The following is a 65,574-nucleotide window of genomic DNA, read 5'->3' on the forward strand; positions in this document are numbered from 1 at the left end:
CCCTCGCCGATCGGCCGGGGTTGTTAGCTCCGGCTAGGGCTAAGCGACCTCGGCCAACCCTCCCCTCCGTCGCCGACCCTTCTCGACGACGGTAGGGAGGCGGCGGTGGCCGAGGGCTAAGCCCTCAACCATCGCCCTCCCTTTTCTTTTTTTAATTTTTTAAATTTTATTAATTTTTAATATTTTAACTAAATTTAATTTAAAATTTAATTTTATATTATTTTTTTATCACGTTAGCCCAAAACAACGCTGTTTTTGCATTATTTGGCCACGTCGGCATGCAAAGCGGTGTTGTTTTGGGCTTGCTTCGCCGTAAAAATGCCACGTATGCAATTTGGCCGGATTTTGATCGGATTGGTACTCAAGTGATCCATTTTGTTTTGATTTTGGCATTTAAGTGTACCTTTCGTAATGTTATGACACTTAAGTGTCTCTTTCTCGCCAAGTTAAAGCACTCTAGGAGTCCGCGAGTCATATGAAATTCATATTTGACATTTTACAGGGGATGACAGAGATTGAGGAGAGCTTAATGAGTGGGATCCTGACCAGGATGACCTACTTGATGAATGAATATATATAATTTAAAGCGTGTAGGGACTTGACAGTTTGCCTGCTATTGCCTATTTTGATGAAGTCCATTTACTTGATCCATTTACTTGAGACTTGCATTTTGCTATTTCTATTTTGTGAACATTATTATGCTTGTTTCTTATATTTGTAAGGCCTTGGACTATTTTGACTGGCCTATTTATACTTGACTATTATGCATATATTGGTTATGAACTGAGTCTGAGATTTATTTTGGGATTTGGATTTTGTTAATCTCATAACAGATTCATGATAAGAATGATGAGTAAATGATGATTTAGTTTAATACTTTACTGCAAAAATACTCTTTGACCGATCCGTGTTGATTGTCTTGGACTGAATGTAGATGATTCATGTTTGTGTTAACATTACACTGACCACCTTATTGGATTGTGCTGTATGGTGAACATAGGAGGAGATTGTTGGATATATTATTAATATAGTCCAAAATAATATGTTCACATACAAGCTCAATAGGTGAAAGCATGGTTATTTGAGTTCATATGGGAAGCCAATAACTGCATATAAAAACTCTGGGTTTCCCTACACCGGCGTAACAACATTTGTTAAGCGTTCCAAACTTGACATTTCTTGGTATAATACTTCAAGCAACCGCTTCTTCTCTCTCAAACCTATGACCTCCAACACCTTTGTCGTTGGATTTTTATCTCCGAGTGACGATGGACTTCAATGGGGTTTTGACCTAGTATTACCACCCCAGGAACTCAGTACCGATGGAAGCTGGAGCATCCTCTGGACCCAACCCGAAAACATATGCTCCGACGTCGTTTCTCAAGGCGGCAATGGATGTGAATGGAGCATCTCCATTTATGAAACTTCCACCAAAGCACAGAAACACATGAGGGCCCGGTAGTTTTCCGCATTTGATCGAACTTTCCATCACATTTCACTCTTAAAAATTCCGTTTTCCATGATGGACTTCTACTTAAAAATGAGAAGCTGAACGGATATTTCTCTGCTCGTGTCGAGTGGCCCTAACTTCGCCAAATAGCCCGTACAACGCGTCTTCTTCGAAGATTTTTCCAAGTTGGACGAATTCGCATCTCAGGACACGCTCCTACTGAAAATATCTGCAATTCATACCAAATAGCCCGTCCATCAAGTCGTTGCTAAGACTTCAAACGTGGTTCCTTTTCGTTTCCATCTTATCATGCTCATTTTCCAAGTTTAGAACCTTGCTTTGTGTCCACGTCATGGAAATTAGCACAAGCCGGGGCCTCTATTATCCAACTCATCGACGCCGAAAGATTCTTGGGGCGACCTGGGAGTCGCTTGCCCCGTAATCGTCCAATCGTGGTGGGATGGGATGTTGCCGTGGCCGGAGAGAATTAGTCGGGTGCTTCATTCAACATCACACAAAATTCTATAATTCAACCCGATGAAGGAACCACAAAATTCCGTATGAAATTAGTGCATTGATCAAGTACGGTGCGCATACTGATCAAGGACGTGTGCATGGCACCAGAATTGCAACCTTAATCGGTACCTTCACCCGTATATTCCGCACAATAATCCCAACGAGACAACCAGCAGAATTTTCAGCCAATAGCTCGAGCCGGTCTTTACTTATTGACCAAAAAGAAGATGAAAAGTCTTCAGTGGAGTCTCCTTAAATGCCCGCCCAAAAATGCAGCACAGTTAGTTAGGTGTATGCAGCAATTGCCGATCTCATCAGTCATCACATCCCTTGGCTGATTCGCAAAGACTTCGTCGACCTCAAAACTCCATCGCCACAACCTTCTTCCTCTCTTCTGGCTAAGTTCAATCAAACCCATTCTTGAGTTGAAGAATTTCATGTTTGATAACTAAATGAATCCTCCATCGATGTCCCCTGTTTCGATTCATCATACCCTCTTTCTCTTGCTTTTTCTAATTCCACGTCCTTCTCTAGCCCAAGCGAACATACCAGTTCCATCTTCTCTAACCGCCACGAATGGCAACTCTTCTTCATGGCTCTCTCCTTCTCGAGACTTTGCATTCGGCTTTCGCTCCTCATCTGACGGCGACACCAAGAAAAACCAGCTCTTCTTGCTTGCCATCTGGTACAACAATATACCTTCTAAAACAATCGTCTGGTTCCCGAATGAAGGCCTTCCTGCCACTCCTGTCCCACCTGTCCCCGAAAATTCGAAGGTAGAACTTACTGATTCTGGTCTCGTCCTCATCAATCCACAAGGTGAAGAGCTGTGGAAACCTAGCAACGTCGTTGGCACCGTCTCGCACGCTGTGTTCAATGATACGGGCAATTTCGTGATCCTGGACTCGAGTTCGGAGGTACTATGGCAGAGCTTCGACAATCCTCGACACGTTGCTTCCGTCGCAAGTGCTCGGAAAGGGCAAAAGTCTCTCCTCCCGTCAATCGGAGGATAGCTTTTCCAGGGGGAGATTCCAACTTCGGATGCTCGAGAGTGGAGACCTCGTGCTCAACACGATCAACCTGCCTTCCGACTATGCCAACGAGGCTTATTACAGCACCAAGACCGATGGCAGCTCTAGCGCATCCACCGCAGGGAAAGAACTCGTCTTCAACAACTCAGGTTCTCTGTTCGTCTCGAAAGAAAACGGTGAGAGGCTTTACCTCTCGCAGCAGGGGGATATATCTCCCGCGTCTGATTCTTATTACAGAGTCACCCTGAACTTTGATGGGGTCCTTACTCAGTATGTGCACCCCAAGAATTCTGGTTCCAGCGGAAGCTGGAGAATGCTGTGGTCGCAACCTGATGACATATGTACCAATGTTTATGTCGCTAATGGAATCGGCGTTTGTGGGTACAACAGCATTTGCACTCTGGATCAGAATAATAGGCCAAAATGCGACTGCCCAAAAAATTTCATCTTAGTCGATCCCAGTGACAAGTATGGCAGTTGCAGGCCTACTTTCACGCAGAGCTGTGCGGACGATCAGGAAAGGATGAAGCTTGGTCCGATGGAGGACCTGTACGAGTTCGTAGAACTCAACGACACAGATTGGCCAACCTCTGATTATGCGCTATTGCGGCCTTTCGGTGAAGATGAGTGCCGGAACGCATGCTTGCATGACTGCATGTGCGCGGTGGCAGTTTGGAGGGATGGCCAGAGTTGCTGGAAGAAGAAGCTTCCGCTTTCCAATGGGAGAATTAACCCTACCCTCAATGGGAAGGCCATGATCAAAGTACCAAAGCAAGACATAACGGTTGGATCTTCTCTAACTGCCACAAATGGCAACTCTTCATGGCTTTCTCCATCTGGAGACTTCGCTTTCGGCTTTCGATCATTGTCCAACGGTAACAACGCCAAGGATGAGCGACTCTTCTTGCTTTCCATTTGGTACAACAAGATACCTTCGAAAACAGTCGTCTGGTTTGCGAATGGAGATCGTCCTGCACCTGAAAATTCGAAACTAGCGCTCACTTCCAACCTGGGGCTCGTCCTCACCGATCCTCAAGGAGAGGAATTGTGGAAATCGGAGAACATTCTCGGTGATGTCTCCTGCGCCATTTTCAATGACACGGGCAATTTTGCGATTCTTGATTCGAAATTGGAGAAACTATGGGAGAGCTTCGAAGACCCCCGCAATACGTTGCTCCCTTCGCAGACGCTGGGGACGAATAAACTCCTTTCCTCTCGTCGATCAGAGAAAATCTTCTCCAGAGGGAAATTCCAGCTTCGGATGCTCGGCAGCGGAGACCTCGTGCTCAACACAGTAAACCTGCCTTCCAATTATGCTAACGATGCGTACTCCATCACCAAAACTGCAGGCGATTCGAAAGGATTGGCCTCATCGGGGAAAGAACTCGTGTTTAGCGAGTCAGGATCTCTGTTTGTTTCGAAGGAAAATGGCGGGGAAGTTTACCTCTCACAGGAGAAGGTGCCTTTGGCGTCGGATTTTTATCTCCGAGTGACGTTGGACTTCGATGGGGTTTTGACCCAGTATTACCACCGCAGGAACTCAAGTACCGACGGAAGCTGGAGCATCCTCTGGACCCAACCAGAAAACATATGCTCCAACGTCGTTTCTCAAGGCGGCATTGGAGTTTGTGGGTACAATAGCATTTGCACTCTAGGAGAATATAACAGGCCGAACTGTGGATGCCCCGACCGATACACCTTCGTCGATCCCAGTGATGAGCACGGTGGTTGCGTACCGAACTTCACTTTGAGTTCTTGTTCGGAAGATGAGGAGAAGCAGAACCGTGGTTCGGCCGAGGACGTCTATACTTTCGTGGAACTTAAGAATACAGATTTTCCATCGTCCAATTATGCGCAGTTGGGACCTTTCTCTGAGGATGAATGCAGGAACTCGTGCTTGCATGACTGTATGTGTGCGGTGGCTGTTCACGTAGACGGCATGATTTGCAAGAAGAAGAGCTTCCCGCTCTCCAATGGGAGATTCGACCCCAATTTTAACTGGAAGGCCATGATCAAAGTCCCGAAAAGCGACCTCCCTCTAACTCCCACGAACGATTCCAAATTCCCATGCCCAGAGCCGAAGGCGAAAGAAAAAAAAAATCCCAGGACTTGGATTTTGGCAGGATCATCGCTCTTGGGAACTTCTGTTTTTGTCAACATCCTCTTCATTGGTGCGAGCACTCTGGGTTTTTTGCGTCATCTACCGCAAGAAGCCTGTGAAAATAAACCCTAGAGAAAATCTAGTGGAGACGAATTTGCGGTGTTTCACTTACCAGGAGCTCTTCAAAGCCACGGATGGCTTCAAGGAAGAGCTGGGAGGGAGCCTTCGGGATTGTTTATAAAGGGTTTATTCCTAGTGATGTAGCAGTTGCTGTGAAGAAGCTGACCAACGTATTTCAGGACAAGGAGAAGGAATTCAGAACCGAAGTGAATGTGATCGGTCAGACCCATCACAAGAATCTGGTCAGGCTACTCGGCTTCTGCGATGAAGGGCAAGAGAGGTTGCTGGTTTATGAGTTCTTGAGCAACGGCACGCTGTGGAGCCTTCTCTTTACTGGTGAATCCAGACACAGTTGGAACCAAAGATGCCAAATCGCTTCAGCAATTGCCAGAGGACTGCTCTACTTGCATGAAGAGTGCACGATGCAGATCATCCACTGCGACATCAAGCCACAGAATATCCTCCTCGATGAGTACTACAACGCGAGGATCTCCGATTTCGGATTGGCCAAGCTCCTGAAGATGGACCAGAGCTATACTCTCACAAACATCAGAGGAACAAGAGGGTATGTCGCTCCTGAATGGTTCAGGAGCTTGCCGATCACCGCGAAAGTAGATGTTTATAGCTATGGCGTGTTGCTGCTGGAGATAATAAGTTGTAGGAGTTGTTTGGGGGGCGAAATGGGTGGAGAAAGAGAGAGAGAGCTCTTGACTGATTGGGCTTACGATTGCTTTAAGGATGGAAAATTGGATGCTCTCGTGGAAGGCGACATCGGAGCTTTGAGTGAGAGGGAGAAGCTGAAGAATTTGGCGATGGTTGCGTTTTGGTGCGTACAAGAGGACCCGTCATTGAGGCCAACTATGAAGAAGGTGACTCAGATGCTGGACGGAACAGTGGAAGTGCCGGTCCCTCCATGTCCATTCGCTTTTAGTAGCTGCACCACCATCATTCCTAAATGAGAGCTGAGCTTCAAGCTATGTAGTATGAACTTTAATCTACTTATGCTATGATGAGCATACCATACTCCACCGCTTGTTTTGCAGCGTGAAGTGTTTGTCTTCTTTGCAGTGTATTGAATCTAAAACGTGCAACATAGTGATGCAAGTTCTTTGTCAAATGAGTATTGTAAATCTCATGTCTTGAATAGATTTTCTTTTCTTTTTTTGATAAAAGGTAAGTATTATAGATAGACTAGAGAACCATGAAGCCATACAAAGTACAGCAAAGAAGAGCCGGCACCAAAAAAACTTGCACTCAGAAGGTCAGAGAAAAGCCAATCGAGCGGAAGGGTGCCAACCCGAGCTGTAGAGAAAGATACAAGAAACGGGAAAACAAGCAGCTAGAAGAAGGCTAACAAACAGCGAAGCTAGGGCAGAAAGCAAGACACGAACAAACGAAAAGGGAAGGCAGAAATACAACCCAACAAAACCAGGTTACAACCAAACTGAAGCAGCAACCGAGTGAACTAGAACCAGCAACAACAACGAATGAAAGACCCAGGGAAACACAAAATAGAGAACCACCCATACAAAGGGGGAAGAGGGGGCTACCCATGAGCATCATCAAGCATCATCAATGCAAAGAAAAACACGAACGGGGCACAAAAACGAAATGGCCATATGATCACTTCGGTAGGAGGCCGAAACACTTACTCAAAGATAGAAGGGTGGATACCCCAGCTAAGTTGAAGACGTTTGTTGCGGAGGATATCCGGGACCTTTGAGAATGTAATGGCCTTGTCTTTAACAGCTTTGCTTAGTTGGGCTTTCAAGGCTGGGAGAGAGAGCTGTTGGTTGCGGAAGATGATATTGTTTCTCTCCTTCCAGACAAGATAACATAAGGCACCAAAGGCAAACCTAGCCATTGATTGGTGGAACCCTAGATCAGATAAGTACTTAATAGCCCACAAAAGATTCTCTTTCCAAGCTTGGTTTCTCCAAGGAAGATTAAACTTCGCCGCCCAAAAGGCCGCAAGGCTGCGAGTAATGGAGCAGCCAGAGAAAGGGTGATCGATTGAATCCGGTCTAATCGAACAAAATGCACAAGACACATCCGGGATTCTTCCATGGGAGAGTAACCTCACCTGAGTTGGTAGACGATTGCGAGTAATCAGCCACAGGTGAGTTTGATATCGAGGAGGGAGAGGGGCTCGAAATAAACCTGTACCAGTGACTCAAGGGCTTCCTCGACCTCAGGAGATTCCAAGCAGAAGCTGAAGAGTAGGTACCAGAGGGGTGGCCCAGCCAAACCAGTCGGTCATTTTCCCCATTAAGGTTCGGAAGGGGCTCCTCCCAAGTCACAATAACACTTGCAAATGAGGACGGGGTGGACAGGGCTGCCACAACAATTCTAATTGTTTCAAGTCGTGGAATACCGGAGCAATAGATATCACAATTAGAGAAGATCTTATAGAGAGGGCCACGTGGATGCTAAGAGTCGAACCAAAAGGAGGCTAAAGAGCCATCGCCAATATTCCACCTAAACTGAAGCTGGATCAAGTCACAAAGACCAAGTAATTTCTTCCAAGCCCACGAACGAAACGTTGGCTTAGGCACAATCCAAAAATTCTTATGCTTTAAGAAGTTTGAATGGATCCATTTACACCATAGGGACTCTTTATCAGTAAAGAGGATCCATAAGTGCTTGATCATGGCCACCAAGTTACTTACTCGAACGGATCGAATCCCCAACCCACCTTCCTCCTTAGGTAGGCAAGCATCATCCCAAGCCACCTTAGCCCCACCCAAACCTAGGGTAGGTCCTTTCCAAAGGAATTGCTGAAAGATTTGTTCAATTTGCTTAATAACTGAAGAAGGCAATATAAAGACACTCGACCAATACACCTAGATAGAGTGGAGGACTGATTTTATCGATTGCAAACTACCTGCCATGGACAAGAATCGGTTTGTCCAAGATTGGACTCTCGAGGTGATAGCGTTCACCAACGCAGCACAATCTACTTTCCCAAGTCTAGTAGAAATAATAGGCACACCAAGGCACTTAAAAGGAAGAGATCCTAATTGGAAGCCTGAGGCACTTACCAGTGCATCCGTAAGAGAAGTAGGCCCTCTCGAGATAAATATATCACTCTTGCGAAGATTGGGTAAAAGGCCTGACTAGTCGGCAAAAAGATGGATCCCATCCATTAAGAGTCGCACCAAGGTCAAGCTAGCCTTCGAGAATAATAGGACATCATCCGCAAAGAAGAGATGGGAGAGCTTAGTGGCTTTGCATCTCCAAAAGTAATCAAAGCCTGGCTTATTGGATTGGCGATTAAGGATACCAGTGAATACTTCCATAACGAGAGTGAAGATTTAAGGAGACATCGGGTCACCCTGACGAATTCCCCTTCCACTTGAGAAAAAATCATGAAGCTCACCATTTAGGGAGATGGAGAACATGGGCAACCGGATACAAGCCATGATACGGTCAATAAACACACCAAGGAAGTTGAAAGCTTTAAGGGTTAGTTCGATGAAATTCCAATCCACCGAGTCAAAGGCTTTAGAAAAATCAACCTTAATGATGCATTTTGGCCAATACGGTTCATGATGAAAATCACAAAATAATTCCTGAGCTAGCAAGATATTATCGCTAATCATTCTACCTTTAACAAAAGCATTTTCGGGAGGGTTGATGATGGAAGGAAGAACCGAAGCAAACCTGTTAGCAAGAATCTTGGTGATGCATTTATATATAGTGTTGCAACAGGCTATGGGGCGAAAGTCATTGACTGTCGAGGCATTCGGGATCCTAGAAACCAAGGTGATGATAGTGGCATTAATCTGTCGAAGGAGGTGGCCCGAATTAAAGAAATCCCGATCCGCCAAGATCACCGAAGGACCAACTATGTCCCACAACCACTTAAAGAAATCTACGTTGAATCCATCCGGGTTAAGGGCTTTACCATTTGCAAGGGAGAACATGGTTTCCGGAATCTCTTCATCCGTAACAGGCCGAGAGAGGCTAAGAAAATGAACATCGCTGATAGTATGATTCAAATGAACACGGATATCATCAGACGAAGACTTTACAGCAGGGGGGAAGTCGCCAGAAGGTTACGAAAATGGGAGATAAAGAGCTGCTGAACTTCGGAAGGGTCGATAATCTGGAGATCTCCATCAATAATTGATAATATTCTATTCCAGAGGTGGCTCCGCTTAACCGAGTGATGGAAATACTTCGTGTTTCGGTCGCCTTCTTTAAGCCAGCGCACTCTAGACTTTTTTCTGAAGAATGACTCTTCTTGGATGCGAAGATCCGAGAAAGCCTATGGGCGATCCTTCTCTGTATTAGCTAAAGTTGGTTGAGCGGGTCTAATTGAATTGCATTTTGGGCAACCAACAACAGACTTCTACCTTCCTCCGTACGAGTTGAGATATCCGAGTGGGCTGTCCTGTTTAGGTCTTTAAGTCTATACTTTAGGGCACGCAATTTGCAGTAGAGCATATACATGGGCGAGCCAATGAAGGAAGATCCCATACTTGTGCTACCAGCTCAAAGAAGGTCGGATGGGCCATCCAAAAGTTGAAAAACTTAAAAGGCTTACGATTGTTTGGAGTAGGGAGGATCCTGACAACCATCGGGGAATGGTCCGACACACTCGGTGCCAAAAAGGGGGCCTCAGAATAAGAGAATGTGGAGTTCCAAGCCAAATTAACAACAACCCTGTCGATCTTCCTTTGTTTGCGATTAGGTCCAGAGGAGGTTGCCCAAGTAAAGCGATTACCAACAAACCTGAGATCATCCAAGCCAGCTTGAATGAGACAATTGCCAAAATCTTCTAAGGCTGGAATCTAGTAGTTTGATCTATCCGCCCTATCAGAGGCATACCGGATAGCATTGAAGTCTCCCGCAACGATCCAAGGCTCATTCGGGTACAAAAGGCTGTAGTGATTCAACTCAGCCCACAACGATCTTCTCAAAACAAAGGAGTGCTCCGCATAAACCACCGATAAGTAGAAGGAAGTGCCATTAGCGATAGACCTCAAGCGGCCATGAATGGCCTTAGAGGAGTAGTCGAACATAACAAAAAGGGCATAGGCAGGGTTCCAACCCACCCAAACTCTACCTCTTGCCAAATGCACATAATTGAAGCACCAATTCCAACCAGAAAGCAAAGTAGTGGAGACAGCATGAAAAACATTAGGCGAGATCTTTGTCTTCAAGATACCAATACAACAAATGTTATTGGTTCTCACAAAATTCCTAATTTCAGCTTATTTAAGGAGGGTGCCGAGACCCCTAATATTCCAAACACCAAAAAACATGGGACCCAAAAAGGTGAGGAAGTTACCTTTTCTTGCCACCTTGCTTTTTCGCCGAGTGTGGCATCGGCTTAGGATTCAAAGGGAAACTCGCTTCAACTGACGCAGGTTGAAGATTTCCTTTCTGCCTCACAAGGGCTGCAAGGGTCGATTCAGGGGGAAGTTAGGGAGGGTCAGGATCCGCAAGGATGGATGAAGCAACCACATCGGGAGAATCCGATTCACTTCCACCAGAACTAATCTCATCTGGGACTTCATCATTCGAGGAGGAGGCGGGATCCACCACAATATTGCTTGGTGCTCCAATAATACCAGCTTGGGGGTTATCATCATTCCTTATCTTTAGAGGAGTAATTACCTTAGGAACAGGCTCGACCAGAACCGCATCTTGAGGTTGCTTGCCACGAGAGGGAGGGATAATATTACGAACTAGCGAGTCCTCATGAATGGCAGGATTTTTAAAGCTTCTTTTACCCCCAAACTTCATGCCATTCATTAGCAGGCAGAGGAACAGGCCTTCTAGTGGCTGTATTGCCAGCTTTAGGAGAGACTGGGATAGCAGAATCAGCACATCGATGGCCAAAACAAACACAGGATGGGCAAAGGGAAGGAACCCCTTCATAATAAATAGTCACAGAGCGAGGCTTATCATTTAAAGTGAATTCAATCACTTCAGGGAGAGTGCTCGAATCATCAATCTCCACACATATACGGGCAAAAGCCACAACAGTCATTTCTTCAATTCGACTATCCACATAGAGAGGCTTACCTAGAGCATTAGTAAGAGCACTAATACCTGAGGCTGACCAAAGAGAGATCAGAAAATTCCTGAGTCAGATCCAAATAGGGACTGAACTGTGGCTGGCCTTCTTGAGTTCCATCATTGGATACCATTGTTGGAAGACCAAGGGAATCTCGGAAACCATAATCGGTCCTCCTTCAAGAACCTTCCGCCTAAAAGCACGATTCGATATATGGAAGAAGTAATAACCAAGATCACCAGGTATTACTTCAACTAGATGGTGACCCCAAGCAAAGCTGAGAGCATCCTTTGTCATATCAAGGGGGAGTCTCTTCCCAATATAATGGCCAACAAGGCATTCCTCCCATTTTGGGTGAGCAGCTTGCATAATCTTCTCAGAGATTTGTATAACAATTTTATTATCAATAACGGCCCTTTAGTATTCAACCGAGTAACCGCCACCCAAGAACGGGTGGGGGTGGCTGAGGAGCTTCTATAGAAGGGCCCTGTTGAGTGACAAAAGCCTTACCGGAAGTAGAAGTCGATCCTTGGTGAACAGCAGGGCGCTGAGCTTGAGGATGACGATAAGAAGGCACGAGAGTACCACTGGTGGCTATACCTTTAATCTTTCCATTCGGAGCCATGGAGGTGGAGGGGCTCGCACCACCAGGCTGAGAGAAAGGAAGCCCACCAAGCTGAAATCAATCTTTCCTTGCTCTGCTTCAACCTCTGCTTCACGATCGGCCTTTCTAGCCACGAGCATCTCTCAATGCAGAAAATAGATGGCCATGAGGGATGCGAGAAGAATGGGGAGGAGCGGAGGCTTCCTTCAAAGCCTCAGGAAGAGGCTTACCCAGGATTCCATTCGGGATCGAGGAGGACGACACCATTACAGCAAGCACAAACTAAAACTCGAAAAACCTAATCACACAGCTCACGAAATCCGAAAGAGGAGGCCATACCAGGAGAAATCCTTCGGTGGAGATGTAGATCGGGTCTGGGCGGGGTTCGTCTCCAAAAACGAGCACCAACGGTTGGCTGAGCTGGCCGGAGCCAACAACAGCCACTTCCGGAGAACTGTAGCACGCAAAACCAGCTAGTGAGAAAAGAGATGAATAATGCCCTTTCGGTTCCTATAAAAAGGGTTTGTCTTGTATAGATTTTCTAGATTTTCTGTACTTGTTGAATCTAATAATGATTAAGATGTGGGACTTCCAGTGTTAAACATTGAAATTCTGTGTCACGTTGGACATTGTTCTCTATTTTGGAGTATTTCAAGAAGTTTATAATGTTATCTATGGATCAATGGTGCATAATGTCATGGACTGGAGAGTACTCGTGTCTTGGTCAGGGCTAATAGCCCTCCGCTCAAGGACCTGTGGTGTGTACTATCTGCGCTTTCGGCTGGTGTACCAGCCGACTCAACCAACTCCAGTTTGTTCATGAGTTCGTTTGTAAGCAAGCAGAGATTCAGGTATACAAATCTACTCGTACTGAACAACATTTGTACGATTCTTGATGGCAATTCCTCATAAGGTGGCCTTACTAACATCCTCAAGATGGCACTATGCTACAGGACAACTGGTTACAGATTTGGATGAGCCCAAATTGTGGCACACATAGATCATGACATCCGGACAAATCCGACCTCAACTGTATCAAGATCAACTTTGATGCAACTTTAAGGAGGATAAAAGCCTCTTTTGCTTCTGTCACAAGAGAAGCTCGGTTAGCTCGATTAAAGTGACACTAGGGCACTGCCAAAGAACATGGAGGTAAAAGTAAAACCAAGCCATCATAATTTGGCGTATGAGGTTAGCAGAAAGGCGGGATGGTTGGCGGGGGCCGGGCCCTCAAGTCTTTGGTTCAAGGCCCGGCTTGGGCGACTCAAACTCGAGTGCTCTCGGCCTTGATGGACCCAGTCCAGAACCAAGCACATGGGCTTGACCTTTGTGGACCCACACCAAGGCAATAGGGAGCTGGGCATGGGCATTGAGTTCTCGAGCTTACTTTTGGTGAGCCGAAGACTAATGCCCATGCTCATGCCCAGGAGTCGGGGATCTAGGCTTCAAACCCCAATGCCCATGCCAAGTTCCTAGCTTATAGGAAAGTCTCAATTGATTTTTCTGATCAAACAACGGAAAATATTTTTCACTTTTTTTTTAGGTCTCAATCAAACACTAAAAAATATTGTTATTTTTTGAAAATGGCTCATTAGAAAACATTTAATAGAAATGTCATATTTTCTACGAGAACAAACAGAGCCTACATATTTAATGGAAGGATTCAAGTACATCGATATTGCAAGTTTGGATACTTAAATGCACAAATTAATTTTTTTTTTTTTTTTTGGATTAAGGTGTTATTGTAACAAATTTAAGAACTCTTGTTATTATCTCCAAAAACATAACGAAACACTTGTTCCACACAAATTAAGGTTTTGTTTATTTTACGACAAATAAATTATTAGAAAAATATTTTTTTAAATGATCGCTTATATTACTTACAAAAATGAATGAAAGATTAATATTTTTATCATTCACAAAAATTTCTATACATAAAATGTTGTTGATAATGAAAGTATTTTTCATTAATTAATTATTCCAATTGATACAAGCAATCATTTTTTGAAAAATATTTTATAAATTATTTATATTCCACTAAACAAAATGGAACCTAAAATTGTACGTTAGAAACTACATGATAAGAACCAAATGTAGGGTCTCATTAGAGATGATCATGGAAATTAAATTTGTGGTTTTAACTGTCACAACGAGGGCACAACGAGTGTACTTTTTATTCATCTTATGTAGAGGTGCAAAATCTTATTTTTCTTGATGCTGGCGCAGGGAAGAACTCTATGTAATGCCTCAGGACTTTTAGTTTATCACCCGGGTCTTTGCTACGGTGCCGTGACTCAAAGCGTGGCAGATAGCAGTGCCAGCTAACAACCGTCGGATCAAGGCAGTGTCCTGGTGCAAAGCACGGTGAAGTTGTTATGCAAGCTATCAACCGATAGATCAATGAGATTGATTATCGATCGTTCGATCAAGAGATGCTCCTCATTATCGAACTAAAATGTGTTATCGTCAGCTGTGGGATCAAGGTGGTGCCTTGATGCACGGCATGGCAAAGTTGGCTGTTTCTGTGCCATTTCTCACCTTCTTTCTACTCCGAAGCCTGTGATTCTTAAAATTCTTCTGTAGTCTGAAACTTGATAATTTAGCGGGAATTACGGAGAATTCTATACACAGATTGCCTGGAGTTTATCCTAGGCAGGCAGTGAAGAAATTGCTTCACAATTGTTCTCCCAATTTCATGTTCTCTCGATACAAAACTGCAAGTTAATGAAATGCCCCCAAGGGCTTTGTCAGTGCAAATTCTTCCTTCAAATCTCTGCTTCTGCATGTGCCTTCGTGAGATTAAGAACTCAGATCAGCGGGTATAATTCTCTTTTGACCCACACATGCGTTCTCAACCAACCCTTTTGAGATTGTAAATAAAGGCACTTGCAGCCTCAGGGAGGTGAAATGAATGGAGTTCTAGGCACAGTTGTCCATGGACGATGATAAATGAATACAGTTGCAAATTGCCATTGTCATAGGTTAGACCGTTTCAGGCAGTGTCTACGATCATTGAATAATTGAAAGGCGCTATGCTGATGAATGCATTTGCTGAATACAATCTGCAATTAAGATGCTCTGCTGTTCTTGGACCCTAGATATAAAAAGTAAGTTAGCCGGTGGAACTTGTTGAGGACACTATATTTCATCTCACTCCTCCTGACTTAAATCCTGAATTCGCTGCCTCGAAGAGGCGCTTTCTACCCATCAAAGTGAATATGTCCTAGCTTTCATAGTTGTACATTTTGATTCGGGATAAATGCATTGAAAGTTTTAAAACTTATTACAAAAGTATAAATGAATCTTAAAACTCTCAAAAAGTTCAATAAAATCTTAAAACTTATCATGAAAGCACAATCAAGTCTTCAAACTTTCAAAAGCACAATCAATGGAAGGACTTAATCGGATTAATTTAACAAGTTTTAAGACTTAATTGTAGTTTTGAAAGTTTCAGGATTCAATTGCAATTTCGTTACAAGTTTAAGGACTTTCAATACTTCTTCATTTACTTAAATTGAAACATTGACATGAATGTGATGAACATCTCCCTCCGTTAATGAAACTGCCAAGCAAAAACAGCTGACATGTCTGTGTTGACTGCTTTGCCTTCTTCTTTCCTCCCAATTACTTCCCATCCAAGCACAAACACACGCAGGCCATGCAGTTTTCGGCAATTGATTGATTTTCCATTGCATTAAGCTATTGAATTTCCGTTAGCCATGTTGGACTTCTGCTAAAAGATGTCAGGCCGAATTGATATTTCTCTGCTCGTCTTGAAGGGCGTGAATTTAGCCGAATAACCCATCCGAAGCGTCTTCTTCTAAAGACTTTTCCAAGTTGCATGAATTCCTGATCATAGGACTTGTTCCCAGGAAAATTTTCTGCAATTCATACTTTCAATTGGAATCTATCTTCTATCAAACAGCCAGTCAATCAAGTCATCGCTCAAACTACACCTGCTGTGATCCAAAAGCTCGGCAGCACGAAAAGCCCGTGATGCCCTTTCAACTAACCGACGTATTGGGGACCCTAATCCACGGTCATGAAGGGAATCCAAAGGAACTTCCAGGCCCACGATAGTATAGTCCAAGGCTTGTCCCACACTCCTTTTGACTAAGACGATCATGAAAGGCTCCACTCCTTTAAACTCAACGACAAGCTACATTTGTCGTCGCAGGCGACGGGCAACTCCATTCTTGAACAAAACATTTTCGTTCACAGCTTACGAGTCCCTAGTTGCTCCATCCGTTGTAAAAGTGTCCCCTGTTTCAGTGCTCTGTTTCTTTCTCTTTCGCCTCCTTAATTCCTTCCCCAGCACAGGCGGATGGCGACATAACCGCCGGATCTTCTCTAATTGCGAAAGAGGACAACTCTTGGTGGCTTTCGCATTCGGGGGACTTTGCATTCGGCTTTGTCCATTACCTGCCAATCACAACAACCATGGCGAGGTCTTCTTGCTCTCCATTTGGTATAACAAACTCGAAATATATCCAATCCATATCGTTTCCGAAATAATATGAGTCTACAAACTTGAAAAAGAGATGACAATACTTACCTAGGAAAGCTTAAAACCAAATTACGAAAGTTACTCGATCTGTGGAACACGCAATCTTATTAATAAGCGAGAAATAATGTTAAAAAAGCTACATCAACTAGAAGTCGGCTAAATTAAACTTAATTGCTAGCAAATTGACATCTATGCGTCAACAAGTGACTCGCTTAAAGAAGATATTCAAAGTTATTTGCAATGCATAGCTTCATCTAAAACTATACTTCAAACTGAGTCTCATCAAATCTTACAATTCTTCAATGCCCTTGCCATGACCCAACCTCGATTCATCATTTAGGATTTTGCTAATAGATTACTAAAATTAAACTTAGCTTGGCATCTCTCAAGCTCGTACTAATTCACGACTTAGGTTCAACTTGGAATGGGACTTGATTATACTAGATTTCTCTAATGCCCTTTCAGTACCTTTTATCTTTTATTTCAAAAAAAAATGTTTTATAGGTAATTTGGATTGATTTTAAGTTAGTTCTAATATGAGATGATCATGTAAGTGCATAATCATTATTGAACACTCAATATAACAAAGTCATAAAACAAAAGTAGATTGCAAAAATAGCGATGAAAAACTTACCTTGAAGCAAGGAAAACATTTGTAATGACATTAACAATCTTAAATATAATTTTTAATTAACACGCAATCATTCATATTTTTTGGATGAAGTCTAATCTATATGCAATGCTATGACGTATAAAGATGCCTAACTGAAATGATATGCAACATGTAACCTAGCATGCAAACTATATGTCACGCAACATTTATTAAATAACCTAATTTAAAGGCGGCAAAAATTTATGTAACTATTCTAACATGTAACGCCCTTTAATTTAAATGATTCCTAAACATGCAATTTCTAAACAATAGGCGAAATAATTCTAAGTGACACGCATGATATTTTTTGTTTTCTTGAAAATTCGAAATTAGAAAATAACCAAATTAAATTACCTAGTTCTAGATATTATCCAATTATATTCAAGGATTAAACTAGACCAAATCCTAATTTAAACTGGAATGTAATCTTAATTGGGTAATCTCTAACCTAGAATGCAATATATCTTGAAAGAGCTATGTAAATTTATTCTAAAAAATTTATATAGAATCAAATTAAACATGCAATCTCATCTTGATATGCAATGTCACCAATTAAATTCTACATCTTTTTTGTGATTTTCATTTTAGATAAGAATAGACATAAAATCAAATAAAATCAAGCAACATGCAACATCTACAACCCAAAATATCATCCATATCCATCCAAATTTGGAAACAGATAAACTCGATGTTGATCATTGCACGTTGTGAAATTAGGAAATTATCCTTGTTCATGGGATACACGAACAATCTTTTGGATATGACGATAACGAAAATCAATCAAATTAGATAATGAAATATTCAAATTGAAATCGCAAGAGGTGGTTGCCTAGCTCAAATATCGACTTTCCGAATTTGAATTTGGACGATGGATATGGAGATCGCGGTGGTGGATCACGGTGATGCTCGGCGGGATGACGGTGACCTTGACGTGATGTGACTCACGGCCGTGGGGTGGTGCTCGCGTGGCTTCTCAGCACGGTTTGGGGCTTGAAGGTGACGGCTCTCGGTGGACCTACAATAATGAAAATCGAAACAAAAGCAAGAACTGGCTTGCTGGCAGTCTCGGGCACGTCAGGAAGAGCTGAGTTGAACCTTACCGCTTGGACTCCCTGTGCACCGGAGAGATTAAGGGAACTTTCTGTCGAGTTGTGTGGGCTGTCTTTTTGCCCTGATGTCCCTCACTGTCTTGACCGTGTACCAAGGTGTGGGCGTTCTTGGGTGCTCACCGGATTTGTCCAGATGCTCCGCTTCAGTTTCACTTGGGCCAAAGGATCAAATCTGCTCCCTTCGATCTCCACGTCGATTCCCAAGCTTTGACTTGCTAAAGTCCATGATCATATTCTTAGCCCCGTGTTACATACTGATGCCCAAAACTTAGGGTCTCAATTGAAGGAGCGGCGGCAAATCAACGGTGGGGCAACACCAAGAAGGAGCAGCGCACATCAGGAATGATGGCGGCATTCTAGGATGCAACGGCTAGATGTTGCTGGAAAACCTGCAAACAGATCGATTCTCTCAAATATCGTGGCCTGGCCTCTGTCTCCTCTTGGTTCGATCAGCAAGGTGCCCGCTCATGGAAAGAACGGATGCGCATATCTCTCTTCCCTTCTTCTCAATATACGAATATATTTGGCTTGATTTCGTCCATGCCCGCCTAAAGATGTCCCCGCATTGACCGGTTCCGCTTTCCTCCTCGGAAGCCGCCAATCTTTTTTCTTTGATTTTCTTGGTCTGTCAATTTATATCCACCAGCTCAATCGAATCCTCAATGTGAACCTCCATGTATATATTCCTAAAATCTTTCCAAATTCGACTGGTTAATGTAATCTTCCCAAGTGTGGTGCCAACGCGCAAAAATTTCAGCCCCAAATAATGAACGGGCTTGGCTGAATTCTTTTAGTTCATGGGTTTAATTCGCAATTAAACTCAAAACTTTTCATTTGAGTCCACTCGCCACTAATTCAATGCATGTGTAACTATTAATGCAAATGCTCATAAGATCTATATGCAAATTCAATTTAATATTTTATTTAAGTTTTAAAGATTAATCTCTAATTTTTTATGCAATAAATGAATGATCGGGTCATTAAAATTTATGTATTAATAGCCCTAATTTATGATTTCCGTACAATTCTAAAACGGACATCATAATTTAAATTCCACATAATTTTGAATTTATACCCTAATTCTGAATAATACTCCATACATGAATAAAATGACTTAAATCCTTACCGGTCATTGCATAGAGAAAAAAAAATCTGACTTGGTTCCAATAACGTTTCCTTGTTCTTTCTTTTCTTCTTCTTTCTTTCCCCACCCCGTTCTTGCGTCCCCACTTTTCATTTCATAGATGAGCTGAATGTCCACTTTTTCCCTCTTTTGGTACCACAGCTTTTTGACTAAGTCAAAGTCCACATATTACAAATGACAACTTTTTTGTTTTGACTGCTTTCCCTCCTCTCCTTCTGACCACTTCCATCCATGCACAGATCTAGGCCGTGTAGTTTTCGGCGACTGATCCATTTTTCCATCACATTAAACTCTTGGATTTCTGTTTGGCACGTTAAAATTCTCCTAAAAAATGAGAAGCTGAATGAGGTCGAGTCTCCTTCGAAGTTGCATGAATTCTTATTTCAGAACTTGTCATGAGGAAAAATATCTGTAATTTATAGTTTTAATGTACATCATTCTTTCTACCTCCAGTATCTTACTTTGTGCGCATGTCATGGAATTCTGCACAATTATTACTCAACACACCACTGCCCTATGATTCTTGGGGTAGCCAGGGAGTTGCTTGCCCCTGTAATCATCAGATTTAGGGGTGATGGAACGTCGCCGTTGTTGGTTGGAGTTAGTCGGGCGCTCTAAGAAATTCAGACAACCAACAGTCACAAAAAGAAAATATCGGTCTATGATTCAAAATGACGAAGAAACCACGGCATTTGGTATGGAATTAGTACATTGATCAAGGACCATGTTCATCTTGGCCAGGGATGTGTGCATGAGACAAGGTTTGCAACCTTAATCAGGACATCTGTGCTTAAATTCCATACAGTAATCCTCACGAGTCTTCCTCTGGTTGTCAGCCAATAGCTCAAGTCGGTCTATGCTCTCTTGACTAGAAAAAGATGATAATGCAGGACAGTAGGTGGCTGCATGAGTTATCGATATCCCATCACGTTTCTCGGCTGATCTCAAACTCCATTTGCCACAACCTTCTTCCTCTCTTCTGGCCAAGTTCAAATCCATTCTCGAATTGCATACTTTTCATGTTCGATAACCAAATAAATCCTCCATTGCCGTCTCCTCTTTCGACTCATCATATGCTCTATCTTTGGCTCTTTCTATTCCCTGTTCTTTCCGTAGCTCAAGCTGACATAACTGTTGGATCTTCTCTAACTGCCGTGAATGGCAACTCTTCATGGCTTTCTCCTTCTGGAGACTTCGCTTTCGGCTTTCGATCATTGTCCAACGGTAACAACGCCAAGGATGAGCGACTCTTCTTGCTTTCCATTTGGTACAACAAGATACCTTCGAAAACCGTCGTCTGGTTTGCGAATGGAGATCGTCCTGCACCTGAAAATTCGAAACTAGCGCTCACTTCCAACCTGGGGCTCGTCCTCACCGATCCTCAAGGCGAGGAATTGTGGAAATCGGAGAGCATTCTCGGTGATGCCTCACGCGCCATTTTCAATGACACGGGCAATTTTGTGATTCTTGATTCGAAATTGGAGAAACTATGGCAGAGCTTCAAAGACCCCCGCAATACGTGTAAGAATTATTGTGGCCCATATTATGTGATTTATTATATGGTTTAATAAATGATTGAAATGCTATAAATAATATTTGGTTATGAGAAGGTACGACTCTAATAAAACGAAATGATATATTGCTTTGATGGAAGGCACATTTTCAATGAACATATAAATAGAGTCCGGTCCTCTCTCCACCCACATACGAACAACAAAACAGAAAGAACGTATTCTCTCCTCCATCAATTGAATACATTAAGGTTTAGTGGGTTAAGGGAGAGAAATCGGATTTCTTCTTTTGATCAAGTTCAAGCGTAGCGCTATGGATAAAAGTATGTCTTCATTTATTTGTGAGAATCATGAAGATCAAAGATCCTTGATTTGTTATGAATTTCCGCATCGGTTTTATATGAATTATCTAACAGTTGGTATCAGAGCGTTTGGTTTATGATCTCATGATTTTTCCGTTTTAAGAAATATTATAGTTTATGTTTGATGATTTGTTGAACGATCCTGTTCGTAGCATTTGTTGTTGTTGAAATGTTTTGGAAGGTTCTGTTAAAGAAAATCCGAATGATGAAACGTTCTTCATGGACTAAAATGGTGAAGAAAAGTTACTGTGTGTGCACGAGTGGAAAAGGACAAAAATGGTGGAATTCGAATTTTGAGGGCAAGGAAGAAACTCGCCGGTTCCGGGTAAAATCCGGCAACCCACCGCTTGATTTCGGACCCACACCGTCGCACTGTCATGAGGAACATTAGCCATGATTTTTCCGGTATATTGGTGTTCGCCGGAGGCTAATCGAGCGGCGGAAGCGGCGGTGGTGGAGTTTTTGTGTTAAAACTTTGGTTTGATTTGGGGCCAATTTTGGTCATTTTCTCCGAAATTTGGACCCATGTGGTCGTGCTTAGGCATGCTCTTCAAAACCCATTAATTATTTGTGTCCGTAATGGGCTGTCGGAGAAGAAACGGGCGGCGAAACGGCGGTGGAACGGCGAAAACCGGCGAAGAATCGCGTCACGCGCGCGAGGAAGAAGGCGCGTGGGATCCACGCGCGCGGCTTCCTCAGGTTGGCGGTTGCGCGTGCGAGCACGCGCCCGACGTCCCATGCGCGGACTTTTACGCTTTTGCCCCTCCCGAGGCTCCTAATTACCGTTTTGCCGTCCTTTTGATGGTTATTTACTGTTCTACCCCTGTTTAATTTATAATTACGATTCTGCCATTGCTGATTATTTACCATTTTGCCCCTGGATTATAATTTTATGGTTCTACCCTTATGGAATTATGATTTTACGATTTTGCCCTTATGCTTTGATTGCATTTTATGTCCTTGTGTGCAATTTGGTAAATATTTGTATTTTACAATATTAAAAATTCATATTATGAAAGGTTTGTTAGTCACCAAAGTGGCCGAACCTTGAAGTCTTTTGAATTTTTTAATATCGTAAATTATTTTATTCAATTACCCATGATTAATTGATGCTATATATATGAAATTAATATGTTTTATATCATTATTGGAGTTATGGGTATATTGAAGTTCATTTATTATAAGAACTTAGGATTAGCCCAAAGGTTAATTATTTTCTTATAATTCATGAACATGATGGTTGATAATTAATATGATTTGTTAAATTTGTTTGTATATCCAAAGATAACAAATAAATTTTAATAAGATATATTTACAATTATCAAATAAAAGTTATTAGCATCATTATGGTTTATATATATTTGTATATCATAGGATCGCCCAAAGGAGAACTATGATGTGCATGTGTAGTTTAGTTTGAATCTGATTAGGTGATATTCTCAAAGCATTAATGTATGAGTATTTTCTTGCGCATTTGCAATATCTGTACCTGTTTCACTCCATTCGCACGCCTCATCTGTTCCATTATTCAATGGGATAAATTTTCCTGATTGGAGTGAACAAGTCCAATTTCACTTAGGTGTCTTGGATCTTGATTTAGCACTTCAAGCTGAGAAACCAGCTACTATTACTGATGAAAGTAGCAATGATGAAAAATCTTTCCATAAAGCTTGGGAAAGATCGAACAGACTGAGCTTAATGTTCATGCGGATGACAGTTGCAAACAACTTAAAAACTTCTCTTCCCATGACTAACAATGCTAAGGAATTTATGAAATTTGTGGAAGAGCGTTCTCAAACTGCTGATAAGTCACTTGCTGGTACACTGATGAGCACACTCGACCACCATGAAATATGATGGTTCGCGTACTATGCATGAGCATATACTTGAAATGACCAATTTAGCAAAGTTAAGGACTTTGGGAATGAATGTGGATGAGTACTTTTTAGTACAATTTATACTTAATTCCTTACCTCATGAGCAATATGGGCCATTTCAAATGAATTACAACACTATAAATGATAAGTGGAATGTAAACGAATTGGCGGTATGCTAGTTCAAGAGGAAATAAGGATAAAGAATCAAAAGGCTCATTCTGTTCATATCTCAAGTCATCAAGGAGTTCGAAAGAATTTTAAGAGGAAAGGTGGAAGGAGCAAGAAGAAAGGACTACACATCCCGAATGACTCTTCAAAGGCTTCTCAAATCCACAAGAAGGAACACAATCTTATTAAGTGTCACTTTTGCAACAAAATTGGACACTTGAAGAAAGATTGTCTGAAATGTAAGGCTTGGTTCGAAAAGAAAGGTAAGCCTTGTGCTTTAGTATGTTTTGAATCAAACTTTACTGAAGTTCCTTATAATACTTGGTGGATTGATTCTGGTGCCACCACTCATGTGTCAAATACGATGCAGGGATTTCTTACGATTCAAACTATAAAGCCAAATGAAAGTTATGTGATTACAGGGAACAGAGACAAAGCTCCAATTGAAGGCATTGACACTTATCGTTTGATCTTAGATACTGGGCATTATTTGGATTTGTTTCGAACCCTTTATGTACCTACATTTTCTCGTAATTTAGTTTCTTTGCCAAGACTTGATGTGGCGGGATTTTATTGTAAGTTTGGATCTGAATCTTTCAGTCTATTTAAGAGTGATGCTCTTATTGGAACTGGAACTTTATGTGATGGTCTTTACAAATTTAGACTTGATAATACTTTTGTTGAGACATTAATGACCTTGCATCATAATGTTGGCACTAAACGAAGTTTGGTGAATGAAAATTCTGCTTACTTGTGGCATAAACGGTTGGGTCATATATCCAAAGAAAGAATGCAAAGATTAGTGAAGAATGAAATTCTTCCAAATTTGGATTTTACTGACCTTAGAGTGTGTATTGATTGTATTAAAGGTAAACAAACAAAGCACACTAAGAAAGGTGCCACAAGAAGCACGAGCTTTGAGATTATACATACTGACATATGTGGTCCTTTCGATGTTCCATCTTTTAGTAAGGAAAGCTATTTCATAACCTTTATTGATGATTTTTCACGTTATGGTTACATTTATCTATTGCATGATAAGTCTCAATCATTAAATGCACTTGAAGTGTATATTAAAGAGGTTGAGAGGCAATTAGATAGAAAGGTGAAAATAGTAAGATCGGATAGAGGTGGTGAATATTATGGAAAGTATGATGAATCGGGACAATGTCCAGGTCCATTTGCTAAATTCCTTGAAAGACATGGCATATGTGCTCAATACACAATGCCAGGTACACCACAACAAAATTGTGTAGCAGAAAGGCGTAATCGTACTTTAATGGAAATGGTTAGGAGTATGATGAGTCATTCATCTTTACCCTTATCTTTGTAGATGTATGCTTTAAAGACTTCTATGTACTTATTAAATAGGGTTCCTAGTAAGGCAGTTCCAAAGACTCCATTTGAACTGTGGACGGAAGGAAACCTAGTTTACAACACCCGCATGTTTGGGGTTGTCAAGCGAAGTAAGAATTTACAATCCACATGAAAGGAAATTGGATTCAAGAACGACCTGGTTATTTCATTGGTTATGCAGAGAAACCCAAAGGGTATAAATTTTATTGTCCTAATCATAGTACAAGAATTGTTGAATCTGGAAATGCTAGGTTCATTGAGAATGGTGACATCATTGGGAGTGAAAAAATGCGTGATGCTTGCATTCAAGAAGTAAGGGTAGAAGTTCCTATGCCTAAAGCTTCTAAAGTTGTTGTTTCTGATATTGTAGTACAATCTAACAATAATCGAGAACAACAAACACCCAATAATGGAGATGTCAATAATGAACCTCCAATAACCGAGTCACAAGAAATAGCATTAAGGAGATCTCAAAGAGAAAAGAGGTCGGCTATTTCGATGACTATATGGTTTATCTACAAGAGTCGAAATTAACTTAGGAATTGGAAATGATCCAGATTCATTTTCCCAAGCCATGGAATGTGAAGATTCTAATGAATGGTTTAATGCCATGGAAGAAGAGTTAAAATCCATGCATCAAAATCAAGTTTGGGATATTGTTGAATTGCCTAAAGGATGTAAGAAGGTCGGGTGTAAATGGGTCTTTAAGACCAAGCGCGACTCAAAAGGCAATATTGAACGACATAAAGCCAGACTTGTTGCAAAGGATTTTACTCAGAAAGAAGGCATTGACTATAAAGAGACATTTTCACCGGTCTCTAAGAAAGACTCACTTAGAATCATTATGGCTTTGGTGGCTCATTATGACTTGGAGTTACACCAAATGGATGTAAAAACCGCATTTCTTAATGGGAATTTAGAGGAAGAGGTTTATATGGACCAACCCGAAGGCTTTTCAGTTATAGGAAAGGAACACATGGTATGTAAATTAAAGAAGTCAATATATGGACTTAAACAAGCTTCCCGACAATGGTATCTTAAGTTTAACGATACCATAACTTCATTTGATTTAAGGAAAACACCGTTGATCGGTGTATATATATGAAGATTAGTGGGAGCAAGTTTATTTTTTAGTTTTGTATGTTGATGATATTTTGCTTGCTGCTAATGATCTTGGTTTGTTACATGAAACCAAGAAATTTCTCTCTAAGAATTTTGAAATGAAGGATATGGGAGAGGCAACATATGTGATAGGAATAGAAATATTCCGTGATAGATCACAAGGATTATTAGGATTGTCTCGAAAAAGCCTACATTGAGAAAATTTTAGAGAGATTTAATATGAGTAAATGTTCAGCAGAACAGTTCCAATTCAGAAAGGTGATAAATTTAGCCTTATGCAATGTCCGAAAAGTGAATTGGAACGAGGACAAATGAATAATATTCCTTATGCATCTGTTGTGGGAAGCTTAATGTATGCACAAACTTACACCGCACCCGGACATCGGTTTGCTGTTGGAATGTCGGGTAGGTATCAAAGTAATCCCGAATGGATCATTGGAAAGTTGCAAAGAAAGTTCTTAGATACTTGCAAGGAACGAAGAATCATATGCTCACTTATAAAAGATCCGATCATCTCGAGGTGATTGGATATTCAGATTTAGACTTAGCCGGATGTGCTTTGATACAAGAAAATCAACATTTGGTTACTTGTTTCTTAGCTGGAGGGGCAATTTCATGGAAGAGTGCGAAGCAGCCGGTTATTGCTGCATCCACTATGGAAGCTGAATTTGTGGCATGCTTTGAGGCCACAATTCATGGATTATGGCTGCGGAATTTTATTTCAGGACTTGTGATCGTCGACACACGGTATTGCCAAGCCGCTGAAAATCTATTGTGATAACTCCGCAGCAGTTTTCTTCTCTAAGAACGACAAGTATTCTAAAGGTGCTAAGCATATGGAGATCAAATACTTGTCTGTCAAAGAAGAAGTTCAGAAACAAAGAGTGTCAATTGAGCACATTAGCACTAATCTTATGATAGCAGATCCCTTAACAAAAGGATTGCCGCCCAAAACATTTAATGAGCATGTTGAAAGGATGGGCATTATTGAACGTCATTAATGTTTGTATTATGATTGTATTAAGTTTATGTATTTGACACTTTGAGCTCACTTACATGTTTCTGATATTTCCTGTTTTCTATTTAGTATACATTATGGAAATAGATGAATGTTAAATGGATAGTTTCTAAAGAAACATTATGGTTGGACTATTACTTTGTACTTCTCATTTATGGATCATGTTAAATAAAGTGCTATAGTTGTAGTACATAGAAGGGACTATGTCGATTAATGACATATAACCGCTATGACTCGCATTAGTTTTCTTTACTTAATTGTGATTATTATGTGATTGCCAATTTAATGAAATTTTATAGCATAATCTTATTGTGCACATTATAGTCTTCATTAAACCATGAAAGGAGAATCATATGGGCCAAGTGGGAGAATGTAAGAATTATTGTGGCCCATATTATGTGATTTATTATATGGTTTAATAAATGATTGAAATGCTATAAATAATATTTGGTTATGAGAAGGTACGACTCTAATAAAACGAAAGAGTATATTGCTTTGATGGAAGGCACCTTTTCAATGAACATATAAATAGAGTCCGGTCCTCTCTCCACCCACATACGAACAACAAAACAGAAAGAACGTATTCTCTCCTCCATCAATTGAATACATTAAGGTTTAGTGGGTTAAGGGAGAGAAATCGGATTTCTTCTTTTGGATCAAGTTCAAGCGTAGCGCTATGGATAAAGGTATGTCTTCATCTATTTGTGAGAATCATGAAGATCAAAGATCCTTGATTTGTTATGAATTTCCGCATCAGGTTTTATATGAATTATCTAACAATACGTTGCTCCCTTCGCAGACGCTGGGGAAGAATGAACTCCTTGCCTCTCGTCGATCAGAGGAAATCTTCTCCAGAGGGAAATTCCAGCTTCGGATGCTCAACAGGGGAGACCTCGTGCTCAACACGATAAACCTGCCTTCCAATCGTGCTAACGAGGAGTACAACATCACCAAAACTGCCGATGATTCGAACGGATCGGCCTCGTCGGGGAAAGAACTTGTGTTTAGTGACTCGGGATCTCTGTTTGTTTTGAAGGAAAATGGCGAGGAAGTTTACCTCTCACGGGCGAAGGTGCCTTCGGCATCGGATTTTTATCTCCGAGTGACGTTGGACTTCGATGGGGTTTTGACACAGTATGTGCACCCCAGGAACTCAAATACTGACGGAAACTGGAGCATCCTCTGGACCCGACCCAACAACATATGCTCAGCCATTGTTTCTAGAAATGGCATCGGAGTTTGTGGGTACAATAGCATTTGCACTCTCGGAGAAAATAACAGGCCGAACTGTAGATGCCCCGACCGATACACCTTGGTCGATCCCAGTGATGAGCATGGTAATTGCGTACCGAACTTCACTTTGAGTTCTTGTTTGGAAGATGAGGATAAGCGGAACCATGGTTCGGCCGAGGACATCTACGCTTTCGTGGAGCTTAAGAATACAGCTTTTCCACCGGCCGGTTATGAGATGTTGGCGCCTTTCTCTGAGGATGAATGCAGGAACTCGTGCTTGCACGACTGCATGTGTGCGGCGGCTGTTTACCGAGATGGCGTGAATTGCTGGAAGAAGAGGCTCCCTCTCTCCAATGGGAGAGTCAACCCCCAGTTTAATGGGAAGGCCATGATCAAAGTCCCGAAAAGCGACCTCCCTCTACCTCCCACGAACGATTCCAAATTCCCAATCCCAGAGCTGAAGGTGAAAGAGAAAAATCCCAGGACTTGGATTTTGGCAGGATCATTGCTTTTGGGAACTTCTGTTTTAGTCAACATCCTCTTCATTGGTGCGAGCACTCTGGGTTTTTGCGTCATCTACCGCAAGAAGCCTGAGAAAATAAACCTTAGAGAAAATCTAGTGGAGACGAATTTGCAGTGTTTCGCTTACCAGGAGCTCTTCAAAGCCACGGATGGCTTCAAGGAAGAGCTAGGGAGGGGAGCCTTCGGGATTGTTTATAAAGGGTTTATTCCTAGTGATGTAGCAGTTGCTGTGAAGAAGCTGACTAACGTATTTCAGGACAAGGAGAAGGAATTCAGAACCGAAGTGAATGTTATCGGTCAGACCCATCACAAGAATCTGGTCAGGTTACTCGGCTTCTGCGATGAAGGGCAAGAGAGGTTGCTGGTTTACGAGTTCTTGAGCAACGGCACGCTGTGGAGCCTTCTCTTTACAGGTGAATTCAGACCCAGTTGGAACCAAAGATGCCAAATCGCTTCAGCAATTGCCAGAGGACTGCTCTACTTGCATGAAGAGTGCACCATGCAGATCATCCACTGCGACATCAAGCCACGGAACATCCTCCTCGACGAGTACTACAACGCGAGGATCTCCGATTTCGGATTGGCCAAGCTCCTGAAGATGGACCAGAGCTATACTCTCACAAACATCAGAGGAACAAGAGGGTATGTCGCTCCGGAATGGTTCAGGAGCTTGCCGATCACCGCGAAAGTAGATGTTTATAGCTATGGGGTGTTGCTGCTGGAGATAATATGTTGTAGGAGTTGTTTGGGGGGCGAAATGGGTGGAGAAAGAGAGAGAGAGCTCTTGACTGATTGGGCTTACGATTGCTTTGTGGATGGAAAATTGGATGCGCTCGTGGAAGGCGACATCGAAGCTTTGAGTGAGAGGGAGAAGCTGAAGAATTTGGCGATGGTTGCGTTTTGGTGCGTGCAAGAGGACCCGTCATTGAGGCCAACTATGAAGAAGGTGACTCAGATGCTGGACGGAACAGTGGAAGTGCCGGTCCCTCCATGTCCATTCGCTTTTAGTAGCTGCACCACCATCATTCCTAAATGAGAGCTGAGCTTCAAGCTATGAACTTTAATCTACTTATGCTATGATGGGCATACTATACTCCACCGCTTGTTTTGCAGCTTGAAGTGTTGCAATTTGTCTTCTTGCAGTGTATTGAATCTAAAACGTGCAGCAGAGTGATGCAAGTTCTTTTTCAAATGAGTATTGTAAATCTCATATGTCTTGAATAGATTTTCTGTACTTGTTGAATCTAATAATGATTAAGATGTGGGACTTCCAGTGTTAAACATTGAAATTCTGTGTCACGATGGACATTGTTCTGTATTTTGGAGTATTTCATGAAGTTTATAATGTTATCTATGGATCAATGGTGCATAATGTCACGGTCTGGAGAGCACTCGTGTCACGGTCAGGGCTGATAGCCCTCGGCTCAAGGACCTGTGGTGTGTACTATCTTTGCTTTCGGCTGGTGTACCAGCCGACTCAACCAACTCCAGTTTGTTCATGAGTTCGTTTGTAAGCAAGCAGAGATTCAGGTATAAAAATCTACTCATATTGAACAACATTTGTCCGATTCTTGATGGCAATTCCTCATAAGGTGGCCTTACTAAGATTCTCAAGATTGCACTATGCCACAGGACGACTGGTTATAGATTTGGATGAGCCCAAATTGTGGCACGCATAGATCATGACATCCGGACAAATCCGACCTCAACTGTATCAAGATCAACTTTGATGCAATTTTAAGGAAGATAAAAGCCTCTTTTGCTTCTGTCTCAAGAGAAGCTCGGTTAGCTCGATTAAAGTGACACAAGGGCACTGCCAAAGAACATGAAGGTAAAACCAAGCCATCATAATTTGGCGCATGAGGTTAGCAGAGAAGGCAAGATGGTTGGCAGGGGGTCGGGCCCCGAGTGCTGGGTTCAGGGCTTGGGCTTGGCTGACTCAAACTCGAGTGCTCTTGGCCTTGATGGACCTAGGTCCAGGAACCAAGCACATGGGCTTGACCTTTGTGGAACCACACCGGGGCAATAGGGAGCTGGGCATGGGCATTGAGTTCTCGAGCACAGTTTTGGTGGGCCCTAGACCAATGCCTATGCTCATGTCCAGGAGTCGGGGGATCTAGGCTTCAGACCCCAATGCCCATGCCAAGTTCCTGGCTTATAGAAAAGTCTCAATTGATTTTTCTGATCAAACAACGGAAAATATTTTTCACTTCATTTTAAGGTCTCAATCAAACATCGGAAAATATTGTTATTTTTTGAAAAATGACTCATTAGAAAACATTTTATAGAAATGTCATATTTTTTAAAGCGAGAACAAACAGAGCCTACATATTTAATGGAAGGATCCAAGTACATCGATATTGCAAGTTTGGGTACTTAAATGCACAAATTAAAATTTTTGGATCAAGGTGTTGTTGTCACAAATTTAAGAACTCTTGTTATTATCTCCGAAAACATAATGAAACACTTGTTCCACACAAATTAAGGTTTTGTTTATTTTACGGCAAATAAATTATTAGAAAAATATTTTCTTGAAAATAATCGCTATATTACTTATAAGAATGAATGAAAGAATAATATTTTTTATCTTTCACGAAAATTTCTATACATAAAATGTTGTTGATAATGAAAGTATATTTCATTAACTAATTATTTCAAGTGATATAAGCGATCATTTTTGGAAAAATATTTTCTAAATTATTTATATTCCGCTAAACAAAACGGAACCTAAAGTTGTACATTAGAAACCACATGATAAGAACCAAATGTAGGGTCTCATTAGAGATGATCATGGAAATTAAATTTGTGGTTTTAACTGTCACAACGAGGGCACAACGAGTGTACTTTTTATTCATCTTATGTAGAGGTGCAAACCTTATTTTTCTTGATGGTAGCGCGGGGAAGAACTCTATGTAATGCCTCAGGACTTTTAGTTTACCACACGGGTCTTTACTACGGTGCCGCGACTCAAAGCGTGGCAGATAGCAGTGCCAGCTAACAACCGTCAGATCAAGGCAGTGTCGGTGAAGTTGTTATGCAAGCTATCAACCGATAGATCAATGAGATTGATTATCGATCGTCCGATCAAGAGATGCTCTACATTGTCGAGCTAAAATGTGTTATCGTCAGCTGTCGGATCAAGGTGGTGCCGTGACGCACGGCATGGCAAAGTTGGCTGTTTCTGTGCCATTTCTCACATTCTTTCTACTCCGAAGTCTCTGATTCTTAAAATTCTTCTGTAGTCTGAAACCTGATAATTTAGCGGGAATTACGGAGAATTCTATACACAGATTGCCTGGAGTTTATCCTAGGCAGGCAGTGAAGAAATTGCTTCACAATTGTTTTTCCAATTTCATGTTCTCTCAATGGAAACTGCAAGTTAATGAAATGCCCCCACGGGCTTTGTCAGTGCAAATTCTTCCTTCAAATCGCTGCTTCTGCATGTGCCTTCGTGAGGTTAAGAACTCAGATCAGCGGGTATAATTCTCTTTTGACCCTCACATGCGTTCTCAACCAACCCTTTTGAGATTGTAAATAAAGGCATTTGCAGCCTCAGGGAGGTGAAATGAATGGAGTTCTAGGCACAGTTGTCCATGGACGATGATAAATGAATACAGTTGCAAATTGCCATTGTCATAGGTTAAGACCGCTTTAGGCAGTGTCTACGACAATTGAATAATTGAATAATTGAAAGGCGCTATGCTGATGAATGCATTTGCCGAACACAATCCGTGATTAAGATGCTCTGCGGTTCCTGGACCCTAGATATAAAAAGTAAGTTAGCTGGTGGAACTTGTTGAGGACACTATTTTTCATCTCGCTCCTCCTGACTTAAATCCTGAATTCAATGCCTCGAATAGGCGCTTCCTACCCATCAAAGTGAATATGTCCTAGCTTTCATAGTGGTATATTTTGATTCGGGATAGATGCATTGAAAGTTTTAAAAATATTTACAAAAATACAAATGAATCCTAAAACTTTCAAAAAATTCAGTTAAGTCTTAAAACTTATCATAAAAGCACAATAAAGTCCTCAAACTTTCAAAAAATACAATCAATGAAAGGACTTAATCGGATCAATTTAACAAATTTTAGAGATTAATTGCACTTTTGAAAGTTTTAGAATTTAGTTGCATTTCGTTTTAAGTTTAAGGATTTTCAATACACTTATCCATTTTCATTCTTCTTCATTTTTTTTTTTTGGTCACATTCTTCTTCATTTACTTCTACGTTAAATTGAAACATTGACATGGATGTGAGGGAGCATCTCCCTCGAGCTGCCAAACAGAAACAGAGGACATGTCTCTGTGTTGACTGCTTTGCCTTCTTCTTTCCTCCCAATTACTTCCCATCCAAGCACAAAAACACACGCAGGCCGTGTAGTTTTCGGCAATTGATTGATTTTCCTTTGCTCTAAACTATTGAATTTCCGTTAGCCATGTTAGACTTCTGCTAAAAGATGACAGGCCGAATTCATATTTCTCTGCTCGTCTAGAAGGGCGCGAATTTGGTCAAATAACCCATCCGACGCGTCTTCTTCTAAAGACTTTTCCAAGTTGCATGAATTCCTGATCATAGGACTTGTTCCTAGGAAAATTTTCTGCAATTCATACTTTCAAACAGCCAATCAGTCAAGTCATCGCTCAAACTTAACCAGCTGCAATGGAAAAGCTTGACAGCATGAGAAGCCCGTGATGTCCTTTTGACTAAAGTGCTTTTGGTAACGTTTTCGTTTAAAAATTGTTTCGGAGAAATAGTAAATGTAAAACTATTTATGTTCCGAGGAACAATTTTTTAATAGAGAATGCATTTAGTAAATTTATTCCTAGAATAAAAAAGAACAGAAACACGTTTAGTAAACTTGTATAATTTTTTAATTTTTTTCTTTTTTTTTTTTTTTTTCATTTTTTTTTTCTTCATTTTGGCCGGTCGCTAGCCTTGGCCATGGCGGCGACCGGCCAACGAGGGCTTGCGGCCTTGCTAGGGGCCGGCAATGCTCGGCTCACCGGGGCCGGCGGCGCCCCGGCGAGGTCGCTGCCCTTGACAGCCGGTGGGCCAGCCATGGTCAAGGCTAGCGACTAACCAAAGAAAAAAAGAAAAAGAAAAGAAAAAGAAGAAAAAGTAGAAGAAAGAAAAATTGTTTTTCGAAAGTGTTCCGGAAATAATAAATAAGTTTTTTTATTTTTGTTTATGTTCCAAATTTATTCCCGAAAAAAAATAGATTTAAACAAAAATGCAAACAAACGCTTTATTCTTTCTTTTTTTTTTTTTGCTCCCTAACAAAAACAGAAATTGTGTTCATAAATACGGACCAGGAACGCAAACAAACAGCCGCTAGTTGACGTATTGAGGCCCTAAACCACGCTCATGAAGGGAATCCAAAGGAGCTTCCAGTCCCACGATAGTATAGTCCAAGGCTTGTCCCACACTCCTTTTGACTAAGACGATCATGAAAGGCTCCACTCCTTTAAACTAACCACAACCTATATTTCTCCTCGCAGGCCGTGGGCAATTCCATTCTTGAGCGAAACATATTCGTTCACAGCTTACGAGTCCCCAGTTGCTCCATCCATTGAAAAAATGTCCCCTGTTTCAGTGCTCTGTTTCTTGCTCTTTCACCTGCTAATTCCTTCCCCAGCGCAAGCGGACGGTGATATAACCATCGGATCTTCTCTGACCGCAAAAAAGGACAACTCTTCATGGCTTTCACCTTCCGGGGACTTTGCATTCGGCTTTCGTACCTTACCTGCCAACCCCGACAACCACGGTGAGGTCTTCTTGCTCTCCATTTGGTATAACAAGATACCTTCGAGAACAATCGTCTGGTTCGCAAATGGAGATCATCCTGCACCTGAAAATTCGAAGCTAGAGTTCACTTCCGACCTTGGCTTGGTTCTCATTGATCCACGAGGAGAAAGATTGTGGATATCAGAGAACATCGTCGGTACTATCTCGCATGCTACCATCAACGACACAGGCAATTTTATTATTCTCGGTTCAAATTTGGAGAAACTATGGGAAAGCTTTGAAGATCCCGACGACACATTGCTTCCTTCACAAACGCTGGGAAAAAATAAGTCCCTTTCCTCTCGTCAATCAGAAGGAAGCTTTTCCAGAGGAAAATTCCAGCTTCGGATGCTGGACAGCGGAGACCTCGTACTCAACACCATAAACCTGCCTTCCAGTTATGCAAACAAACCTTATTACAGCACTAAAACTGCCCGAAATTCGAACACGTCAAGCCCGGGAAAGAAGTCGTGTTCGACGATTCAGCTTCCATTTGTTCTGAGAGAGAATGACGATAAAGTTTACCTCTCGCAGGTGAAAGTACCTTCAGCATCAGATTTTTACCATAGAATTACGCTGAACTTTGATGGGGTTTTGACTCAATACGTACACCCCAAGAATTCTAATTCTAATGGAACCTGGACCTCTCTGTGGTCTGAACCTGAAAATATATGCACTGCCGTTCTTGCTCCACGCGGCTCTGGTGTTTGTGGCTACAACAGTATTTGTTCCCTGGGTAACAATAACAGGCCGAAATGTGGCTGCCCCGACAAATACACTTTGCTTGACCCTAATGATGAGTATGGCAGTTGCATACCTAACTTCACGCTGAGTTGTGAGGAAGATGAAAAGAAGCTGAAGCAAGGTTCCGTAGAGGATCTTTACACTTTCGTCGAGCTAGAGCACATGGGTTGGCTGATGTCTGATTATGCCCTGCTGAAGCCTTTCTCTGAAGACGAATGCAGAAACTCATGCTTGCATGACTGCATGCGTGCGGCTGCCGGTTTCAGAGATGGCAACAGTTGCTGGAAAAAGAAGCTTCCCCTGTCCAACGGAAGAGTTGATCCTAAATTGAAAGGAAAGTTCCTAATCAAAGTCCCGAAGCGTGACTCAACTCTTACAAACGATTCCCAATATCCAATCCCAAAGGGAAGGATAAAAGACCACGATCATAGAATTTTGATTTTAGTCGGATCAGTGCTATTCGAACTTCTGCGTCTGTCAATTTTCTACTCATCACTTGGGGGATTTTCTTTGTCTACCGCAAGAAGCTCAAGAATATATCCACCAAAGAGAACTTCGTGGAATCAAATTTGCGTTATTTCACTTACCAAGAGCTTTTCCGAGCCACGGATGGGTTCAAGGAAGAGATAGGCCGGGGATCTTTCGGGATTGTTTATAAAGGGGTGATGTCCAACGATGCACCAATTGCCGTGAAGAAGCTAGCTAGTGGGATGCAAAACAAGGAGAGGGAGCTCAGAACAGAAGTCGATGTGATAGGCCAGACCTTTCACAAGAATCTGGTTAGATTACTTGGTTTCTGTGATGAAGGCCAAGAAAGGTTGCTCGTCTATGAGTTCTTGAGCAATGGCACACTATCAAGCCTTCTCTTTTCAGGTGAATCCAAACCCAGTTGGATCCAGAGATGCCATATTGCTTCAGGAATTGCCAGGGGATTACTATACTTGCATGAAGAGCGCACTACACAAATCATCCACTGTGATATAAAGCCACAGAACATACTTCTTGATGACTACTACAACGCGAGAATCTCCGATTTTGGACTTGCCAAGCTCCTGAAGATGAGCCAGAGCCATACTCAAACGAATATAAGAGGAACAAGAGGGTACATCGCTCCTGAATGGTTCAGGAACTTGCCCATCAGTGTGAAAGTGGATGTCTATAGCTACGGGGTGTTGCTTCTGGAGATAATATGCTGCAGGAGACGTTGCGGGACTGAGGTGAGCAGAGAAAGTGAGGGAGGGCTCTTGACTCATTGGGCTTATGATTGCTTCATGCATGGAAGGCTGGATGCTCTGGTTGAAGGTGACACGGAGGGTCTGAGTAACAGGGTGAAGCTGAAGAATTTGGTCATGATCACGTTATGGTGTATTCAAGAGGACCCTTCCTTGAGGCCAACGATGAAGAAGGTGACACAGATGCTGGAAGGAGCAGTGGAAGTGCCTGTCCCTCCATGTCCATTCCCCTTGAACAGAAGCACCTCCTCTTTCCTTCAGCCAAATTGAACAGGGCTTAAGTGGTATGCTCTATGAATCACAATTTTCTCACGCTGGTCGTGAACATGTTATCTTCGCTACATACATTTTTGCATCTTGCTGGGTAACTTACAAAGGAGGAGAACCTGCGGTTGCCAATGTAAATTACTACACTAATTTTATATGTAATCCTAGAAAATAAAAATAAGGATTATTTCAATAATGAATGTAGTACTGAAGGATGCAACTTAGAGGAATTGGTCGTGTAAAATTTTTAACTGTACAACTTGCATTACTATGCAATTCAATTTATAGACCAAATGAGTAAACACTGCCGCACAAGATCGTTTGCATCCTCAATTACCCAATACTCAACAAATCTGTTCACAATGACTTGAAACTAAGTCTGTTTGAAACAGAGGATGAGTGATATAATTAAAGCAGTCCTGAGTGAAATATGATTCCCAGTTCCCACTTTGTCATGACAAGAGGCAGGGGACTCAAGCACTGTATTATAGTCCCAGCCCATGACAGTGCAAAACAACTTGCACGGTTTAAAAGAACGGGATGCTTAATGCGTTGTTACAGTGAGAATTTCCCAGCTCACACTGGTCTGCATAGATTCTGCACCTGTATGATTAGCATTCACCTTGACCCCAGCTTGCACAAGATAGAGGAACCAGACATCAAAACATGCGGAGTTTGGAACAACTGTAGACAAATTTCACTTTCCTTATGCATAATGCGATGATGCACTCTACCAAGAAGATCGGATTTTAGACTTCATCCTACACCCAAGTTCAAATGAGATAGAATTACGGGACGGTCCATGAAAAAGTTCTAGGCCCGGTTACTTTGGCAAACTATTAAACATTCGGCTTGTGAAACCTCCATTTAAATGAAAAAATGTAAGCAAGATGAGGCTTCCCTTGGACATCAAGTGAAGTTATTTCAGCCTGTTGACTGACGACAAATATGAAAGACATTGGTACCGAGTGAGACCTCTCTATTTTACGCACAGTTATTGAAGCTGAAGGAATGATGCTCTACTGGCAAGATGGATCATTGTTTTTTCAGAAATTTTTCGCAGTATATTAAGGAGTGGAATAATACATGAGTGGAAGATGTGATTGAGGACAGGCAGTGGAGATGGCCTTCTCCATGATCCACCGAGTTATTGGAAATTCAAGCTGCAATTACTGTGGTACTTTCAACCCTGGCTGCGTCAATTGATAGGGTGGTGATTTTGGCGTCTGTTCATGGTAATTTTGATAGTGTGGAAGCTAGGAAACTTGTTTGTAAGGAACGGAAGACATTCAGGTGCGTTGGCATAAACTAAATGGGTTTTAAAACCGAACTAGACACCAACCCACAATTTGCCCGGGTGAGAGTTGAAATACTTTAAAAAGGAGCGAATGCAAAATGCTAACCATTTTCAAAGTGACATTCTCTCTATAATCGAACTCTTTCAACAGATGAAGAGCTCTTTTTTCAAGCCTAATCAATCCAAGGAAAGAAACTACAACCGAGAAGCTTTAATGGACTAGTTAAATTTTGGAAGCATGTCCCTTGTAATTGGGTTTATAACTCTCTTTAGCTCTACGGGACGTCTCAATATAAGAAGACCACGTCTCTTGTTCATTTACGCCTCCTAAAGAAATGGGAAAATCTTGGGTTTCAAACAGAAAAATACAAATATTTTAAACAGGAGAGAGAAAAGTAAAGTCAAATTTCAATATTTAGTCTTTTGGGCTTTTTTATAGGACCGTTGCAGATTGACTTCGCTAAACGAAGTTGTCGAGGCTTGACCTGGAATGGTCTTCTATTACCATATTCCGAAGGAGAGAAATCGGATCTCCGTTGTTCTGGGGACGGTAATGGGCCGGTATAAGGTTGTGAACTGAAGAAAAGCTTTTTGGGCCTGTCAGAGATCCGGTCCTCCCTATTCGATATAAGCAAAAAAATTATCGTTTTGCCAAAAATGAGAATCACATCCAGGTTTTTCGCCAATTTTGGATACCCAAAATTCTTTTTTTCTTCCCAGAAAAGGGAACGGGCCCAAAAAGAATGGCTGCCGAATCAGCCCTCGATCGTCCCAGGAAACCATCCGCCGTCCGTCTGCTACCTTTCTCGCCAATAAATACCGGCGTCGGTCAGGTCGCAGGCTCGTCTGCGCTTCGTATTTTATAAGGCGTTGGTCCCGACAACTTCTTCTCAAAATATTCGTTCAAAAATAAATCTGTCGCGACGACAGATCCTTCACGCCCGAGATCGCACGCGGACATTGAATTCTTCCATCGAATCGTCTCTCTCTCTTTAGGATTCGGACGTTCTTGCGTGATCTTTTCTTGCTTTTTTCTTGAGACGGAGCGAAAGATTTTGTGGGTTGCTTTGCTTTGCGATCTTTGTCTCGGCGTTCCGGTAAAAATACGATCTTTTGTGGGGGATAGGTTCTTCGTTAGGGGGTGGTCGGATAAAGAGGTAGTTTTTTTTTTTATCTTTTTTTTTTTTTGAATCGGGGAGGATGAACGAGCAGGCGCACCTGATGAATCAGGCGCCGATGATGATGAACCAGAGCCCGATGATGAACCCACCGCCTCCGCCGCAGGTCATCATGAATCAGGCCCCCCAGCTGATGAGCGCGTCTCAGTCGATGAGCCAGCCCCCTCAACTGCTGAGCCAGCCTCAGTTGATTGGCCAGCCTCAGGTCCTGAATCAGCAGCCCCAGTTGATGGGCCAGTCTCAGATGTTGAGTCAATCTCAGGTGCCCAGTTTGAACAGGAGTTACAAGATGTGGCCTCAGAAGCAGAAGCAGAAGCAGCAGCAGCAGCAGCAGCAGCAGCAGCAGCCGTCGCTTGACCCCAATGTGCAGTTTCTTGGCTCCATGAACCTGGGTTTCGGGGCTTTGAAGCAGCTGATGATGCCGTTGCCCGGTAGAAGCAATTGGAAGGGCAAGAAGCCCAATGATAAGCGGAATGACCCGAGGAAGGTCCCAAAGGCGATCCCCAATGCCGGGATGAGTAGTGGCGCCAGTGGCATGGGCTACCAGCCCCTGCTCTTACCGATTTGCAGTTCCAGAATCGCCTAAAGTCTAGAAAATATTATCCCAAGAAGAAGTTCAATAACCGGTTTGCCCCGTATGCGCCCAGGAACACGACTTCTTTTATCATAAGAGCGAAGAAGTCGGGCGGCATTGCCTCGATGGTGTCCCCGTGTCCGGTCACGCCAGCGGTATTGCCGACGCCCATATTTTCACCCTCCAGAGAGGTGTTGGTTGATATGGCAAAAGAGGAGTGGGGTGTGGATGGGTATGGGTCCATGAAGGGTCTCATTAGGCTACGGAATGAGGTCGAGAACAGGGATAATGAGGAGGAGGAGGATGAGAACGAGGAGGAAAATAACGGGTCCAGCGAGAGTGACGTAGAAGAGGAGAAGGACAGCGTGATGAGCAGACTGGATCATGAAATGAATCGCTTTGAGATGGTTTACCCCAATTACGGTTCTGATTATAACAATTTACTAGTGAATAGGGTGGATGATCAAGATACCCACATTGCACAACTCGAGGAAGAGAATCTAGCTTTGAGAGAAAGGCTCTTTTTGATGGAGAGGGAAATGGAGGACTTGAGGAGGAGGTTGAACTTCCTGGAGAGGCAGCACCATGTGGACGAAGATGTGAACGAGGAGGTAGTGGAGAATGAGTCTGACAATGAGAGTGAAGATGAATGCAATGTTAATGTTCTGGGTGGTGTGAGCAAAGGAGAGGACATGGATTGTGTGGATGGCGATGTAGGTGGAAGGGATGTTAAGTTTGATGGTGATGCCAAGGAGGAGAAATATGATTCCACACTAGGAAATAAAGCAATTCCAGAGGTTGCTATGGAAGAGTTTATTTCAAACGAAGCAATTCTAAAAGAAGACGAGTCAGGATATGAGGAACAACGTGATGGGGTCATCCCAGGAAGAGCAAAGTCTGAGGGGGAGGAGGGGGCGAAAATTGTAGAGAATGAGGTCTCACATGAAGTGAATCTTAAATGGGATGAGTGTGAACGGAAGGACAATGCAAATGCGCCTTTGGAGAAGAGCATCGGCAATGGTCAATAATATTTTTAGCTTTCCACCTATTTTAAGGCTCCTCCAAGGTTTGATATTGGTGAAGGGCTTGTTATCTCATGCCATAATTTGTTGAGTGTCAAGGTTCTTTCTCAGTGCTCCTTAAATAATTCCAATTCTGGGGCATCTACAGGCGTTGCTTGTTAGTTGAGAGTGAAAACATGGTCAATGGGCTTTCAAACTTAGCCATTATGATGTTCTCTCCAGTTAATAACCATCGTTGGTTTACTTCACTCTCTTCTTTATACTAAAGTATTGTGATCTTTTGGATTCTTACTTCTATGTCTGGAAATCATTTGAGATCGAGTATGAGTAGGTTTATGTTTTACTCTTCTAATGTCGTGAAAACCCCATTTTCTTGGACTGCATTACTTGTTGATATGTTATGCATTTACATCTCTGAAACCAGACTGTGCAAGTTTATGTGAATATAGGAGGGAGGTTCACTCATTCAAGTCCTCTGAGGTCTGGATGTTCGTATCAGTTGCTATATGATTGCATCGATCAGATTAGAAGCTAACTGTATTACTGTGTAGTTCTCTTTCAAGGAGAGGCCTTGTTGGATTTTTTTCTTTTTTTGTTTAATCTTCTTAGCCTGGAGCATCCAGTACTTTTCGGTATTTTCGTGTTAAAATCAGCCACCTTTTATGTATGGGGATGTTTTATGTATGGAGTGTTGCCCAAGTCTGCTGTATATGTACAAATTTACAATCATTTATGTGTGATGAGATCACGGTATCTATGCTCTTAAAGGATTCTTGGTGAAGGTTTTTTGAGCCTAATGTTGGGGACCCGTGATATGATGGTGTTCAGCACCTCTGGCTGACCCTTTACACATCTAGGCAAGTAGGTGATTGAATGTGGGCAGGAAGGATTTTCTTTTCCTCTCTCTCCATAAGTTGAGTTGATCGAGTCATTTTGAGATCAATTGACTGCATTTGTTTAAGGAGAGAATTTGACTTGTGGAGATTAGGAAGACTTGGGAAAGCCAGTAGTGGTCTTGTCATCTTTTTGGGTTCTCTTGTGGCAGTAGGGTTTTACTCAAATGGGATGAATGTGTGAGAATTTTTGTTAAGACGAACTCTGTTTTGCTCTTTTGCTGTTGGTGTATCCAACACCGGAGATTTCATATCACATCTTTTTTGTATAGATGCTACCAAATGAAGTTGTCGACTGTTGCTTAAAAGTTAGCTTTATTTTGTCTTTCGGATGGCTCAATGCTGTTGTAGCAATCAGATCAGCTGAGTTGTTCTTTTCTTTTGTTTGAAAACCTATCTTGAGTTGGATAGGCAGAATAACCAACAATTGAGTCAATGAGATAACATTATCTACTTATTCTTACATTGATATTCTTTTGCCCTGTAACATGGATTTCTACGGATCAGTTTCTTTTGCTTATAGAGATCTACTGGTTTTCTTTCGCAAAGGCAAAAATGAAATGAATTGACTTATTTGTGTGTGAAAGTGATATGTGGTCACTCATCCTTATTCTGGGAAGGGATGCAACAAGACGTCTTACGAAGTCTTTATTTTACAAGTTTGAAAAGATTCCAAGCATGGCACAGTACGTATGCAGAGTTTGATTGCCCGAAAGCGTTTAATCTTTGTCAGCCATGCTCTTGTCAGAGCAATATTTTTTTACTTATTCATAGTTTGTTGGCTCTTTCCTAAAGGTTTTGCAGGAAGGACTTCTGCCATTTTGCATCTCGGTTGCGAATTGTTCTCGATGCAGGATTTTAAATGGTGCCTTGTGTAGAGGTATTGACACGATCTGCCATTCATGGAGTGGACGGACCAGCCAAGCAAGCATGAAACGGAAGAAAAATGAACTAGTATTAAATTAGATGTTTACATTTAGCCAGCGTGATTGTAAATCTGGTAGGCATACATTGGTTTGTGTCATGTAATGTCTGGGAAGCACATGGTCACAGATTTACTTCGTTCCATCCACACGTAGGTGCACAAAAACTATGTTGTTGTAGCCCCGACTGATCCTGATTTTGTCATCTGTATATCTGCGAGAGAAAAGAGAGGTATGCATGCGTGATAGGATCAAATTCTGGGGTGTTTTTAGCTGTCAAGAGGTTTAGAAGAGACGTAGGAGACAGCAAAGTCTTACAAAAGTTCCAGCTTAAACTTGGTCTCCATTTCCACAGGATATCCAAATGGTCCTCCGATGATGGCAGCGTCGTCCATCGTGACATCATACGCATTGGTGCCAGATTTCCTGTGAAGGTATGAGATGCGTTAAAACCATTACTTCAAATTTTGCGAAAGCTGCAGTGCAGTTTCAGGAACTGTGCGCATGAATTCGTGCAATGAGCATGTTCGTATGTGAACGAGTTGCGGGGCCAGGAACACTCGAGCAAACTTAACTTACAATGCAATAAAAGACGTACAGCAAGAGATTTATCTTATAAACTCTAATGCTCGATAAGCAGGAATGACATCATCCAGCCGCGGTGGGGGCAGCAATGACATCATCCAGCGACCGGTGGGGTCGTTCGTATCGTGATGCATGTCACGTCTATAACCCACACAGCTGAGCTCGGTGGAGAACCAGTTTAACTTCAATTTACAAAAACGTATTCATAGATTGAAAACAATACGACTTCTCTTTTTAGTAAGAAAGAAATCACTTTACCTAAATCATCAAATAAATGAAAACTAACAATTTTCTTTAAAAATAATTTTCATGAAAAGTAATTTTTTTTTTTATCATGAAGTTTTCAGTTAAACAAATACGTGAACTTTTATCAAACTAAATTTTGTTGGATATCTTTGCATTTCTGAAAGATTGGATGCTTCATACTCTCAATCATTTCAGGTTATATTTTTAGCTACTCCACCTTCAAGGACGGTCAAGTGGTGGGCCTCTGACTCCGAATTCGTAATGGGATTGGTTGTGGCATTATTAATCACCTGGGCATCCAAAGAGCACCTGCTCACATGCGTATGTAAATGCACATGCGCAAGCGTACAAGAGTGTTGTAGATACTTGTATATTCCAACGTGTCTAGTGATCCATATTTGCACATATATTGGATGTTGCTTCGTACCGTCAGACAGGAATTGCATAAATATTCTCTGTAGGTGTACATATCTTTCACCTTGCCTTCGATATAGTGTTCTCTACTAAGAACCAGAAACCAAGTGCAACGGCGCATATCCTACCCCAGAGCAAGAGAGAAAGGAAGGAGGGATGCTTACACAAATGAGCCATTCATGGAGAATCTCAGGCCAGGCAAGATGTTCACCACAAATTTCAGTTGTCCACTTTTGACAATCTGCAAAGAGCAGGACGTGCTTAAGAAGTGATGGACTCGTACTAAACGGTTATGAAAAGGACATTATTCTTAAACCTACCTGTCTTCCCATAAGGCCATTAGCTGCATTCTCTATCCAACTGTCTGTCTCCATCTGCACCGCACAATAAATGGTTTAGGTTCCGTAAGAAGCAATGAGATGCACTAAGGATAGGTCACCGTTGTTTAAATCACACTGCTGTATTTTGTATTGCAGAAGCTGTGTTGGAAATTTTCGAGTTTTGTATGGCAAGATAATTTTGTCGGAATGGTTGTGGCATCTTGTTAACAAAGAAAAATTCTAGGACCAACTGGAAACATAGTGCTGCAATACTGCACCACGTTCATTCCATTAGGTTTACGTGATAGCCAAAGCACCGAAGTGCCAATCCATTCAGGTCGATGAAAGTCAGTAAAAGTAATTTCCATGAAGCTACCTGTGAACTCCAGATCATATTCCATTCACCTTCTACAAGTTCAAGCTCGCCATCACCTTTGTTCTTGCTTGAAGATGTGATCTCATCAATTGCCTACGACAATGATTCAGCATCATTTCAGTTAACATTCAGGAACCTCCTCAATCAAACTCTACGGTGATTGGATTCCATTCACCTTTTCGATTCCCTTTCCAGTGGAAATAGCTGACAGTAACAATTGCCTAGGTTCAGTCAGCTTTTGCAGCACAAAGGTGGTTCCCTGCACTACAACCCGATAAAGGCGTACCCTTAGCTGAACAATTTATGGCGGCTTTTGCCAATCAAATCCTTAAGTTCTCATCTGGTTAATAAAGAAGGCAGTCAAATAACGAAATATGGACCTTAATATCTCATTCACCTTATTTCCTCTTGAGATGCGGAGGTTTCCAGATTCTGACAAATATGTGGTGTCTAACCATCCTTTTGCTTCATCTCCAAGAAGCCTAAATGGCACTGGATATGGAACCTTGAATGGTAGAAATTTAATGGAAAAAGCCGCCCTATCAAACTGAAAAAGGATCCTTTTTCCATCACTGATTGATGCAGCTGCCTGTAGGTAAAAAGTTAAGTAAGGTAAGTCAACTAATATGAGAGGAAAGAACACGACACTTTCCATGTAATAGTGAATTGCTTGGTAAAGGGTGGGAAAAATAAAAAAACAACATATTGCTGTAAGTTGTAAAGCATATGACGCTGCACTTACACAAGCCATCCAAAGATTTGTCCATACTTTATATCACCCACGACGACAGAATCAACTCCAATGTCAAGGGAAAAAATCGCCAGTCATGGAAGAATAAATTTAGTAGGAGAAAAAATGCTAAAAGCTTCCCTTGCATGTAAGGATCACAAATTTGGCAAAGACAAAATTGGTTTCATTCTCAACTCAATTTGTGGATAAGCTGCAAAAAACTGTGAAGCAGATGCACAACGAGAATGAGAATATTATTATGTAATTTACATGCCACAGTTAGCAAAATGTCAAGATGGCTTTTCATTCCGTAGTCATCGATCAAAATTTAAGTTCATAGCCCTTAAAAGGAAGAAGGTCATACCTCTACTTTTAACTCGCCAATGGCTTCAGAGAATACTACGATGTTGGACACACGTGGATCATTTGATCTAAGATATATCTCTTGAAATACGCTAAACACGTCAACGCCGACAAATGTTCTCTGCAGATGATTCGGTATGCTGTTAGTCTCTTCACATCATCCAAAATCTTGAACACTTAGAATTGGATATTTTTATGAAATTGGCAGGCAGACAAAATTCCATAACAGGTTCTGATCTTCTGCATCTGATGTGTTTTGCCAATTTAAGTAAAGTTATCATCTGCATGAGTAGATTATCAACACATCTAGAAGTATGTGAAAAGAAACGAAGACATGCATCTAAATGAGGACAGATCGTCTAAATTATTTTAAAAGTCAAAACAAGCAACATCAAACAAGATATCATTTATTCATAACTGTTCATCTTATCCAAGCAAATCACAGGGCTACTAATACACCATGCTCTCATGGTGCGTCTATTGCAAATGGAGGCAGTTTAAGCTAGATATCATCCCATGTTAAAACCAAGCACAAACACTACCTGAATTGGGGATGCTGTTCCAGGTCGAGTTGTAAACATCAACTGCCATCGACCTTCAATTAGATCGGAGCTTGTCTGCAAATAATTACCACCATATCAACATGCCAAACAGGCATAATCATCTTTAAAACCAGTAAAGCAATATGGTTATCTGCCTAGCTAGCACAATGGACATTCTTAGTGTCGAAAACTACATTCGAGCTTCCGAGCAAAAGTTTCTTCGACAGTGGACTAGTGTGTCATTGCGCACAAACAGAAGAAAGAAGTGAAAATAAGCATGTACCGGATCCGGCACTCCTGTCAAAGTCTCCAGAACTGCAACTGCTCGTTCAACATCCTGTCAAAAATTCCGTTAGAATATTTAAATAATAAGCCACACTTTTATTCAACAACTTAAATTTTTGTAAAAATTGACAGTGATGTCATAAAATCTCGCCAATCCAAAAAGCAAAACCCATCAGAAATGAAAAAATCATATTGATCTTGAATCGAGCCAGGCGAACACGAGCCTAACGCGACTTCAACAAGGAAAGAGGTATGAATCGCCGAACTCGCGGATTACCTGGACCTGCTGCGGAGTGGCAGAGCGACCGCGGCCTTGAATGCCGATGAGAGCTTCGATGAGCTGCGCCTCCGGATCAGTGAACGGGGAGGCCTCCCTGCTGCTCGCCGACGAGAGAGGAGCGGCAAGGGACGAGGCCGCCGCGACTCGGCTCCGGCGGCACTTGACGGACTTCGTCGGAGAGCAGCGGCCGAGGGATTGCGGAGCGAGGAGTGTGGGAGACGGCGTGACCGTGTTGAACTGAAGCCCGTGAACGCGGGAAGCCATTGGAGGAAGACGTTGGAGGAAAATTTGCGAGGCTCGCAGGCGTGCCGGCCTGGCGGATACGCTCCCACGGAGAGAGGGAGGAGCGCCGGGCGGAGAAGCGACACGTGGCCATCGGCCGACCTGACACGTGGATGTTGAGATTCTATGTTGATATTGGGTAATCGATACCAGAAAGCAGTGATTTGGAAGTGAACCGGGCCAACTGAGAAAATATTGGGTACCCTAACAGTGCCACGTCATTCGTGCTCTGAACGATTCACGCGTCGACACCTGTCCTCGGGGCCCGCCACGTCTGCTCTCTTCTCTCCATCTTCTGCGCTTCTTTCTCTCTCCTCTCTCTTCTCTCTTTTTTCACTCTCTCCCGAATAACTCGGCTGGTGGCTCGGCTCGGCTCGGCTGGACTGGCAGAAGAAAGGACGACTCCCGCTTAAAATTTCTCTCTTCACTTAAATATTTTGGATTTTCTCTCTCTCCTCGTGGAAGAGCAGACAGAGAACGAGCTGCACTTCCTCTGTTTCGTTCTCAGCGCATCCGCCTCCGCCCTCTCGTCTAATCTTCCGTCGACGACTTGCTTTCCGCTCTGCTCGGAGCTGGTCCGTCCTGGTCGGTCGTCCGTCATCATCTTCACTCCGCTGATTCGAAGCTCGTAGAAATCGGAGACGCCGGCGATTTGGTGATGAACACTTGAAGGGAAGGAGCTTCGATCGGAGATGGCGGCCAATCATCGCAACGAGGAGAGCGGCGGCTGCGTCGGCGGAAGGGGGAGTCGGTGGTCGTGGAGGGCGGCGTGGAGTGCGGCCGGCCGGGGAGCTTCTTCGAGTACTGCAGATCGCCAAATGGGTCCGCCGTTTCTCACGGTCCGTACGGTTTCTCCTTCGTTTCTCGTGGTTTTCTCCTCCCGTGTCGTTGAGTGCGGTTTTTGCCTGGGCCCGGTGGCTCGGGGATTTTGGGGTCGGCCGGGACTGAGATGCCGTGCTTCGGGGTTTGTCTTTTCCGGGCTTTGTCGTCTGTTGTGACGTTCACGATTGGAATTGCTGATTTGCGTTTAGTCTTTAGTAGTTCCAATCCGCCGCTTCGTTGCGTGCGTCGGCTTGCACTGACGATTTTTTCTGTTTCGGGTTGTTTGTTTTTTAACGTCTCTTCGACTTGGATCGCGGAGCCTGACTGTGGATGACTATCAAGGTTGATGTGCAATTCCCTATTTTGAGAGTCTGGGCAGCTCTGGCCTGTTGATTCGCTCACTAATCGGCTCTCGACTGATGTAGTTTCATTATGTGCATATATCTGATTGAAAGAACTAGAGAAATTTCGAACGTTTGATCCGTATTGAGGGAAACTTATGGGTACTCATTCTATCAACTGTTAATACATGGACTTATTTTTTTCATATGTGCGTATTTAACTGCACGACCTCAGAGGAACCATGTGGAAGCTATGGTCGATGCTGAAGTTCCGACTTGAGCCGTTTCTGCGCCTGTGTCTTCCCTTTTCCTTTTATTCTTCTTTCGAATGTACCGGTTGGATTTCTCTGCTAGTTTTCAGCTACTTTGATCAAGTCTCTTTTCTGAAGGGTTTATGATCAGTTCTGATGCAAATGACTTTGCAGGATGGGCCACTAGTTTGTCTGCTTATGAAAGCGTTGTGGATTCAAATATTCTTTCTTTAATGTTGTTATTGAGATGACTGATGTTGGTCACGGTATGTTGTTCTGTTCTGGCTATTCTTGCCTCTGGGCATTTCTCTGTTTTTCTTTCAGGTCGTTTGCGAAAAACCATTCTCACCAACTTAGGGCTTTGCTTATTCCCTTTGGCAGAAACTTGGTCGTGTAAGAAAGCCCAGATTATGAGGCTTGAAATTCTAATCATGTATAATTGCACCAAAAGCAGAGCACACGCAAGATATCATGGGATTGCTCTTTAAATATATTGACATCTTGCACCAGTCTGGCGTTTGCGAGTGGATTTATGACGAGGTATGGATCCAAAATACCTATTTAGGACTATGAGTTGCAAATATGATAAGTTCAGGATACTACTTGCAGCTCATCCTGTGCAAGAGGACAACCAGATGCTCTCTGGACTCTCTGATGGTCGCCTTGCAATGCCTTTACCTGCATTTTGTTTGTGGAATCACTTAGTCAAGAATGAGAGAAGCGATTATTGGGCCAAATTTTGGACTTTCAAAAATTTGTTGTAATCAGCAAGAGTTGACCCTTCTTCATCTCATACCATTCTTTTAGTGTATTAGGGACTGATGAGCATCTTCGTGAAAATAACTAAAAAAGATAGCTGAGTATCTGAGTGCAGGTTCAATATGTGTCCGATTTCCTATAAGTTAAGAAATAAGTTGCACAGTTCTCTATTATACTTGTGTCAATTTGCTATCTGCGGCCTCATTTTGTCATGCATGATTGCCATCAAACTAGTTTCATTTTCTATCAATAACTGCTGTGATTCCTGGTTAGTTTTAGCACATTCATCAACTGAGGTAAGAGTGGAATGATATACAATGCCTGCATTAACCTATAGATTTTTTGCTTGTGGCTATTGGTTAGTCATTTGTTTTTTCTGTCCCATGCCAGCATATAGATACTTTATCTTGCTACAGAAGGCCCCAGCCCACTACCCATCCAAGGTTTCTTGAATGTGTTATGAATTATTCTGACTATCTGATTTGTCTGCCTGGGTGAAAGAATCAGCTTCGTTTATGTAGAGAGTTCTGGCCATAGGAAAAAAATACACACAGATATATGTACATTTATTTTGTGTGTGTATTTACATACATATACAAATTGGGCATTGATTCGATGCAGAAATATTTCCTTTTTCACATCCTTATTCCTCCAGTAAGTGGGGTTCTCCATTTACAACATGCTCACTCTTTTTCTGATTTTCTTAAGCTGGAAGTCAGTGGCTATTATCACAAGTTGCGGGTATTATTGGATACCATCCTGAAAGCAATGGCAGATTTTGCAGTGAAGCCAGAAAGATTTTCTGTGATCAAGGTAATCATGAAATTTATGCTGCAGAAAGAAGCTTATATCAGTTCCTGTGTATCAATAATCTTTCATACGCTTGGTTGAGGAAATCTAGATAAGTGCAGGCCAGAAGCAGCAACTACTTTTTATATTTTTTGACTTTTGTTATATGATCTACCAAAACATTTGCATTAGTTCCTGTAAGGACTACAAAATAATTTTTTTGGGGGCGTCAGGACTGCAGAACAATAGGAGAAGCATCCTGTTATGTGGGTTCTTTATTGGTGGAAATTGTGGATACTTCTGCTAATTGATCTAAAAGCTCAAGCTATTACGTGAAGGAGTATTTTACTGTTTAAATGTTTAAACAACCCCACATGCATAGGCTAAACTTTGACCTAAGACTGAGGCGTGGAAATTGACTATGATTGGGGGGCTCACGAAAGGTTTGTCAGGACCTATTATAATACCAGGACCATGTAAGTTCAAGCTATTAGATGGAGACATAACTTAAAATTATAAAATTCTAACAAGTTTAATGTATTGAAATACTCTAAGAAATGTTGATATTATCTTTGCCTTATTCATACTGTCAAAGTGCCATAAACTTGGCAATCCATGTTCTCTTCGAGATCAGATAGCTTGAAGAAGACCAATTAATTGTGAACTCTGGTCAACTTTTCTCAAGAAGCTTCCACAACATTAGGCAGAAATGCCAATCATTTTGCAGAGTAATGTTTTTATCTGGTCATATTCGATATCTAATCAGGAAATCTCTTTGTACTTGACTAAGTCGTGAAATTGCAAAGGGTCCAAACACACTTTGCTGATTCAAGCAATACTTCTTAAAAGAACCGCCACTAGAGCAGTAGCTTCCAGATTGGTTCTGTTATGCTTTGACATAAAATACGTCATAAAGTAATCTTATTCGTCAAGTTTCCTGAGCTATGTGCTGGCTGCACCAATTACTATTAAGACTCATCTTTTATTGTCTTCCAGGAGAAGTTGACAAAGAGTTATCAGAATTTCAAGTTTGATGAGCCAAGATATCATGCCTCATATTATCGCTCTTTAATATTAAATGACCATTCATGGCCTTGGGAGGAAGATCTAGAAATACTTGAGACTCTTCAGCCTGAAGACCTTTCTCGGTTTGCACCTACAATACTCTCGAGAGCATTCTTAGAGTGTTAGTGATTTTAGAAGTCGTCCCTTTCTTTTGTAAGTTAACTCTCTCATATTTGAATCTTGATCTACTTTTATTTTGTCATCACTTACTAGGGAATATAGAGCATGATGAAGCAGAGTCAATTGTTCATCATGTCGAAGATGTTTTCTTTAATGGTTCTCATCCTATATGCAAACCTGTGCTCCAATCCAGCTCATGACAAGCAGACTCGTCACACTTGACGAGGTTGTAAATCACGTCTACTCAACTGAAGGCCTAAACCCAAATGATGAGAATTCTGCATTGCTTCACTATATTCAGGTACTTTTACTCAACAATATTAATGAAAAGAACAAATTTCTGTCCGCATAACTTTGTCATGAAATCTTCTGGCCTGTCTTTTGCCTAAATAGACATTCAAGATGACTCCCGACTCTAATGAACTTAATTGGCCTAGGCCACCTTTGGTGACACATTGCGCATGGTTTACTCCTTGGGGATAGGTTCAACAATTAGAATTGTGCATGGTTTACCCCCTTGGGATGGTTGATTTCTGACACACTTATTCACTTTCAGAAAGTATATGTTTTTTTTTTTGGTAAAGAAACAAGTAGTCAGAAAGTATATGTTTGTACATTAGCAAAGACAAAAAGTTCATCAGATTACAAGCATTAAAAATCATGGAGTAACTCATTTTGGTAGGTCTACTTAGTCTTTTCTGTATGTATTTGATTACAATCCCCATGGATAATTGCAGATCCATCAAGATGACATTACTTTGAACATACAACTTCAGCTTTTGGCTTTTATTGCAAGTCATGAAGCCTTCCACCAGCTCAGAACAGTTAATCTTAACAGGGTCCAAGGTACATCGACACACGGGTCTTGAGATTTCTTGAGTCTTTCGAAAGTAAACTCCTTAAGATGAGTGAGGTTGATTTCAAGGTGAGTTGTTTCTCCGTGTTCCATCATGAAAATCATGTCAGCTTGTCAAATAATCTTTAAACCATTACATCGAACCTGTGGAATTTCTGCCTTTGACAAAGCCATTTAAACACACTAATTGAATCAAAGATGGAGAAGGACAAGAATTTGTGGGAAGAATCTGAGCGTCACTGGGAAGAGATAACTGATAGAACTTTCCTATTTGATCGAATAGTAACTAAGGTACAAGATATTGCCTCTCTCTCTCTCTCTCTCTATTGCAGACATCAAATCCTAGTCTTCTCAGTAGTGACTGAGCAAATCGACACTATTTTTCATCTACTATTGGTTTTGCCTACATTCATCTTCTGCTTGATCTCTTTTTATGGAACTAAAATTGGCAGTATGCCCTTTCCCTCCTCTCAGCTGAAACTGCCTAATTTATCTTCATAAAGCCGGACATGCAAAGCAACTCACGAAAATTCACTTCGTTTGCATTGGACCAGGTCACAGCATTAAGGAAGCTGGCAAAACAAGAATTGATAGCTTTCTTCAACAAGCACATACGAATTGGAGCGCCCAAGAGGAAGGTGCTTAGTGTACGAGTTTATGGGAGCAAGCATTCATCAAATTTTGAAGTGGATAACAATAAAGCAGTTGGACCAAACACAGTACGAATAGATGACATTTTTAGCTTCAGGGCATCGCAACCTCTTTACGGTTCACATTGAAGAGGGTATGAACATATGGAAGTTCACAGCAAATTCTAAATAAGCTACAGTTGAGGATCTTGGATAATGTACTCCTGAAACATTTCTCCAAAATCTATACTACCACGCCACACTTGCCCTGTGGCATTTGTACCTTATAGCGTTTTAGTGTTTGGTGTGTGTAAATGACTAAAGGTATTACTTGGGATTTTACTAGACAGCGGAACACAAGAATAGGTGTTTGCTCCAGCTCAATGTTCCTAACCGAGTGAGCAAAACTGCTGGTGCTGGAATTAGGGTGTAATGCATATACGAATCCATACCATTGAGAGTTTCATAGCAAGACAAGCTCATAAACTATGAGAATTTTCAAATTAACGAATGTCCTAGTTGCCAATTCTCCATAAAAAGCATACTTACTCTGCAGTGAAATGCTGGCTCTTCCCACAATTAAGTACCAGAGGCATCTGGAAATATCGAGAGCTTGGCCCCCTCAGCTCCGTAAAACATTATTCGATTCATGTTGAGGACATCTGCCGAGAGGTTGCATAACCTCGAAGCATGGGAAAATGCTAGCAAAAGGCCGTGAATTGATGAGACATAGCCTAGATTGCAGTGCAAAAATGCGACGAATGATGTAGTTATGGTGCCACGCGATATTGTTCCATTGTCCTCCGTGGTCAATTTGTGGGTGCTGTAGAGCAAATTCTTGTTCTTAAATTAGACAATAGTGCTTGTTTTTTAGATCTTGTATTCTAGGAACATTTAGGGCACAACACCATAGCACTTGGGGACAAGAATTATCGATTTGGACATTGTCAAACCGTTAACAAAAGATTGATCGAGATCGATGAACTGGTCAAGAAAAATGAATTGAGAACAAAATTCATTCATTCAAAATAATGAATCACTACTACGTGAATTATTGATTTAAGCTATCTAGGGACCAAATTGAACCAATTGAATGAAGACACAATCTATGTGAAAAAATATGTGAAAAGACAAGAAACAACTTGATTTTTTGGCTTGATGTCTAGGGACAAAATTGACAATGGAGACACAATTCGTGTTTGAAAAAATATGCGAGAAGACAGGAAACAGCTCAATTTTTTGGCTGGATGTCTTCCCTATAAACGCTCAAAACACATCCCAAATAGAGAAATCTAAACTCTTCCTCACACAACAGAAAAGCATGAGTTCAATAGAGTCGATTCTGAGCCTGTGGTCCGGACGAGGGCCATTGCCTGTGCTGCCGCTCAAGGAGTGGTGGTGGTGGTGGTGGTGGTGGTTGTCGTCATCGTCGTCATGGTTGGAGGGAGGATGGTAATACAAACGTGCGGTTTGTGGGCAGTTAGAGTGGAACCTTGCAGCCATCCTCACCCCTAGATCCAGCAATTCCACGTACTTCCCCATGGAGTTACCATAAAGGAAGAGATGCAATTTGTAATCAGGGCTTTTAAGACATCAAACCTTTGAGAAATTGCAATATCAGCAAGCATCTGGAGACTGGGAAATAATTGCACAACTTAAACAAGAGAGAAACGGACTACAAGAGTGACGAGCTGTTTAGTGAAGCAAGAGCAGAGGATCCTAAGTCAAAAACACTAACCCTTTCCAGTACATCAAAAGCTTTCTTCCTTAGCACAGCATCTGTTTAGTGAAGCAAGAGCAGAGGATCTTAAGTCAAAAACACTAACCCTTTCCAGTACATCAAAAGCTTTCTTCCTTAGCACATCATCCGATGTGTACATGATGACGTTGTCAATCCCAAGATTTTGCACTTTAATGATAAGTAGAATATACAAAATGAAATGGCACAAAATCAACATCTTTAACTATAATACCTGCAAGGCAGCAAAATGGCTAGGAACAAATGATGAGAAATCTAGAGTTTCACTCTCACTCTCCTGTGAGATATCTCCTTCTGTGGTGCAAAGCAAGAAGTCAATGGCATGTTTCTTTAATCTCCAAGGTACAGTAGCTGAACAAAACATGCCTTAGGATGCCAATTGCTTGCCACCTTCTGGTTTGACGAACCCGAATTTCATTCTTTACAGCATTAAATCCTCCTCAGCATTATGAGCAACAGTTGGTTTGACTACCAACAGTTATGGTGCTGGTCATCATGTCAATAGCAGACCCTGTTATCAAGCCAATGTAAGATAAACGGCAACATCTCAAGAAGTGTGAAAGTTCAATCACTGGATACATGACCTGATCCAATGTTATGAATGTCAAGATGGTGAATTAGTTCAAAAAGCCCGCCAAATGGACCTAAGATTGATCAGGCCACCTTGTCAGTCTTCTTGAGGGACAAGTCAGTGGCAATAAACTGATTAGCCACTGGCAAACGAAGATGTTCATTTGAAGCTCACTGCACCCACTCCTAATATATAATAAGGAATCAAAAGCGAACACCACAATGCATTTTTTGGAGTTATGTTTTTTACGGAAATAGTTATCATATGCCACTTTTCTTGATTCATATGCCAAAAATCAAATTTAGCAGGAAAAGAGAGAGCTGTAAATAAGTAGACGAAAGTAATGGAGTGAGTGGAGAAAGGGGCAAAAAAATTGTAGAAGCTATATGCTAAAGTCCAATATTTTAAGGCTGGCCTGAATAAAAGAGGAAAGTAAAGTCAAAAGTTTTGATACTGCCCTGGAAAAACATCCAAGTACAACCATCAAAAGAAACATCCAAGTACAACCAGATATACTTATTGTCTAGCAAAGGAAATTGATCACATCTTGTGACTTCCGTTGGGTGTCATTGTAACTCAAAAATCAAAGTTAAATCTGAATAGGACTTTATGTTATCTCATCACACCAATTCCCTCTGACTCCTAAACTTCCAAGAGAAAATATCTAGTATCTACATCGTATGCTATTCCAGTTTACTTGAAGAGGACCAGCAGGATTGGTCTGAAGTCTGAACTAGGAAAGATACAAATGTTTTCCATAGAATGCATGCACATCATCAATTTAGAGAGGTAAACACATTATACAAGAAAGTTTGGATACCTTCATATTTGATGCTATGGAGACCACATAACTCATTGGAGAGATCTTATCCTGATTGTGCAACAATCGTCTCCCTTACAGCTGCAATCTTCACCAAAAGATTAAATTAGGATCCACACAGAACCTCTGACATTCATATTTACTCACACAAGATGAGGTGCTCATACAGGGTGGTTTCAGAATCCTTTAATTCCAATTCAAACTTGAATCACATTCACTCATTCCATGCCACTGCCATTTATGATCAATTCGACAGATTTAATGTACATTGCAATTTGGAAATGTTATGCCTAATTTTCTAGTCACGTACAAAATGCAAGAATTTACTCATTCCTTTCTTCTTTTGGTGCAAAAGACAGATTTAAAATACCATTTTACCCATTTCAAAATATATTAGACATGGAAACATGTACACATAGTAGTGTCTGCAAGTGTGTTTAGTTACTGCTCAACAAATCAATGACAAAGATTAGAGAATTACGATCTCTTTCTTTTAACAGGCCTGTCAAAAACCAACCTTGATGCTGTTAAAATGTCCAACCCAAAAGTTTAAGCTGGTAAGTGTAAGGAGACCACATGAATATAAGGCCCATATAAACCCAGTAGACATGCGATGTGAGGTACTTCAACAGATGCGTTATTCAATAGATGCGTTATTCTCTTTTAACACAAATGAGGTAGTGCTTTCTCATTTGACAAACTAAAAGCAACTATTCTAGTAAGAAAAGTACCCTCAACAAGCTTCTTGAACTCGTAAGCTTACATTATAATGCATTACCATTTTACGAAAGTCACAATCAAAGATAGAGCTGCAAGGACCAAAATTTAGATGACTTCCCTTCCATTGAAGCCCTAATGGATACATCTGCCGGTTCTACCTGTATTCAGAGTCATCCAATAAATTTTTTCTCCACATTTTGTAGAACTTTTGCCATGATGGAAACATCATCACATTTGTGACAGCTATTAAAGGACAGAGGGATGTTTAAGAAGCACAAGTGTCATCAAAAGGTTGATTTCTTGCAACTGTTAGAGGCTATTATTTATTTAATTAATACAATTGATAATGTGAATGTCCCCTAAGAGACTTGCTCTGACAACATTTGATAGAAGTTGTATCTAGCAAAGTATAGAAGAAGCTCGAATGCATGTACCCTCAAGTTCCCAATTACGAAAATGCTGCAATGCGGAGCATCAGGATTCTTGGCTAGCATTGTCGCTGTAATATAAAGTCCATACACCAGTCAATTACCTCCTTAGCTAATGTATAACGTAGAAATGAGTAAATACACGCAAGGGCCACAGGTAGTATCCTGAACTTATCATATTTGCAACTCATAGTCCTAAATAGGTATTTTGGATCCATACCTCGTCATAAATCCACTCGCAAACGCCAGACTGGTGCAAGATGTCAATATATTTAAAGAGCAATCCCATGATATCTTGCGTGTGCTCTGCTTTTTGGTGCAATTATACATGATTAGAATTTCAAGCCTCATAATCTGGGCTTTCTTACACGACCAAGTTTCTGCCAAAGGGAATAAGCAAAGCCCTAAGTTGGTGAGAATGGTTTTTCGCAAACGACCTGAAAGAAAAACAGAGAAATGCCCAGAGGCAAGAATAGCCAGAACAGAACAACATACCGTGACCAACATCAGTCATCTCAATAACAACATTAAAGAAAGGAATATTTGAATCCACAACGCTTTCATAAGCAGACAAACTAGTGGCCCATCCTGCAAAGTCATTTGCATCAGAACTGATCATAAACCCTTCAGAAAAGAGACTTGATCAAAGTAGCTGAAAACTAGCAGAGAAATCCAACCGGTACATTCGAAAGAAGAATAAAAGGAAAAGGGAAGACACAGGCGCAGAAACGGCTCAAGTCGGAACTTCAGCATCGACCATAGCTTCCACATGGTTCCTCTGAGGTCGTGCAGTTAAATACGCACATATGAAAAAATAAGTCCATGTATTAACAGTTGATAGAATGAGTACCCATAAGTTTCCCTCAATACGGATCAAACGTTCGAAATTTCTCTAGTTCTTTCAATCAGATATATGCACATAATGAAACTACATCAGTCGAGAGCCGATTAGTGACAGCGAATCAACAGGCCAGAGCTGCCCAGACTCTCAAAATAGGGAATTGCACATCAACCTTGATAGTCATCCACAGTCAGGCTCCGCGATCCAAGTCGAAGAGACGTTAAAAAACAAACAACCCGAAACAGAAAAAATCGTCAGTGCAAGCCGACGCACGCAACGAAGCGGCGGATTGGAACTACTAAAGACTAAACGCAAATCAGCAATTCCAATCGTGAACGTCACAACAGACGACAAAGCCCGGAAAAGACAAACCCCGAAGCACGGCATCTCCAGTCCCGGCCGACCCCAAAATCCCCGAGCCACCGGAGCCCGGGCAAAAACCGCACTCAACGACACGGGAGGGAGAAAACCACGAGAAACGAAGGAGAAACCGTACGGACCGTGAGAAACGGCGGACCCATTTGGCGATCTGCAGTACTCGAAGAAGCTCCCCGGCCGGCCGCACTCCACGCCGCCCTCCACGACCACCGACTCCCCCCTTCCGCCGACGCAGCCGCCGCTCGCCTCGTTGCGATGATTGGCCGCCATCTCCGATCGAAGCTCCTTCCCTTCAAGTGTTCATCACCAAATCGCCGGCGTCTCCGATTTCTACGAGCTTCGAATCAGCGGAGTGAAGATGATGACGGACGACCGACCAGGACGGACCAGCTCCGAGCAGAGCGGAAAGCAAGTCGTCGACCGAAGATTAGACGAGAGGGCGGAGGCGGATGCGCTGAGAACGAAACAGAGGAAGTGCAGCTCGTTCTCTGTCTGCTCTTCCACGAGGAGAGAGAGAAAATCCAAAATATTTAAGTGAAGAGAGAGAAATTTTAAGCGGGAGTCGTCCTTTCTTCTGCCAGTCCAGCCGAGCCGAGCCGAGCCACCAGCCGAGTTATTCGGGAGAGAGTGAAAAGAGAGAAGAGAGAGGAGAGAGAAAGAAGCGCAGAAGATGGAGAGAAGAGAGAGCAGACGTGGCGGGCCCCGAGGACAGGTGTCGACGCGTGAATCGTTCAGAGCACGAATGACGTGGCACTGTTAGGGTACCCAATATTTTCTCGGGCCAACTAGCCTATGCGAAGAGTTCCGATTGGTTGCGGAGGAGAAATATTATCTGAAGACATTTTTTGGGATTTATTTACATTGAAATCCCATGGTTTTCGCACTCGTAAATGTAATCGTGTTAATTGGCGAAATCAATTATGCACTTTAGACAGCCCTCCAATATTTTTAAAAATTAACTTTTGATGTAAGTTTTTAATTCTTAGCCAGAAGTTCTAGAAAATGCATAAGGAGCATGCGCGGCAATGCACGACTTAAGGAAATTTCGGCAAGGCCGAGGAAAAGAGAAGTGTGGCTGAACTACCTACAAGGCCTGGGCTCAAATGGGCAAACTTTAAGAATTCAATAAATTAAGAGCCCAATTTGAAAGAAATTCACAGAATCGCCCGGGTTTATGCTTAATGCAAACACACAATTTTCAAACAAAATTATCTCTAATTTCTTAATGCAGAAGAATGTAGTGAATAATGAGAATGCAACATCGGTGTTATTGTTTTGGGGTTCAACTTTTTTATATATAGAGAGATGGAGGGAGGGGGGGAGGGAGTAACCAAACACCATAATGAGCTAGTGAAGAAGTTCTTGTGAAAATGTATGTAGAGAAGATAACATGACCACGACCAACATGCATTGTCAAGCATTCAAGAGAACATTCATGGTTATGGAGGATTTACATATATTTGAGTAGAAATTAGTCCCGTTGAAACTTTGAAAATAATAACATGTACATGTCCAATTCCATAGCATATGCACTAGCCTTATTTTGTAGTTATATAGACTCATATGTCAAATGAGGCAAAAATTTTATCCGTATGGTATGTTGAATTTGCTACAAATTAAAGAGATTATCTTCTAGACTATGATCATTTCATAAATCCTCAACAGTATGGATAAACATTGTCGCGACCTAAATTTCGGGTGCACTGTTTAAGTTTGGGCTAATTGACTACTAAGTATTTAAACTTAGCTCGGACTCTCCTAAACTCATATCAATTCGCGACTTGATTTAAATATTTAACATGCAAATGATTAATATCTATGAGTCGTCACTAATCGATTTATGGTAGGTCGATTAGACACCTAAGTAAAATAATAGGAGAATTATTTTACTCCTACAAACCGAGACTAAGGATACGGAAACTTGGTTACACTAGATTTCTTTAATGCCTTTTGATATCATTTTGTTTTTAATTTTCAAAAATATTTTTTGCGGAGGCAACTTGGATTTATTTTAAGCTAAATTACTATTATGCAATGGAATGATCACCGTATGCTCAATCATTATTAAACATTGAATAAAATAAATTGCACTAAATGAATTTCAAACACTAAATCAAGTATTTTTTCTTATTTAATATGCAAATGATTAATATCTAGAAGTCGCCACTATTAACACCTAAATTTTGGTGACATGTTTATTCATTTATCACATTAAAAAAATTAGGGATTAATTTTAACCCTTAAAAAATATTAGTTAATTAATTAATTGCATATCATATAGTTTTAGGTGCATTTATTTTAATTTGCATTTACATTTGGTCGGTGATAGATGGGTTTGATTTGGTGATTCTGAGCTTTAAATTGATAGGTCAGATTAAGTCTACGAAGAGAGCAATTTAGCTCAAGCCTGTATTTGAAAAATCCTATTGTAATTTTTGAAAAGTCAATAATATTCATTCTTGCAAAGGAAATCTAGAAGAGGTGTAGAAAATAAAAAGTGATATTACGTGCAAAAAAAATCTTCGTGGATATTGATTTGAAAAGAAATTAAAATCCTAATCTTTAGCCTATAAATAAGTTACTCGTGTAGGGTTTTAGGGGTGCCACAGACATTGAATATACGGCTGAAGGAGGCTTCTTCTCGGATTTTCTAAGGTTTTTCTTCGGATCATTCGGCAAAAGAGGCTTCCTTTCGTTCTTTGAAAAAAATCACACAAAAAACAAAGGAAAAAGCTTTGGAGGAAAGGCTGGTTTTGCTGAAAAGGTTCTGCAGAAAAATGAAAGAGCAGAGAAGAGTCAGCAGAGAGAGACGTGGGAAGCGACGTGCAGCAGAATGAAAAAAAAGGGAAAAAACAAAACAGAGGAAGAAGAAGACCGGCGCTCCCTGCTGCCCGATCCCCTAACCGGCGCACCAGCAGCCAGGCCACCGTTGCACCGGCCACCTTGCCGCGTCACCGCTCCCGCACCGCACCGCCGCTCCGCTTCCGCCGCGTCCCGCCTCGCCGTCGCTGTTCCCGTGCCCTCTGCCGGAGTCTCTGCTCCGCCTCCGACTCGGCACCACCACCGCTCCGATGCTTCCTCGAGCACAGCCCGGCAGCAGCTCACCCGAGCTAATCGCGCCCGAGCCGACCACCTGAGTCTCCCTCGCTGCGACACCAGTAGCCGTCGGCCTAGATCTGCCCACGACCCAGCGCTCGGTGTCCCTGCTCCAGCTGCGACCGACGCCACCAGGGCCCGACGCCGCGCCTCAGCAACTCGCGACCCAGCGACCTCCGCGCCCCTGCTGCTCCTTAACGCTCTGCCCGTCGACTGCCGATCTCACCGCGTCGCCCCTGCGCGCCGCTCGAACCCCCTCCTCCGTCCGACGATTCTGTAGCAGCTCTGTGCCTGCTGCTGCGGCACCACCGACCGCTACGCCCCTCACCGTCGCCGCCCGCCAGCCCTCGCCGGAGCTTCGACGCCGATCAGCAACCGCCCGGTGCCGGCTACCGTCGCTGCTCCCCTTTCCAAACTCCTATTAGGTAGTTTTTATTTTTATTTCTATTTTTATTTTCATTTATTCTGTTTTACTTTTTTTGTTTATATTTTTTAAGTTTAGTTATTTAAATTGAATATTGGATGTCAAAACTCATGAATCTTGAAGGCTGCAAGGGTTTTGTTCAAAATTATTGTAATTATTAATTTGATCCGTAAGATATCGGATCATTTTTTTAATTATATTAATTTTTAAGTATTTTTATAGTATTTTAATTGTTAAGCCATTATAGTTATTAATTTGATACATAAGACTTCGGATCAGATTTTTTAATTATTTTGAAATGTTTAGGTTAATAGTAATTGTTAATTTAACCAGTGAGACAACATATTTTTTTTATTATTTTAATCATTTATTTGGTGGATATCTTGATTATTTAGATGTAATTGCTTGTCTTGGGAAAAACACTAAAAAAACATAAAAATCAAAAAATCAAATCTTGCAATAGAGTATGTTGGTTTTGTAAATCAAGATTGCATTTGTAGGATTGCATTTTTATATGATTTTTAGAATAAATTAGGATTGATTTTGTTTTTTTAGATAAGACTCTTAAATAATGTTTGCACATTTAGATAATCTCATTTTTCTTAAACAATAGTTTTATAAGATAGGATAGGGTTTAAGTCAAATTAATCTCTAAAATAAATTAGAAAATTATTTATTTTAGATAACTTAATTAGGGTTTTTATAAATTCCGAATTTCAATAAAAATACAAAAATATTAGGTGCATAGTTTGCATAATAGATTCATTTAATTAGAATTTATTTGTTAGTAAAATTAGGTTATGTAGTTAGAATGCATGTTTTAATTTTGAGATAAAAGAAAATCCAAAAAAATGTTTGCTTTAATGTGTAGAATTCATTTGGTGCAATTTATTTATTCAATGTTTATTAACGATTGAGTATCCGTGTGATCATCCCATTGCAAGATAATAATTTAGGTTAAAATAAATCCAAGCGCTTGCAAAAACATTTAAAAAAAAAAATGGTACTGAAAGAACATTAGAGGAATCTAATGTAATCCAAGTTCTTGTACCTTTAACCTTTGGTTCGTAGGAGTAAAATAATTATCCCATTATTTTACTTGTGTCTAATCGATCTACCATAAATCGATTAGTGGCGACTCTTAGATAATAATTTTTTGCATACTAGATTTTTGAACCTAAGTCGCGAATTAGTATTTAGAGTTTGGGAGAGCTCGAGTTAGTTTAGGCTAGTAGTTCATTAGTCTAATTTTAGGTGATGCATTCGAAATTTAGGTCGCGATGACCATTAATCGATTTATGGTTGGTCGATTAGACACCTAAGTAAAATAATGGTATTTTACTCCTACAAACCAAAACTAAGCGTACGGAAACTTGGGCTTCACTTGATTTCTTAACGCCATTTCTGTCATTACCGTTTTTTTAATTTTCAAAAATATTTTTGCAGAAATTGATTTATTTTAAGTTAAATTACTATCATGCAATGGAGTGATTACATAGATGTTCAATCATTATTAAAAATTGAATAAAATAAATTGCAAAATGAATTCTAGACACTAAAGCAAGTATTTTTTTCTTTTAACTAGAACTTTATCATAAATCATGCATTTAAACTATATGACATAATTTTACTAACAAGCTATTTCTAATTGACATGCACCTAATATTTTTGTATTTTTCTTATTAAAAATCGGAATTAATAAAAATCTTAATTAAAATATCTTAAATGAATAATTTTCTAATATGTTTTAGGATTAATTTGATTTAAACCATATCCTATCTTAGAAAACCATTTTTTAAAGAAAATGAGATTATCTAAATGTGCAAACATTATTTAAGAGCCTTATTTAAAAAAATTCAATCCTAATTTATTCCAAAATTATCTAAAAGTGCAATCCTAAAAATGCAATCCTAATTTACTAAAACACTCGATGTAAGATTTGATTTTTGATTTTTATGTTTTTTTTAGTGTTTTTCCAAGATAAACAACTATATCTAAACAATTCTTACATTTTACCAAAAAAAAAAAAACAACTATATTTAAACAATCAAGATATTTATCAAATAAATGATTAAAATAATCGAAAATAACTTGTTGTCTTACGGGTCAAATTAACAATTACTCTAACCCTAAACATCATGATAAAAGGTTTAAAATAATTAAAAATTTGATTCAAAATCTTATGGATTAAATTAATAATTGTAATGATTTAACAATTAAAATACTATTAAAATGCATAAAAATTAATATAATTAAAAAAAAAATGATCCGACGTCTCACGTATCAAATTAATAATTACCATAATTTTGGACAAAACCCTTATGGTTAATGCCTACATAAATATTGACATCCAATGTTACAATTTAGATAACTAAACTTTAAAATAATAAGATAAAATAACATAAAATAAGTGACAAATAAAAATTAAAAATTAAAAATTAAAAATAAGCTACCTAAGGGGGAGGGCGGGAAGGATAGAGACGCAGCCTACGGGGATCGGATGTGGACCGAGCCGCCTGCGCAGCTGGTACGGTGCGGCGTCGCCGAGGGAGGGCTCCGTGCGGTGGCGAGAGGCGACGGGTGTTGGCGAGGCTGCAGCGAAGCGATGGAGGCGGAGATGCTGGTGCGGTGGCGTCGGTCTCCGGGCGGTAGTGCAGGGTGTTGGGAATAACGGATCCCCGAAAATCGGATTCGACACTAAATCGAACCCCTAAAGCAATGCGGAAGACAAGCCCGGGAAAAACACGTATCACCGATCCTAAAATACACCACGGATTTGAGCGTACCTTGTTAACCACAGATTAGACACCGATGCCGATAAGAGGAAGAGAATCTGGCCCTGTTCGATCCGATGACGCCTTGAAGGGAAAGAAAAAGTTGCCGGAGCCTTACTATTTTTCCTTTTATTTGAGAGAGAGAGAGAGAGCATTGGAAAGGGAGGGAGACGTACGTACGTTTGGTTTCCAAAAGGTGCGTTCTCCCTCTCTCTCTTTCCTTTTATACATCCCTCCATCCACGGGCCATAATTCTCAGGCCGGGCTTTAGGCCCAACATGGGCGGACGGGGCCTTAAGCCCATCACTAATAAAACCATCATCTCCCACTCGCATATGGTGGGCCGAACATGATTCTCTTTACCTCTCTTCAACATTCATACCGGTGAATAATCCGTGCGACCAGCATACTTTGAAAGCTTGTTGTTATACATATGTTAGGAATATATAGCAGCTCATATTGGGCGTCACACTCGAGTAGATTTAGTATGCGACTGCTGATCAATCGATCACATTTATATCTCTCTTAATCTCTTTTAAACAATGATATATATTGTATTCGCAATTATAATTATCACAAAGACAGTCATAATTGGTCGACCAGTGAATACAAAACTATAATGTGATTCCTCAAAATCGATCTTCCTCTTTCCTTCAAACTCTAAATTTCAGTTCAGCTTGCTTTTCTAGAAATGTCCAATTAGATCGAATCAACTCATGACTATTGGCAACATCCTAAGATAGAAATACTAAATAAAAACCTTGAGAATAAGTAAAAGTCATGGGGGCACTAAAATTGAGGAATTCTTTTCCTCAAGAGTCTCACACGTAAAGTTGAAATCAAACTTTTTGCCACTCTTATTGGTCGGCTTATGCATACGTAGTATGAAATACGTATTACGGTATTAACTCATTTCCCATGGAGCGTATGTCTACACATTTCAATACCGTATAGATGATAGTTCAGACATACCCAATGTCTAACTTGAGTTCACATATCTACTCATTTACAAAATTCATCAGAACTCACATCTGGCATCTTAGATAGATAAAGTAAAATATGTGGGGTATTTTACTTTCGGACATAGTAAGTATTATGTCATCATCTTAACACTTAGTTAAGGCGACATACGTATTTTAAGCTTGAGCTCTCGATTATCACCTAAATAATAAGTTTAAAAACAGTCTCATCTTTATTTATCACACAGTAAATAGAGGCGATTACCCGTGTGAGTGGGCTAATCTTTTATCTGTCCGACATATTTTCTCAACTTAAAATAATGCACTGAGCATTAAGATGCATAAAGATCAAACAAAGATTCATAGGCATTAATAATGAAACAACACTAGTTCATAAATGTG

At 41.2% G+C, this 65,574-nt stretch overlaps 6 protein-coding genes and 1 pseudogene across 15 annotated transcripts; 5 read left to right on the plus strand and 2 right to left on the minus strand.

The window, feature by feature from the left end:
• The first annotated feature begins 1,959 nt into the window (after positions 1-1,959).
• LOC120290388 lies at positions 1,960-6,310 on the plus strand (annotated as a pseudogene).
• Positions 6,311-17,877: 11,567 nt separating this feature from the next.
• Positions 17,878-29,504, plus strand: LOC120290730 (G-type lectin S-receptor-like serine/threonine-protein kinase LECRK1). The gene is made up of 4 exons (XM_039307108.1): positions 17,878-17,929; positions 20,379-20,783; positions 21,288-21,460; positions 27,476-29,504. The coding sequence occupies exons 1-4, from the start codon at positions 17,878-17,880 to the stop codon at positions 29,465-29,467; spliced, it is 2,622 nt and encodes an 873-aa protein (XP_039163042.1). The 3' UTR covers positions 29,468-29,504.
• A 3,870-nt stretch (positions 29,505-33,374) lies between these two features.
• On the plus strand, positions 33,375-36,463 carry LOC120290731 (G-type lectin S-receptor-like serine/threonine-protein kinase LECRK2). The gene is made up of 3 exons (XM_039307109.1): positions 33,375-33,480; positions 33,976-35,299; positions 35,407-36,463. Exons 1-3 carry the CDS (start codon positions 33,375-33,377, stop codon positions 36,461-36,463), a joined length of 2,487 nt encoding a protein of 828 aa, XP_039163043.1.
• Positions 36,464-38,631: 2,168 nt separating this feature from the next.
• LOC104432968 (mushroom body large-type Kenyon cell-specific protein 1) lies at positions 38,632-40,951 on the plus strand. The gene is given in 2 exon segments (XM_010045572.3): positions 38,632-39,480; positions 39,483-40,951. Coding segments are annotated over 2 exon segments (1,578 nt in total). The 5' UTR covers positions 38,632-38,957; the 3' UTR covers positions 40,538-40,951.
• Positions 40,952-42,355: 1,404 nt separating this feature from the next.
• LOC104432969 (probable plastid-lipid-associated protein 12, chloroplastic) lies at positions 42,356-46,864 on the minus strand. Its single transcript, XM_010045573.3, is given in 12 exon segments — positions 42,356-42,561; positions 42,666-42,773; positions 43,757-43,833; positions 43,913-43,966; positions 44,289-44,381; positions 44,464-44,547; positions 44,686-44,877; positions 45,383-45,502; positions 45,924-45,998; positions 46,207-46,260; positions 46,486-46,578; positions 46,580-46,864. Coding segments are annotated over 12 exon segments (1,317 nt in total). The 3' UTR covers positions 42,356-42,479.
• A 1,567-nt stretch (positions 46,865-48,431) lies between these two features.
• Positions 48,432-52,747, plus strand: LOC104428547 (insulin-degrading enzyme-like 1, peroxisomal). The gene is made up of 4 exons (XM_039307110.1): positions 48,432-48,450; positions 48,636-48,724; positions 49,652-49,756; positions 52,328-52,747. The coding sequence occupies exons 1-4, from the start codon at positions 48,432-48,434 to the stop codon at positions 52,550-52,552; spliced, it is 438 nt and encodes a 145-aa protein (XP_039163044.1). The 3' UTR covers positions 52,553-52,747.
• Positions 52,748-53,519: 772 nt separating this feature from the next.
• On the minus strand, positions 53,520-58,334 carry LOC104449843. Of its 10 annotated transcripts, none has more exons than XR_005548107.1 (5): positions 57,196-58,334; positions 56,921-57,080; positions 55,553-56,430; positions 54,746-54,805; positions 53,520-54,672 (listed from the first exon to the last, which is right to left on the minus strand). XR_005548107.1 is itself a non-coding variant. In XM_039306073.1 (5 exons), exons 1-4 carry the CDS (start codon positions 58,187-58,189, stop codon positions 55,585-55,587), a joined length of 450 nt encoding a protein of 149 aa, XP_039162007.1. In that variant the 5' UTR covers positions 58,190-58,334; the 3' UTR covers positions 53,520-54,672; positions 55,553-55,584. The 10 variants fall into 10 exon arrangements, 6 of the variants coding, with proteins under 6 accessions (XP_039162007.1, XP_039162006.1, XP_039162009.1 ...); XR_005548105.1 differs by having other exon boundaries at positions 53,520-54,311; positions 54,376-54,805; XR_005548104.1 differs by having other exon boundaries at positions 53,520-54,037; positions 54,141-54,805.
• Between the last annotated feature and the right edge of the window lie 7,240 nt (positions 58,335-65,574).

This window comes from Eucalyptus grandis, chromosome 2 (assembly GCF_016545825.1).
Source record: "Eucalyptus grandis isolate ANBG69807.140 chromosome 2, ASM1654582v1, whole genome shotgun sequence".
Taxonomy (NCBI): domain Eukaryota; kingdom Viridiplantae; phylum Streptophyta; class Magnoliopsida; order Myrtales; family Myrtaceae; genus Eucalyptus; species Eucalyptus grandis.

What these genes read in the sequence shown, in the direction of transcription:
- LOC104428547 (XM_039307110.1), top strand. An exon ending in GCGAGTGGATTTATGACGAG is followed by an intron (nt 48,725 to 49,651) that starts GTATGGATCCAA and finishes GATTTTCTTAAG; the next exon opens with CTGGAAGTCAGTGGCTATTA. An exon ending in AAAGATTTTCTGTGATCAAG is followed by an intron (nt 49,757 to 52,327) that starts GTAATCATGAAA and finishes GCATTGGACCAG; the next exon opens with GTCACAGCATTAAGGAAGCT.
- LOC120290730 (XM_039307108.1), top strand. Translation starts at nt 17,878, where the DNA reads ATGGATATGGAGATCGCGGTGGTGGATCACGGTGATGCTCGGCGGGAT. An exon ending in CAAAGACCCCCGCAATACGT is followed by an intron (nt 20,784 to 21,287) that starts GTAAGAATTATT and finishes TCCTGTTCGTAG; the next exon opens with CATTTGTTGTTGTTGAAATG. An exon ending in AAGAAACTCGCCGGTTCCGG is followed by an intron (nt 21,461 to 27,475) that starts GTAAAATCCGGC and finishes CTCCCTTCGCAG; the next exon opens with ACGCTGGGGAAGAATGAACT.
- LOC104449843 (XM_039306073.1), bottom strand. Translation starts at nt 58,189, where the DNA reads ATGGCGGCCAATCATCGCAACGAGGCGAGCGGCGGCTGCGTCGGCGGA. An exon ending in GATGACTGATGTTGGTCACG is followed by an intron (nt 57,081 to 57,195) that starts GTATGTTGTTCT and finishes TCCCTTTGGCAG; the next exon opens with AAACTTGGTCGTGTAAGAAA. An exon ending in GCGAGTGGATTTATGACGAG is followed by an intron (nt 55,634 to 56,920) that starts GTATGGATCCAA and finishes TGAAGATTGCAG; the next exon opens with CTGTAAGGGAGACGATTGTT.
- LOC120290731 (XM_039307109.1), top strand. Translation starts at nt 33,375, where the DNA reads ATGGCGGCGACCGGCCAACGAGGGCTTGCGGCCTTGCTAGGGGCCGGC. An exon ending in GTCGCTGCCCTTGACAGCCG is followed by an intron (nt 33,481 to 33,975) that starts GTGGGCCAGCCA and finishes ATTCGTTCACAG; the next exon opens with CTTACGAGTCCCCAGTTGCT. An exon ending in GATCCTAAATTGAAAGGAAA is followed by an intron (nt 35,300 to 35,406) that starts GTTCCTAATCAA and finishes TTTTGATTTTAG; the next exon opens with TCGGATCAGTGCTATTCGAA.